This window comes from Pinus tabuliformis, chromosome 5_1, assembly GCF_031772625.1.
Source record: "Pinus tabuliformis cultivar Carrire ecotype Pingquan chromosome 5_1, CPIR1, whole genome shotgun sequence".
Taxonomy (NCBI): Eukaryota; Viridiplantae; Streptophyta; class Pinopsida; order Pinales; family Pinaceae; genus Pinus; species Pinus tabuliformis.
In genome coordinates this window covers 502,951,102-503,023,190 of record NC_142305.1, presented here as the reverse complement: position 1 = coordinate 503,023,190, position 72,089 = coordinate 502,951,102, and the positions used below count along the sequence as shown (strand labels likewise).

Sequence of the window (72,089 nt, the reverse complement as noted above, 5' to 3'; positions counted from 1 at the left end):
TTGAAAGACAAATGTAGTTCTCACCTCAAAACTTGTTTTGAGGTGAAAATAGAGTGTTATTGTTTTTATCGTCATTTATGATGTAATTTTATTGTCTCTATATGTAATATTTGTTGCCAAGCTCCTCCTAATCTTGTGATGTTGCCAAACATCTGCCAGTGCAAAAAATCAAAGGGATCTAGAGCATTAGTCCACTTGCAAGCAAAAGAGAATAAAACTTGAAAAACAGAGTATTGAAAGAAACAAAGAGAAATTACAAAAAATGGATTTTCAAAAGAAAAAATTAAAAGGGATCATATATAAACTCATTGTTTCCTATTTTCATGCCATTGTGTTATTTAGCAAATCCAAAGAGCCAAGGAGAGAGGAAAAATGATTTCTATGTGTCATTGATCGAAACAGAGGAAAGCGCTGTGCTTCTGGAGGTTTTGGACTGGCATTGTGCTTCTGTAGATGGCACTGTGCCCCTAGCCTAGCGCTGCACTTCTGTCATTTTCACACAGTGCAAATTAACACTGGCGCGCGCTCTTGGACCGGCACTGTGGTCCTGTAGCTGGCGTTGCACTTTGACTGGCAAAGCCCAAAAAGGCTCCAATCCTTCAAATTTCACCAAATTTCCTGCAAACTTCCTCTTGGAAAGTAAGTATTGTCATCTCTCATGTTTTTTAGGGTGCTCATGTGAAGATTTTCTTGGTTTTTCATTTTTAAAATTAGAACACTAATTTCTATCATAAAACCCTACTTTTCCTACCATTCACTCCATAAGCTAAAACCTTTATTCCCACTACTGCTATCACACTCTATCACTCACTTATCACTCCCCAAACCACCTACCTCATACATTTTTCCGACAGCTTCATTTGCACCCATTCCTCCAAGTCATTGCCCATAGCACCATCCATACATTACCACTGTGTAAACTAAGGGAAACATGGATAGAGACAGTGATCAAGAAAATGAGGAGGAAACATTCTGTGATAGTTCTATAGAGAGGCACAAGCAATAGAGGAAGCCCCATAAAGGAGGAAAAATCAACAGAGAGGAGCCCACCAATTTGAGAGAATTACAAGCTTGACCACTGGCAATTCCTTGTTTCAGACACCAAGCATGTTTTGAATTTTGTGAACTAGTGGAAAGAGTTCAGTTTCACGATGAGTTGGCCGTACTTTTTTTGACTCATTTACATAAAAATGAGGTGACACTTGTGGGAGTAACCTTTACAATATCACCAGCTGTCATTTCAGAGGCCACTAGAATCCCTAATGTTAGTGAAAAATAGTACAAGGGTCATGATCTTGATGAGGATAACTATGAACATTACATCAAGCCTCAATATAGAAACTAGGTCAAGAGGCTTTTCCCCTTTAAATTTTTGGAGAACAGGTATGTTCCTTTGATGAGGATTATTAGCAAGTATTTCACTTGTGAAGGCAGTTTCTCTCAGTTGTATGCTTACCATATTAGACTCCTCATTCACTTCACCGGGGTAAGAATGATGAATCTCCCATATTTCTTATTTAGAAATATTGATAAGATAACTTACATTGTGTAGAAGAAACCATACCCTCAACAGTTGAATAGCATCTATCATTACTCTTTGATCAAAATCATTTTTCTTCACCATCTCAGTCTTCTTAACATTCCTTGGGAGACTTTCATTTCTCATGAGATTTTCCAAGGTCCACAGATCCCTTCACCAGTGCATCAAGAATAAGGCGGGCCTCCTAGCCATGGAGAAATAAGGGAAGAGGTCATGGAAACCAAAACTCCTGAGGTGCCAGTGTACTTAACATATCAGAGAGGCACAAGGAGACCTTTTGCAGCTACTAGGCAATTGTTTGCTCCACAAGGTGTGGAACGGGCCTTGCCTTTGTCATCAGTCCAGAGGAAAATGTTATGTCCACAAGTTGTGGAAGGGGCTTTGCTGCATCATCAAGAAAATAGATATAGGTTGAGCAGTTGAGCAAAGGCAAGGAGAAGGTGCAAGAGGACAATCTTGATGATGAGGAGGAAAGAGATTTTGATCTGATTGAGCATGAGGAGCCACATCAGCACTTTACTCATCATGGAGTTGGCATCACTGACTTGGAAGCTCAGGATGAAGAAACTGCCAAGGACATCATCATTCAAGAAAGGGAAGCTCAAATACAAGCTTTGGCAAACAACTTAGAGAGAGCCAAGTTCATCATCAAATATTTGGAACAGGAAAACAAACTATTGAGTGACAAGCAAGTCCTCATGGAGCTGCAAATGATCAAAGCAAACAGGCAAATGGCTGAAGAGGCTCATGTCACATTTACTCTTATCAAGTAAGAGATTGAAAATGATAGGGAAACTTGGCTTGAGATGGTCAACATAAGTCTTGAAGGAATAATTGAGAAGGCCAACAAGGATAAGAAAATTCTTCGGCACATGGCCTACCATTACATGACCCGCAAAAAAAACTGTAATATGAGGATTAGGAAGCTGAAAGCTGGGTTGAGGAGAGCCTTAAAGGGTAAGAAAGAGCAAGATAGGTTGAAAATGTTGGCTGAAATCTCCCTAGCCCATCAACGTAGCTAATGGTGGTGTTCCATTCCAAATTTGGGCAAATTTTGGAAAGTTTTTGCATTTTTGAAATTTTGTAATTTTTAATGCAGAAAATTTGCCTAGAAGCACAACGCCACCAGCGCTGCGCATTTTCCTGGAGCATCATATGCAGAAAAGGTTTGCATATTTGGATTCAGGATGATGAGGACATACACCCTGGAAATTTTCAGAAGTTTTGGAGCAAATCTGGGTCACCAAAAGGTCCAAAAATTACCAATAAATGACCTCTCTCCCTCTTTTTGGACACACAAAAGCAGTCTTGGGAGATTCAAGTTTTGAGTAGGAAAATGACCTCAAAATTAAAAAATTCTAGGTGTTCTAGAAACTAGACTTGAAGATATTTCCAATGTGCTATCATGGCCTCAATTTGGTTAAGGGGAAGGCCTCCAAAACAGGTGGAAAGTGGCACTGTGCTTTCGACCATTGGCGCTGCGCTTTTGACCTTTTTGCTCAGAAAACCAAAATTCACCTCTTTTGATTGGAATCTGATTTCTCTCTCCTTATGGATGTTTTTATTGATGTAATTGATGACATGGAATGTAAATGTAATGGTAAAATAGTGTTAGAAGGTATATTCATTAGTTAGAGGTGGTTTTGAGGTGAATGAATCAGTTTCCCTACTTATAGAGGCAAGTTGTTTGACTGCCTATATTCCTAGTCCTTGTTTGGAAATGGTTGAAACAGCTCCTCTTCTCATGGTTTCGACCCCTGATGGTTAGGATGATGGATTTTAATGTCTCTATTATGTATTTTCATTCTCATTTGCAAAGGTTGGATTCACTTAGATGCTCTGAACTATATTGTATGTCACTGCAAGTAGTTTGGCAAGGAAATTAATAGGAGTTGCAGCTATTTTTATGGGATACCTGTGGTATGGTGCTTTTGCATAATTTCTTCTTTTTTTATCAGTTGTTTACATGTTTTATATATGCCATCATCTAATTCACAGCTTCTAACTGAATGATATCAAGATAGATAGGTAGAATTCATTGTTTGCAGTGCTCGACCTTGGGAAACCATTCAGTATTCTATGTTTTTTGTTGTTATAGAAGGATACATGATTGTTACATGCCCTCCTCAACTCCTCACCAGTCTTAGACATCAAACCTCACTCAATTTCAAGTGTAAAAGCTTATACCTACCTTTCCCCATAGAACACCGAACATTCTGACCTAATTTCTGAGACGCAAATTGCCTAGCTCCATCTGATCCAGAAAAAAACAACTAAATCAATCAAAACCCTTCAGCTCATATTCCAAGCATAAAATCTTGCTCATGATCTAGTCATATTGACTAAGGTTCATGAGGAGATAGCCCCCTCTAGACCTGGTAGGGCTAGCTACCAGGTTAAGCTTGGTTTGTGGTTACCCTAGAATTGCCTCCCTTCAGCCTGAGGTCAATCTAGGCTCTAACATAGTGGCGACCATACTGGGGAAGAAACATTAATCACCCCGGTAATATCTTTCAATCAAATTCATGAACTTTGGATGATGAGTTTTCCAATTTCCTAGGCTGAAATAGAAAGTTGTGAAGAAAAATAAAAGTTCTAAAATATCAACACACTGGCTTCAAGAAGGTACACGAAATCCAATCTTGATCCAAATCCTCCTCCTGTATTTGAAAATCCTAATCTCATTCCATGAATATTCAGACAAGAAAGTTCACTAAGTCCTAGACCTGTTTTCAGATCCCATTCTTGTCCCAGTCAATGGTTGTTCATTGAAGATCTTCGTTTTGACGAGTATTTTGATCTTTCTTTGTTTGAAACTAAATCTCAAACTGTGCTTGAATTTTAAATCTGGAATTTATCACAAGTCTTCAAAGGGAAAGGGCAAACAGATCAATTGATGAATATATCTTAAATTCACTTCAATCATCCATCATGGCTACCAATATCCCTGAGCTTTTAGAATCGGCATCCACTACTCTCTATTCATCAATATTCCCATCAAGTTCCAAAGTTCATTCTCAACCTCAGTTTATACCTACCCTTCCCCTTCAACCTATCATATCTGATCAAAGACTTATCACCCCTACTCCTTAATCAATACCTACATCAACTCCTCAATCAACCACTCCATTAAACCCAAGCAGTCCAACTGTTGTTTCAAATCCACCTCGAGTCATGGTTGCCCGATATGCACCCCTCGCTCTGCCTCGGAATTTGGATGATATGCCCGCTAATTACCAAAGTAAGATGCCTCTTTTTCATGCCACTCAAAGCATTACAACGCAGCAACATGTTGACAAAATGAATGACTTCTTCGATCTACATGAGGTAGATGAGGAAAATGTGACCATGAGATTATTTATGCAAAGTTTTTGAGGCGAGGTTCGGAAATGGTTCTGAGCTTTACCAACAGCCTCTATCATTACTTTACCAGTTCTGCATAGACAATTCCTCGACCGATGGGAGGTAAAGAAGAACCCACTCCAAATTTTATCTGAGTATGAAAATATCAAAAGGAATGCGGGTGAAAGTGTGCAAGATTAATGTCTAAGGTTCAATGCATTTTATAATGCTATTCCGGCCGACATTAAACCACCGATGGGGTTAGCATTGATCAAATTTCCAGACGGTTTCGATGCTGATATGGCATATCAGTTATGAGAAAGAGATCCTACCACACTTGAGGATATGTAGAAGAATCTTATAAGTGTAGAAGAAAATCTACTGGCCAAAAGAGCAAGGATGAAATCTGAAAAGAAGGTGACTATAAAGGAGGAAGCATCTTCCTCAGATGTTAAGGTGGAAAATTTTCTCCGGAAATTGACAAGATGTTTGACTGGTTGACAGTTGCCAATAAACCTGAAACACCAATCAAGAATTCAAACTTCATAGGTCAGCAACAGCCCCAATTTAGGATTAAATAGAAGGAGAAAAAGTCACAAGATCAGTCAGCACAACAGCAGCAAGTCAGGACTCCTTTGCAGCAAAACTATGTGCCTGGAATAGAGGATGAAGATGATGATGATCCGGTGGTTGAGGCAAATCATTTCTTTACTACTGATGGTTTGCCTATTTTTCTGATGGAGGATGAGGAATATTCGGAGGTTCCGGATACCCAAAGGGATGAAGATTACATATGAGCAAATGAGGCAGTTTTGGAGGATGAATCGGATGATTATTAGTGAGGATATATGAATGCATTGACAACATAGCAGAAGAAATATTCATTGAGAAGCAGGGATGTACCGGTCAATCCAATTCAAAAGAGAAAGGAAACACAATCCAAAAATGACTCCACAACTATTCAGAAGAAAGGGAAAGAGACTACTGATCTGACTTCCAGCAAAGGACCATCAGCAAATAACGCTGCAAACGAGAGGAACAGCCAGCAAAGTGCAGCATAATAAAGAGTTGAAAAGAAGTACCTTCCAGTCAAAGAGGTAGATAAAGTTTCAGCTTTTAGTTTAGAAAATGAGGTTGCTAAATTAAAGGTTTCAATTCCTTTGACTAAGTTGATTAAGAACAGCAGCTATAAACCCCAGTTGTCCAAATTTTCCATATAGATCCTTTATACGATATGGTCAATGTAGAATATGATCACCCTGAGATCATTTTTGGCCCCGCCGTAGAAGGTCAGTCTGAGGATAGTGAAGCTCCTCCATTTTGTGTAAGCCTTAGACTACATGAGTATGTTCTCCATAATGCCATGTTCGACTCCAGAGCTTCCCATAATTTGATGCCAAAAGCCATTATGGAGAAACTGGGCCTTGAAATTACTCGCAAATACCATGACCTATACTCTTTTGATTCTGGTAGGTTCCATTTTATTGGTGTTATCAAAGACTTGGTGGTATCTTTAGACCCAGTTGTGGCCAATAATGTTCTAATGGATGTGGTTGTTGCGGACATTCCAGCATGGTTTGGTATGTTTTTGTCTAGATCATGGGGTGAAAAACTTAAAGGAACTTTACAACTGGATTTCTCTTATGCTACCATTCCTGTGTTTGGCCAACTGAGAAAACTATACAGGGAGAAGAAAATGAAATACATGATTACTAGCAAAGAGAAACCACTTAATCATCCAATTAATGTTGTACATATAGATTTAGAGTCATTTGTACTATATTCAGATAGTGGTTTGAATGATGTGGATACTCAGTTAGTTGAAGTAGAAGATGTTCTAGAGATTTCAGAAAATTTTTGAGTAGCCCTTGATCAAGAAAGAGAGAAAATAGCAAGTTCTTCCGAGCAGTCCACATACCGGCAGCAGCAAAAAGACAATGAACAATAGAAAAAAGAAGAGATCAGTCAAAGTAAGGAAGATAAGGAAACATAATTTCAACATCTAAAAGAAGAGGATGGTCTTTGGAGCATGGATTTTGATGGAGCCATGGGTAAGGATGGTGTTAGCATAGGGATTTGGATTCCCAACCCTACTTTCTAGCTTGACAAAGTCTCTAGTAATGTTAGAGTGTGTTCTTACAAAGTGGCTTTTGACTACTCTAACAATGAAGCCGAGTATGAAGCTTTGATTGTAGGTCTGAAAATTTTGAAGAAGCTTAATGCTAAGAGGATTTCAGTTTATGGAGATTCAGGTTTGGTAATCAAACAGGTAAAGGGAGAGTACCAAGCAAAGCACCCATGGACAAGAGCCTACATAAATGTAGTTTTAGATATCTTTCGAATGTTTCCTAATTATACTTTGACAGCTGTACCCCAGTCTCATAATATTATTGCAGATTCGCTCGCTATTACAGCAAGCTATTTGAAGATCCCAATGAACTCCAACAACAAGTCTGGAATTCATGTCAAACACCAGCCTGCTGTTCTAGACAAGGATGCTTCCATAGATGATGACTATGATACCGATGAACAAGAAATTGAGGTGAACCAAATGGAGATATTGCAACTGAAAGACAACATTATTCCTAAAGGTTTCATACCTTTAGAAAAACTTTTTGATCAGATGATGTAGCTAGAAAGCCAAGCCTGGTGCCTATAGATAAAGGTGTTGAGGATGTCAATCTTGGAACAGCAGATAAGCCCAAGTTCGTGAAATTTTCCAAAACATTGTCTCCCGAGGTAAAGACAAAATATGCTAGATTGTTATTTGAAATTTTTGATGTGTTTTCGTAGGATTATTTAGATATGAAAGTGTATGACAAAGATATAATTCAGCACACTATTCCCATCAAGCCAAATCAGAAGCTGTTCAGACATAAGCTAAGAAGAATTAACCCAAAGTTGCTGCCTTCCATTGAAAAAGAGGTAAACAAATTATTCAAAGCTGGTATAATTGTCCCAATCAGATTTTCAGATTGGATTTCGAACCCAGTTCTGGTACGAAAGAAGACCGGAGAAATCAGATTGTGTATCGATTTCTGGAACCTCAATAAGGTATCTTTGAAGGATAATTACCCACTTCCGAAGATGGATCATTTCCTACAGAGAGTGGTTGGAGAATCACGCATGTCACTACTCAACGGATATTAGGATTATAATCAGATCCTAGTGAATGAAAAGGATCAGGACAAAACTTCATTTACCACACCTTCGGGAACATTTCATTATGCAAAAATGCAATTCAGTTTGAAGAATGTTGGAGCCACATTTCAGTGTGCAATGGACATCGCTTTTGCCAATGAAAAGGATGTATTTCTGGTTGTATGTTTAGATGATTTGACAGTGTTTTTAGGTTCTGATGATGAGCATCTTCACCATTTAAAGATTTTGTTTCAGAGATGTAGGAAGTTCGGAATATCTCTTAATCCCAAGAAAAGTCTTTTTGCTTTGACTGAAGGAAAGCTGCTTCGTCACATTATCTCAAAAGAAGGCATTCTCAGTGATCCTTCCAAGGTGAAGGAAATTCAGCAAATAGATTTTCCCCGGAACAAGAAGGAGATACAAGCTTTTAATGGTAAGATGAATTTCTTACGCAGATTCATACCCAATCTAGCTGAGCATTTAAGAGAAATAACTAACATGCTAAAAAGGACAGCATGGTAAAATGGTTAAGGATGCCATGAAGTCATTTAAACTGGTAAAGTATGGTTTATCTATAGCCCTGGTATTGATTAGTCCTGACTATACTCAATATTTTATCATATTTTCATTTACATCCGAGTACACCATGGCTAGAATCTTGATGCAAAAGAGAGATCAGCTGGAGAAGCCAATTTCCTTTTTCAGCGGGACTATTAGAGATGTTGCCTTGTGATACAATATAATTGAAAAGTAGGTTCTTTCTCTTGTCAAAGCTTTGAAGGATTTCAAAGTGTATATTCTGCATTCACACATCATAGCATACATTCCCAATGCAGCAGTAAAGGATGTGATGATACAAACTGATCCAGAAGGAAGGCGGGGAAAATGAATTGCAGCAATGTTGGAGTATGATCTACAGATTAAACCTACAAAGCTGATCAAAGGACAAGGCTTGGCGAGGTTAATGGTGGAATCAAATATGCATGCTTTAGATATAAATCTCATCGCAACCATGTCATAAGATGAAGAAGAAGGCTCTCTGATTGAAGTATCTGAAATGCTTCTTGAGTCATCATGGTATTCAGACATAGTGTATGTACTTCAGCACCTTTCACCACCTCCAGGAACGACAAAGAACAAAGGTAGATCACTCAAACTCAAATCTGCTAAATTCTGTATTGTAAATAATGCTTTTTATTGAAAAGATTCGGGGGGTGTGTTACTTAATTTTCTGGTAGAAGATGAGGCTCGGCAAGTGATGTATGACATTCATAAATGTGATTGTGGTGGTCACTTCTTCTGGAAGGCAACGGAAAGCAAAGTGTTGAGAGTAGGTTACTATTGGCCAACTTTATTTTCAGATATCTACAAAACAATCATGAACTGTCATGAATGTCAGGTCTTTCGAGGGAAAAGGAAACTTCTACCTCTTCCTCTAAAACCTGTTGAAGTCAATGCACCATTTTAGCAGTGGGGACTCGATTTCATTGGGGAAATCCATCCAACATCATCAACGCGGCACAAATGGATCCTAACAGCAACCGACTACTTTACCAGGTGGATTGAAGCAATTTCGACCAGACAAGCCACAGATACGGTAATCATCCAATTTCTAGAGTTAAATATTTTATCTCGTTTCGGTTGTCCTAGTAAAATAATCACAGATAATGTAGCCACCTTCAAATCAAAGAGGATGATCAAATTTTGCAGCAAGTATAAAATTATTTTGGGTCATTATACAGCCTATTACCCGCAGGGAAACGGTTTGGATGAATCATCCAATAAGTCTTTGGTGAACATCATCAAGAAGATGCTAGAAACTAATAAGAAAAGTTGGCATAGCAAGTTGGTTAATGCCCTGTTGGCTGACAGAGTAAGCCAGAAGAAATCCATAGGTATGTCTCCATTTGAATTAGTTTATGGCTTTGACACATTTTTTCGAACATCTGTTGCAATTCCAGTTATGAGATTGTTAGAGGAGGCTAGCAGTGAAGAGGATGACTTTTAGCGGAGAATCAATCAGATGATTCATTTGCAGCAAACAAGGGATGAATTTTCCCAAAACACTTTCAGATTGTAGGAAAATATCAAGAAAATCTATGATTGGAAAACCAAAGCAGACAAATTCCAGCTAGAGGATGTAGTGTTGTGGTGGGATGCTCGAAATGTGAACAAAGGAAAGCACGGTAAGTTTGAAAACTTATGGAAGGGACCCTATAATATTGCAACATACAGAGGACATAATGCCATTTTGCTTAAGGAGATGGATGGTTAGGATTGTCCAGGAGGGCCAATAAAAGGTAGGCTCCTGAAGCACTACTACTTCTGAGGTGATTTTTGAAATCATGATATGATCATTGTACATACCATTTTCCCTTTCATTGCAACATCTCCAGGTAGAAAGTCATTTCAACTTGGGGCCCGAGGTGAAGGCTATAAAGTTGAATGATTTGTGTAAGGTTTGTGTGTTTAATTCAGTTTCTAGTCACAGTTTGAGTCATGAGTCAGTTTCCATTTGCATAGTGTCAATTTTCAGTTTTTGAAGAGGATGACTCCGTTCCCCAATGGATAAGGCTACTAGGTCTACGGTGTTCTTGGAACCTCCAAGGAGCTACCATCCCCATTGGAGCCAATGTTACTATCAGTGTCTTCACACTGCCATAAGTGATCAAAATTCACTCTTTTGCATTTCATAGTAGGAGTCCCATACAAATGAGTCATTCCATTAGGTCATGGATTCACTGATGGCAGCATTTGGTTCTAGTTTTTCTCCTCATGATCTGTACTTGGTGATCCCCTTTCTTGTTTTAGTCATGGTCCATGATTTACTGTGCAATTTATCTTATTAGGTATTAGGGTTTGGTGTCTTTAGGTTTCAGGGTTTTATCATGGTCAAAATCAGTTATTTCATGCCAATAACGATCAGCAAGGATATGAGGAGACCAATAAAGAGTCTTAAAGTCAAAATTTATTAGTTTGAAAGACAGTATTTAATTCCAGGTCGCAATTCTATTCTCTCTCAATAATCTCTCATTATTATTCTTTCTTATTGTCCTGATGATGGACCCCCTTTGGGGTTTGAAACGTTGGCAGAATGAAGTGAAGACTGTGGTTAATCCGGATCAGCAATCAAAAAACTCCCACAGAAGCCTAAAATCTAACACAAATGTAGTCGTTACCTCAAAACTTACTTTGAGGTGAAAAGAGATTATTATTGTTTTTATCGTCATTTATGATGTAATTTTATTGTTTCTATATGTAATATTTGTTCCCAAGCTCCTCCTAATCTTGTGATTTCGCGATGCATCTACCAGTGCAAAAAATCAAAGGTATCTAGAGTATTAGTCCACATGCAAGCAAAATAAAATAAAACTTGAAAAACAAAGTATTGAAAGAAACAAAGAGACATTACAAAAATGGGTTTTCAAAAGCAAAAATTAAAAGGGATCATATATAAATTTATTCTTTCCTATTTTCATGCCATTGTGTTATTTAGCAAATCCAAAGAGCCAAGGAGAGAGGAAAAATGATTTCTAAGTGTAATTGAGAGAAACACAGGAAAGCACTGTGCTTCTGGAGGTTTTGGACTGGCGCTGCACTCCTGTAGATGGCGCTACTCTCCTAGCCTAGAGATGCACTTCTAGCATTTTCACATAGTGCAAATTAACACTGGCGCTGTACTCCTAGACTGGCGTTGCGCTCCTGTAGCCGGCGCTGCGCTGTGACAAGCAATGCCCAAAAACACTCCAAGCCTTCGAATTTCACCAAATTACCTCCAAATATCCTCTTGGCAAGTAAGTATTGTCATCTCTCATGTTGTTTATGGTGCCCATGTGAAGAATTTCTTGGTTTTTCATTTTTAAAATTAGAACCCTAATTTCTATTATAAAACCCTACTTTTCCTACCATTCACTCCATAAGCTAAAACCCTATTACCACTACTGCTATCACACTCTATCACTCACTTACCACTCCCCAAACCCCCTCCCTCATACATTTTTCCCACACCTTCATTTGCACCCATTCCTCCAAGTCATTTCCCATAGCACCATCCATACATTACCACTATGTAAACTAAGGGAAACATGGACATAGACAATGATCAAGAATATGAAGAGGAAACATTCAGTGAGAGTTCTATAGAGAGGCACAGGCAATAGAGGAAGCCCAATAAAGGAGGAGAAATCATTAGAGGGGAGCCCACTAGTTTGAGAGAATTACAAGCTTGCCCACTGGTAGTTTCTTGTTTCAGACACCAAGCATGTTTTGAATTTTGTGAACTAGTGGAAAGAGTTCAGTTTCACCATGAGTTGGCTGAACGTTTTGTGATTCATTTACCTAACAATGAGGTGAAACTTGCTGGAGTAACCTTTACAATATCACCAACTGTCATTTCAGAGGCCACTAAAATCCCTAATGTTGGTGAAAAATGGTACAAGGGTCATGATCTTGATGAGGATTACTATGAACCTTACATCAAGCCTCAATATAGAAACCGGGTAAAGAGGCTTTTCCCCTTTAAATTTTTGGAGAACAGGTATGTTCCTTTGATGAGGATTATTATCAAGTATTTCTCTTGTGACGGCAAATTCTCCCGGTTGTATGCTTACCATATCGGACTCCTCATGCACTTCACCAGGGTAAGAATGATGAATCTCCCATATTCCTTGTTTAGAGATATTGATAATATAGCTTACATTGTGCAGAAGAAACCATACCCTCAGCAGTTGAACAAGATCTACCATTACTCTTTGATCAAACCATTGTTCTTCAACATCTCAGTCTTCTTAACATTCCTTGGGAGACTTTCATTTCTCATGAGATTTTCAAAGGTCCACAGATCCCTTCACCAGTGCATCAATAAGGAGGTGGGCCTTCTAGCCATGGAGAAATAAGGGAAGAGGTCAAGGAAACCTAAAATACTGAGGTGCCAGTGTACTTAACATATCAGAGAGGCACAAGGAGACTTTTTGCAGCTTCTAGGCAAGTGATTCCTCCACAAGGTGTTGAAGGGGCCTTGCCTTCATCATCAGTCCATAGGAAAATGTTATCTCCACAAGATGTGGAAGGGGCTTTGCCTTCGTCATCAACAAAACAAATACAAGTTGAGTAGCTGAGCAAAGGCAAGGAGAAAGTGCAAGAGGAAAATCTTGATGATGAGGATGAAAGAGATTTTGATCTGATTGAGCATGAGGAGCCACAGCAACACTTTACTCATCATGGAGTCGGCATCAATGACTTGGAAGCTCAGGATGAAGAAACTGTCAAGGACATCATCATTCAAGAAAGGGAAGCTCAAATAGAAGATTTGGTAGACAACTTAGAGAGAGCCAAGCTCATCATCAAATATTTGGAACAGGAAAATAAACAATTGAGTGACAAGCAAGTCCTCATGGAGCTAAAAATGATCAAAGCAAACAGACAAATGGCTAAAGAGGCTCATGTCACATTTACTCTTATTGAGCAAGAGATTGAAAATGATAGGGAAACTTGGCTTGAGAGGGTCAACATACATCTTGAAGGACTAATTGAGAATACCAACAGGGATAAGAAAATGCTTCGACACACGGCCTACCATTACATGAGCACAACAAAATCTGTAATATGAGGATTAGGAAGCTGAAAGCTACGTTGAGGAGAGCCTTAGAGGGAAAGAAAGAGAAAGATAGGTTGAAAATGTTGGCTGAAACCTCCCTAGCCCATCAACACAGCTAATGATGGTTTTCCATGCCAAATTTGGGCAAATTTTGGAAAGTTTTTGCATTTTTGAAATTTTTTAATTTTTAACGCAAAAAAATTGCCCAGAAGTGCAACGCCACCGACGCTGCGCTTTCTCCTGGAGCATCAGATGGAGAAAAGGTTTGTATATTTGGATTAATGATGATAAGGACATGCACCCTAGAATTTTTTAGAAGTTTTGGAGCAAATTTGGGTCACCAAAAGGTCCAAAAACTACCAAAAAATGACATCTCTGCCTCTTTTTGGACACACAGAAGTAGTCTTGGGAGATTCACGTTTTGAGGGGGTAAATAACCTCCAAATTAAAAAATTCTACGTGTTCCAAAAACTATACTTGAATACCTTTCCAATGATCTATCATAGGCGTAATTTGGCTAAGGGGAAGTCCTCCAAAACCAGGTGGAAAGTGGTGCTGTGCTTTTGACCATTTTGCTTAAAAAATCAGAATTCCCCTGTTTTGACTGGAATCTGATTTCTCTCTCCTCATGGATTTTTTTACTGATCTAATTTATGAAATTTCATGTAAATTTAATGGTAAAATAGTGTTAGTGGGTATATTCATTAGTTAGAGGTGGTTTTGAGGTGAATGAATCAGTTTCCCTACTTATAGAGGCAAGTTGTTTGACTGCCTGTATTCCTGGTCCTTGTTTGGAAATCGTTGAAACAACTCCTCTTCTAATGGTTTCGACCCCTGATGGTTAGGATGAGGGATTGTAATGTATATATTATGTATTTTCTTTCTGATTTTCAAAGGTTGGATTCACTTGGATGCTCTGAACTATATTGTACATCATTGTAAGCAGTTTGGCAAGGAAATTAATAGGAGTTGCAACTATTTTTATGGGATACTTGTGGTATGGTGCTTTTGCATATTTTCTTCTTTTTTTATCAGTTTTTTACATATTTTATGTATGCAATGTTCTACCTTGGAAAACCATTCAGTATTTTATGTTTTCTGTAGTTTGAGAAGGATACATGATCATTACATGCCCTCCTCAACTCCTCACCAGTCTTAGACATCTCACCTCACTTAATTTCAAGTGTAAAAGCCTATACCTACCTTGCCCCATAGAACACCCTACATTCTAACCTAATTTCCCAGAACCAAACTACCTAGCTCCATCTGATCCAACAAAAAACCAACAAAATCAATCAAAACCCTTGAGTTACTATACCTAGCATAAAATCTTGTTCATGATCCAGTCATCTTGTCTGAGGTTCGTAAGAAGAGAGCCCTCTACTGAGCTGGTAGGGCCAACTACCAGGTTAAGCTTAGTTTGTGGTTACCATCGAATTGCCTCCCTTGAGCCTGAGGTCAATCTAGGCTCTAACACTCTACACAATAAGCCAATGATAATAATAAAGATTGAAGCTTACATTCACATTCTTCATAATTCCTAGATCTTATATCATTAGAGATATGGATCTATTTTTCTAGTGGAAGAGACCTCTGAGCTTTAATCCATTTCCATACATCATAAATAGTATCCCAATTTACCTCGTTTAGACCATGAGGTGTATTACATATCGAATTAACATTAGCATATTGCATTTTTCGAAAGAAAGTCTTCATATATTATCCTGGTTTACTTGATTTAATTTTGAGCAGCATCTCTCATCTCTTATTGTATTAGTTGGAATAAGAAGAATATTTTGTGGTAATTGAATCAAATATGGAAATTTGTCAAATCATTCATGTTCACATCCACATAGATCCCATGCTCCAAAAATATATCTTATGGGTATGATATATACATAGTGAAAATAAATTCATTCATTTCACCCAAAGATATAACATTTTTCACAAGAGATAAGACCCCAAACAAATTTCTCACAAAAATATGTTATCCATCTTCATGTTTGTGTCTCTATCATTCATATCCTCATAATAATTATGACAAAAAAAAAAAAGCAATAGAAGTAGGTAACTTAGCTATGAACTTTCATTTAGAGAGTCAATCACATCTATTACAATTTTTTTCCCAACATGATGCAATCAACTACTGTCCCCATTTTTTGTTACTTTAGTTAAATCTTAAATATCAATGCATTTAAATGTTCCACATATGTGTAATTTGCAAACTCAAGAATTCCTTGTTGTGTTTTACTTAAAAAGAATGAAATGTGTATTAAACCTTCCCCAATTATGCCTCTTAGAAAACCACTTATGAAGCAAGCTAATAATAACATTCAAAGTAGTTCCAATAGATATAGTGTAACATGATCCTCCTGGAACTTTTGATTCATCTACATAAGTCAGTAAAGACATATACAAGTAAGTGGATGACAAATTGGACTTGAAATATTGTGTCCACCCCATACATTTTTCCCCTAACTCATAATCTCTTCACAGAGGAAGCATGAACTTATTAAGTCTTTCCACGAGTTTTCCTCTAGAACACCATTTAATATGATGAATTTGTAACACTTTTATACTCGTGATTGGAAATGACTCCATTAGATCTTTCAATTCTCCATGTATATTAGTATATTATCCCTAAATAAAAGTTATTTGTGAATATACCAATAGTATGCCACTTTACATAATAAGACAAAGCATCATTTGTTGTTAATGGTTGTCGATGAGCTATACAATTAATATCCTATAAATGATGGGCATGTTAAAAACTCTTAGTAGAGAAAGTTTACGAATTCATCATGGATGAATCTCCATTACATCTAAAATTTACTAACCTTATGTAGGATAGATCTATTTTTGCTAAATAAAATGTCACAACATCATACATGGAGTGTAATTCTCAATCTCTAATGTGAGGCAAGTGTATGAATTTTGTAGTGCCTTGAACCTTTCCTTCATTTGTCAAATATACAGTATAAACACCATATTCCTATCAGTGCTTTCATAAATTTAAAGTAAGTAAAATGGGATTTTGAAAATTTAATCTTTTAATTTTTTCCAATATACCTCCTCAGTTTCTTGTAGAAACACTTTTTTAGGTTTTGTATCCGTACACATTGAGTATTCATTGGTTAGAGACATTTGATGAGCATTCTTATACTTATTCAAATTATAAATTTAGACATATATACTTGTAAAGTTAAATTAAGTATGGAAACTATTAGGGCCTAAATCTACCTCATGCTGAAGGAAGGTAGGTCTAAGGTAACATCAAACCACGCCTAACTGGGTAGCTAGCCCTACCAGGTCGGGAGAGGGCTCCCTCCTAGTCAATCTTAATTAGAATATGGCAACTAGGGCTTGAGATGACTAAAAATAAATGCTGATTTTAGGCTAGGTATATTAGGTCAGAGGATTTTGTTTGATTTAGGAGGATGTGACCGATTTGGGCTCTCAAAGCTCAAGACTCAAGGATATGATTATCAAAGAGGAGGAGGCTGAAATCCAAGCCTTATCACTTGATCTTGAGAGGGCCAAATTGATCATCAACTTTCTTGAGCATGAAAACAAGCAACTGGCGGATAAGGAAGCTATTATGGAGCTGCAAATGATTAGAGAAAATAGGCAAGTGGCAAAGAGAAGAAAAATCAAGATGACATCCCTTGAGCAAGAAATTGAGGCTGATCGAGAATCATGGTTGGAAAGGGTGAACATTCACCTTGAGAAGATTCTTGAGAAATCTAACAAAGAAAAGAAAATGTTGCGCCATATGGCTTATCATTACTTACCTCAGAATAAGATTTGCAAGACAAGGGTAAACAGGCTAAAAGCTAAGTTATAGAGAGCTTTGAGGGCCAAGAAAGAACAATATAAACAGAAAATCTTGGCTGAAGCTTCATTATATCAACAAAGTAGTTAATAAGCTTGCCTCTTCCCAAATTTGAAGAAATTTTGGGAAATTTTTCTCATTTTACAATTTTGTAATTAAAAACACAGGAATTTTCAGTGGATGCACAGTGCTACTGGCGTTGTGCATTCAGTTGGCTTAGTATTTTGCCAAATGGATTGTAGTTTTGGATTCCTCATCGAAAAACAATGAAACCCAGAAATTTTGATAAAATTTGGAGGAGATCTAGGTCACCTAAAGGGCAAAAAACACCCAAAAATGCCCTCTCTGCCACTTTTTGGACCCACAGGAACTAGTCTTGGGAGAAATGATTTTTGAAAGAGAAAATCAACTCCAAATCAGAAAATTAAAAGTGTTACAGAAACTAGATAGGCAGAGCTTTCCAGAAAGCTATCTTGGGCCTGATTTGGTGAAGTGGAAGGCCTCGAAAAGCAACCATGAAGCGGTGCTGCGCATCAGGAAATTTTTTGCCAATTTTGCCTAAAACTAAGAATTTCGTCTAGTTTGACTACTAGTTGACTTTTTCTCTTCTCCTTAGTAAATTTGTGATGGTAAATGATGTAATATGATGTAAATTTGATGAAAAATGACTTGAGGGGATAGATACATCAGTTAGAGGTGGTTTGAGGTTGAATGAATCAGTTTCCATAGTTTTAAAGGCAAGCTATTCCATTGCCTATTTTCTAGTTCCTAGTTTAGATGTTGTTGAAACAACTCCTTGACTCATGGATTCGACCCCTGATAGCTAGCATTGGTGGTTTGATGCCTATATTATGTACTTTCTTAGTCATTTGTAAAGGTTGGACTCTTGTGGATGCTTTGAGCTTTATTGTAAATCACTTCTGCAGTTTGGCGAGGAAATGGACCAGGGTTTTGTAGAATTTTGTGGGATTCTTGTGGTAATGTGTCTTGGCATTTTTTATTCCTTTGTTATTTAGTTTCTCTTATGTGTATATGTGCCAGCATCTATTTCTCTCATCATAGCTAAATTGATTAAGATAAATAGTTGGAGTCCATTGATATTTAGTGCTCTGCCTTGGGGATACATTTAGTTTTTAATGTTTTCTGTTGTTCAAAGATGACTCATGAACTGTGCATGCCCTCTCCAAATCTTCACTGGTCTTACACTTACCATCACACCCAATTAAAAGTGACAAAACACCTACCTACCTTGCCCCACAGAACCTCCTGCAAATCTAAGTTGATTTCCCAGACCCAAAGCTATCATCTTCATTTGATCCAGCAACCAGCCATCAAAATCGAACAAAATCCTCTGACCTAATATACGTAGCCTAAAATCAGCATTTATTTTTAGTTATCTCAAGCCCTAATTTCCATATTCTAATTGAGATTGACAAGGAGAGAGCCCTCTCCCAACCTGGTAGGGATAGCTACCAGGTTAAGCATGGTTTGATGTTACCCTAGACCTGCCTTCCTTCAGCCTGAGGTAGATTTAGGCCCTAATAGAAACAACTATTTCTTTAAATGAACTAACCATTAACTCTACATGTTTATTAATTGAAAGAGTAATCTCTTTTATTTCCCCTACAAAACTTGCAAAGAAAATCTATGAGCCTCTAATGTTGCATGGTCATTTAAACCATTGACGTTAACTGTTGTAATTAAATTTTTATCATATGGAATTTCCCTATAAATTTTCTACATACCATGAACAGTGTTGGGCTCATTTATTGAATAAATTAACACAAGTATTTGATTATCAATCCAGGTTTGTAGAATTTAGAAGCATGTCCAAAATGTGTGGATATCAGATGTAGCCAAGGTTAGAAGATAAAACTTAAAGGGTTGAGGAAATACATATTATAAATATAAATCTAATTAAGTAATTTCTATTTCACTTAAGTAATATGTGTGAGATGAAGTGGCTCATAACTTGGGAGAACCAATGGTGTCCTTATTCCAAAATGTTACTTCGTGAATAGAAATCGAAAACAACTAATTAACAATAACTTTAAGAAAGATGCATAAATAAATAATGAAAGAGGCTCCTAACTAAGAAGGTCCTTCTTTGTTCTACATCACATATTCATTCATCATAATGCCATTGTTAGAAAACTAAAAACTTGAAAAATTACATGAAAGCAAGGAAGATGAATTTTTTAGTTTTTTATTTATTAATCCAATAGGAGGGTTAAAATTGAGCACTAGGTTGTCCCTTCACATAAATATGATAAATAAACCAATATTCATCACCAAACATAAATCATCATACATCAAATCAAATACACAAATATGAAGCAAAACTAGTTTAATAAAATCAAGCTAGATTAACCATGAAGTGTACTTAGATTGGAGTGTTGGCCCTCCACCATTGCCTGGCACACATGAAGAGATTATCAGCTACTGAAAACTCAATCAATCATCCACACCATTGAACAACAAAAGGAGGATACAACATATTCCTCAAATTAACTCAAAGTATTGAGAAGTCTCAAAATAAAATTATACAAATTCTACATATCATAAACCTTCAATGTTTTGACTTAAATAGAAGAGTATGGAAAAACTGATTTAAAATATTTCTAACAACTATATATATCCATATCCCACATATCCAAGTCAAACTCATCCATCATATCACTAAAAATATGGAAAATCGCATGAAATCATAAAATTGCCCTATTTCCTAGGGATTTTCTGAATGACTGGTCATGTTTGACTAGCTTTGATAGGGCCTCTTTAAGTTTGGTTTGACCAAACCAATAGGAGTTAGTTCAATCCTAGTTCCTAATATTTCCATAAATTTGTTCAGCTCATGCCCAAGTGTCCTACAAATATGACATCCAGGTAGCCATTACAGGAATTTCTAATTTTGTCCAAAAATGCCTCTGAAATTCAATTTTCATAAAAACATCTAAAAATTGGAAAATTAAATTTATATACCTGAATATGCACAAATACATCAAAATGGGGTGTATGTGATGGAAAATGTATGGAAAATATATAAATTAAGTGTGTTTTCTTAAGCAAAATTGGACAAAAAACGAGGGTTAACATTTCCCCCTTACTCATTCACAAGCATGTCATCATGCTTGTTTCTTCCTCTTGGATCTTCTGACCTCTGTTGTAAACATTGTGCTTGACTCTAATGCTTCCTTTTGTGTTGTTTCTAGTAGACAATCTATCCCCTTTTACTGTTCTTCCTTGTAAATGGTAGCTTTAACCTTATGTTTCTCATACTTGTTTTTCCACACGTTTTTATCTTTGAACCACTTGAAAGCCTATTTTCAAAGTAGATCATCATTTCTTTTAAGTTTTCCTACCTCCTCATTTAGTTTTTCATTCTTCCTGACCAACTTTGCCTTATTTTTTTTATATGCTTTATTCTCTTTCTTCAAGTGCTTCTTTAAGGTCCTGTTTATTTCTAATTGATCTGTCAGTTCTTTTATGTTGCTCAGTTGCAACTATTTTTATAATTCCTGTGTATCCGTGGAAAATGATGTGGCATATAGATTATCAAAATGTCAGTATTTTTCGAATGCTTCTTTCTCCCATCTTTCTATTATGTCTTCTACTTGATTCTCTTTAGAAAGTGTCTCTGCAATATGTACCTCAAGGTCTTTGCTACTTGTTTATGTTGGGATCTTTCTCCTATGCCTCCTAGGAGTGCATATGAAAGATGTCTCCTTGTCAATCATGACAGTATTGTGTTTGTTATCAGATCTACTTCTTCGATAGAGTGGTGAATTCATTATGCATTGGGTTTCCTTATCTGTTTTGTACTTCTCTTCTATGGCCTCTTCTTCATGCTTATTTTGGAATAAAAATTCTTTCCATATTATACGCTGAGTTCTCACTTGATGTTCTACGAGAATTTTCATAAGTCCTTCATGATAAATTTGATATTATTTTGGTTTAGTTTCATTTTCCACTGACTCTATTATCTTAATCAGATTCCTATAGAAGAAATATGGCAAGTTAATTTATACTTTTCCTTTGATGTGTCAGAGCAGTCTGACATCATAAAGATGTGCCACACTATGGCCTCTATCACATGTTAAAAACTTTTGAATGATCAAAACTAATTCTCCCCAGGGCTTATTTAACCATTCCCTTGATATGCCTTTGGTTCTATCAAAAGTTCCCTTATTTTTCTTCTCTAAGAAGAAAGTCCATGCTTTCTCTTTGAAGTGTAGAACCTTATAATAGTTTTCTCCTGTTAATGGTAGATCTAATGCCTGAGAGATGTATTCTGGAGTCAACGTAATGATTAAGTTTCCTACCATAGTTTGTTCTTGGGAATAGTTGTTACAAAATCCCTGGTTATACTTTCATTATGCCCATTAAACCTCTAAAGAAAACCTATAAGTCTAGCTTGATATAGTTTCTCTACTGTTTCTTTCTTCCACAGCTCAATCTGGGATTTTCGTTCTATCCTTGTAGCCATGTTTTCTGAAAACCAATTGATATATCACTCTACTTTCATCAATCACATTTTAAAAATGATAATAGAAATCATTCATGCATATAGATCTTCTCGATTCAGTTATACATTGTAGTAGTAGAGCTTATCTCTTTCTTGATACTCTTCAAAAGCAATGAATTCAAGCTTCTTTAATCTCTGTTTTTCTACAACAATAAGTCATTGTTGTTTTCAAAACATTACTCTTTGTAGATGGAAATCATAAAAAAACAAACATCCTGCTTATTCTCTGATGCACAAACCATTCTTTATTATGTTCCATTTCATCAAAATCCATGCTCTATACATGTAAATGAAATTATCTTCGCATACATATCATTCATTTTATTCACTGTTTATAAGAAAAGAAATCGAAAATACAAACTCTATTTTGATATTGAAATTAAAAAAAAAAAACAAAAATAAAATAAAATAAAATCATGCCATAGCTCCTCCGACCTTTTGATTTTTGTTTATAACTCTTTCCCTATGATTAACAAATTCATTTATATGACAAACAAAAGTAATTTTTGAGCTCATTGTTTGTGCAATCAAATAACAACTAGTTCATTTTTTATTCAACACTCTGTTTCATCAACCAAACTTGGCAATTTCATGATTAAACATAGAAGATCTAAATCGATTTACTTGTTTGGGGTGAAATGCAGTGATTCCCTATGAGTCGTGGCCCTATCTCCCTGCTTTTCATAATGTTTTCTAATATTAAACTCCACTCAAAAACCTTATGTAATTTTTGGTAGCAGAGTCTAAATGAATGATGATAGTGAAAAATCTTAAACAATGGTAGAAGCACTAACATATAACTAGGAGTTAAACTGGTGTTTTCATTAAAAATATCAGGATTTACACATCAAAATATCTGTTGCATTTATGAAAACAAATTAGGTTTTTCTCTTACCTTCTTGCTTACCAACTCCTCTTACTCTTACACGACTACCAGATCTCTTGGCTTAGCCCGCAGTCAACTTTGCTTACTCTTCTTATCTCTCTGATTCTCCACTACTATATTTATTGATTCCCTTCTCTCGGTTTGATTTCCTTCATTCCTGTGTTTTCTCTGTCAAATCATTCTTCACTAGATATTCAAATGCGTGCCAATAGCTTACACGACATTCGATGTCCTCCCTGAGCTTGTAAATGGCTATGATGTTGGAGAAAAGGCAGTTTTACAAAGGTTTGTGTTTAAAAATGGCGAAGGTGCACAGTAAGAGTTTGGTTGAATGCGGAGGCTCACAGTGTTTGTTTTGGTTGAAATATTGTATTACTGTGTTTTCAATTTTTTTACCATTCCCGCATGCTTCAACCTCTGACTGTGATGCCTCCATGGCTTAGTCCTCCATACTTACCCACGGTGCATAACTCCACATTTTGGTTTTACTAATTACCATAACCCTCAACTGTTGTCGACTTATGTCACCGTATAATCATACTAACATACCTTTGTATGTCCACTCGAACATATTATCACTCCATCTCATATGTACGCACAATGCATTATGGTTTTGGTTGTTATGCCCATTGAAATTCATTACAGTCACATTGGATGGATTCTTGCCAATTGAACTTCATCATATATCCATTTCATATCCATTCCCGACATATTATGCCACCAAAAGATATCATAATACAATTTCATAATGTTTGTTTCGTTGCATTATATGCATATCATCGCATCATTTGTATTGGCATTTCATTGTATAAACTAACACTACATTGTATCATTTTTATTTTAATTCACTTTGATTATGTCTTATCAAAATGCATTATTTCAATTTCTTATATCATTTCATAATATGAACTTTTCAACATTTGTAATTAAATTTTAAAATGACCACGTTAAGGTCATATTTAAAATTAAATGTTATGATACTAACTTTTGGTATGGTTTTTTAAGTCTAGGGCTTGACTATTGGGCACTCTATTTCTAATCCATTTGCTTTTAAGAAAATACCTAGGTTTAATATGATGTATATATGGAATATGAAATGAATATTTGATATTTGGAGTATGAAAAGAAATGTGGTATATGGAATTAAATGGGTAGGATAATGGATATGGAAATGAATATAATGAATAGGATAATATGAATATAATGGGTATAATAATGAAGGTAGTGAAATGTAGGTAAAATATGCATGTCAAGTATTAAATTAATCTTAACAATCTCTAGAAAAAAAAATTAAAAATTGAAATTTCAAGAGCAAGAATTTTTACTCACTGTACTTTTACTCCCATAAAGTATTTTATGATGTCTTCTGGTCAATGTCTTTAATGGCTCTTCTAGGATAGATTGTAATGTACATTTATTCCTTCTTTATGTTTTTGAATCCATCATTGATTCAGGATCTTTGAATATTGTTGTTTTTCCAGTCCTCTCTGTAATTTTTTACTTGATGATTCAGGTCCCTTCTGCACAATATTTTCAATGATGTTTCAGGTCCCTTCTATCATGCAATTCAAGTTCCTTCTTGAATTTAGCTCCTCAAAGAGAGTTCCTTTTGCAACTTCCCCCTTGCTTATGTGAAGACTTGTCCTCAAGTCTTCTATTGTTTTGGAGGGTTAATTCTGCAAAATCAAACTGATGTAAGAATAAAACAAGAGAATTCATACAAGACAAACTAGTTGGTTTTCCTCCATGAATTCAAGTTTTCTTTGTGTTAGTTGCCTAACTTTTCACAAGAAAACTTATTTATTTATTTATTTATTTTATTGTTTTTATTATTATTATTATTCTAAAATAATGGAAGGCATATTGCTATGCTATTCCATTATTTCTAGATCAGTATCTATTGAAATTTGTTTCATAAAGTCTTCTTTATTGATAGGCTTAAGCCTATGTCTGTTAACTACAAATGAAATAGATTCTTGATCAATTGTTTTTATTTTGACAACTCCATTATTAAAGATCTCTTCTATCTCATATGGCCCCAACCAATGAGTTGTAAAATTTTAAATGAAATCTTTAATTTTGGAGTCAAACAATAATGCCCAATCTCCTTTATTGAATGTTTTGTTCTTGATGAATGAATCATGTCATTTTATTCTTTGCTGCTGCATAAGAGATGTGTGCTCCACTGCTTACTATCTTATTTCATCCAGTTGATTTAATTCCATTACTCGTTTTTGTCGTGCTTCAAATAATTCCATTTCCAACTTTTCTACTAACTTGAATGTGTGTATTTGAAATTATATGGGTAATAGGGCTTCTTTTCCTTTTACTAACTGATATGGACTGAACCCAGTTGTGTTCTTCCATGTTATCCTGTATGCCCACAGTGCATCTCTCAATTACTCTGATCAGTCATTTCTATTCATTTGTACAGTCTTCGTCATGATATTATCCAGGACTTTGTTTGTTGACTCTACTTGTCTGTTTGCTTGAGGATGATACGAGTTGATTTTTTATGGTTGATCTTGTACTTGTCTATAAGATCACGAACAAGTTTGGAAGTGAACTGTATGCTTTGGTCAGTTACAAATTGTCTCGGTACTCCAAATCTGAAAAATATTTCCTCGAAGAGGAATGTGACTACTATTTATTTTGTTGCTCTTGCTCTTGTCTATAAGAGGAATACATAAATTAAGTGTGTTTTCTTAAGAAAAATTGGACCAAAAACGACGGCCAACAAACATTTTATGTTTTTAACACCATTACAACTTTTTATGGCATTATCTCATGGAAATGTTGTCTTAAAGTTGGACTTGAATTCTATTTTTGGCCTTAGGGATGTTATTTACTTAGTTTGATCAATGCTTTCATCAATTTAAAGTATGTAATTTTGTCTTTTCAAAATCTAGTCTTCTATTTTATTTTTCTAATATACCTCCTATCCGACTTGTAGAAACTCTTTTACAATGGTTGTATTGGTATATGTTATGTAGTAATTTGTTAGAGGCATGTGAGGAGTGTTTTTAATACCTATTAAAACCACAAATTAACTTATATACTTCTAAAGGTAAATTATATATGGCAACAAAATATATATTTTCTATAACTCATATACTTCTCCCTTTCTCAACATCTACCATTAGTGCTACATGCTTAGTAATTGGAAGAGTAATCTTTTGTATTCCCCCCTCTAAAATTTGCGAAGAAAATTTATGAGCCTCTAGTGTTACATGGATGACTAAATCACTAACTTGAAGGGTTTTATTTCCATCTTTAGCAAATATACTTTCCATTTAAAAATTTCAGACATTGTAAACATTTTATCCCTTCAACACGATTACAATATTTTATGCCATAAGCCCATGGAAATATTGTCTTCTATTTGGACATGAAATCTCTCTTTTGGGCCTATAGATATCAGTTATTCCTCAAGAAATTCTACACTATCTGATTCATGATCTTTAGAGGGATGATAAGTTTTCCAATTGCATGGTTAATTATATCATTTAAAGATACCAAATGCATTAGGGAGTGAAAAATGTTGTTTATCCATTTTATGACAATTTAGAAGTGGCATTTCTCAATTATTTATACCTATATTCAATCAATAAAATAAGAAATATAAAAATATATAATAATTGACATAAATGTGTTAGGTATTAATGTTCCATGTAGCATGGTGCAAATATAAACAAATCTAATCATTAGTAATCCATGTTACGAACTAAAAATAATGATATATAATAATGAAAGAAAAAATTAAAAAATTAATATTGAACTAGTACACCATACTTTAAAATCAAAATAATGATCAATTCTATAAGTTTTGCAATATTAACGTAAATTATGCTATGAAAATATGTTTATAATAAGTTTTATTTTAAGTAAATTTAAGCATTCATAAAATGAGTTTATCTTTGATTTTCTTTTTGTTTGGAAAAATATTGAGAGGCAAGCGGGGCGACAAGGGGGTTGAATCAATATTTTAACTAACTTTAAATTTTCAATTCTTATTCTAATTTTTTTTAAGCTATTGTTATTTAAGAACCCAGAGTATGTATGTGACATCAGCAAATTCAAACAATGTATATCCATATTTCTTAATTTATCATAACTTCCATCAATGATTTAGCTTAACCATTGAATTATTAATTCATTGTCCATTTTGTATGCAATAAATAATAGATGAATCATAGCAAATAAGCAACACACATAGAACACCATGATTTTAGGTGGAAACTCAATGTGGTAGAACACCACTGATGTTATCATCTTTGTCTTCTTTTTTTATTATAAAGAAATCCTTCGTTACATTTTGTACTGGTAAAGACTCTTATCAACACACAGACACCGACCTAAAAGAGGCTGTTAGCCTCCTATACCAATAGGTTTCATTTTTCATGATTGGCAAGGGAAATTCCAAATATGTTCTACTTTGATGATGCAAAGATCCCATATTTCTGTGAAAGAACATGTCTGTACATAGTTTGGATGGGTGATCCAACAGTCTAATCTGGATCATGCCATGTTTGAATTGATGTTGTAGAATAGAGAAAGAGAATCTGTCAAAACTATCTAATCTTGGCAGATTAGTAGATTAGGTAGAGAATAAAGGTTCCCAACTGCTTAATCTGGGGCCTTGGAAGTGATAAGGGTAGTTGTAGATAAAAACTCAAAAGGAAAAGAAAAGAAAAAGGAAAGGAGCAACTGAGGGTTTGCAAGTCTAAATGCACCCTCCTTGAAGTAATAAAAAATGCTAGGCACTAAGATGGGTAGGTAGAAAGAGGTTGCAGAAGCTTGTTTTCCTTTATATTTCTGGCCTTGACATAAAGCATATATTGGCAAGAGAAGGTTCACCTGTTTCAACATTTTGGTAACAACACAGTGAAGCATGTCTAACTCCCCAATCATTCCCCACAAAACTTCTTTCTAACATTCCCTAAAGGTCTAATGGGATTTCCTCATTGAGTACTAATATCACCTTTTGATTATGGCAACATCAAGCCAAGGTGTTGATTCCTATTACACAAGAAAGCCACATTTCCTGTGTAAAACACTTGATCATTTTCATCTGTTTCTGCACCTAAGTTTACTCATTAAACTTAGTATTCAGTTCCTCTCTCTCATCTCAAATCCATATTAACCCTTAATTTTACTATTTAGCTCCCCAATTTTCCCCTTTTCCCTATTATTATACCATTTTTTGTGCAAAAATCGCATAAAATATATATCCCCCCCCCCCAGGCAATATAGCCTTAATACTCAAAAAGGCGAAGGCGTCATAAAGTCTGGTGCTAATGCAAGTGTGCATGCATAGGTTATTTTGGGGGATTAAATCAACATCTGGTTGATCTAATAGCCCTAGCGCACTTTATAAACCTGTATATAGTTTACCCGCTGGTCCCTAAAACTTCATAAAACCCACAAATTCGGTTTATCCAAAGTTTATCCCGGCGCGATTTTCCACAAATAATAATTGTTTATTAGACGGGCCCCGCCGTATCGCTCTGCCATCTCCGCGTCCCGTCATCCGTCGGATCCGAGCCCTCCCATCCAACGGTCCTTGGCGATTTTGGACCGCCCCCAATCGCCGTCATTTAGCACCCGATATTGTCAGAATGATGACGTCTGTCCGTGGACGCGTGTCGACTTTTGCTTGTATCGGGTGGCTTCTGACACAAACCGGGCCCATAACAAAAGCGGTCCGATAAAACCGCTTACCGCCATTTCCTTTCCGCCTTACGTCATCCTTGCATCACCACCACGTCATTGCCGCATCAACGTCGTGTCAGCTCCCGTTTCGCCATGGTTCTGACAGCTCCACCACGTCGCTCGTCCAGGTCAGCCCACTCACCGGTTGACACGTCATCCTGCCGTACTCGACCCCACCAATGACGTCATGCTGACGTCATCCATCAAAAAGGCGCCAAAAAACTAATTTTTCCATATTTTGCCCAAAAATCATGTTTTTTTGTATTTTTCGTAAGTTTGAGCACTCTGTTGATTGCATGCATTTACGACGTTTTTCCGCCAACCTCCAGAAATTCGTCCTTGAGCTGCTGCCGCCCAGAATTCCGCACGGTCATCTTCCCCCGTCGCGCGACAACCAGGTATTTACCCGTTTCTCCCACGAACTGGTTTTTCAGTCTTCCTCTGCTAAAAACACAAAATAACCAGTATCCGGCATTCTGAACTCCTATACCTTCAAAAACCGAACTAGTATCCCTTGGAGGTCCCAAATTCATCAAATCCCCTCACTCACTGCATTGTGCTCAACCCAGACCCTTTGCAAAGTTTTTTCGTGTCGCAGGGCGCACCACAGCAAGATAATTCACCCTGTTTCGCCCCCTTTGACAGCATTTCACCTCAATTTTGCCAAAGCTACCCTGTTTCTCTTTGAAAATCTCTTTCTCTGTCAAAATTCACCACATTCATCCACAATTCAAGTATAAATCTAGTTCAAAGGATAAGTGAAGCATGGATACCCCTGTGGCCTTGAACATTACTTCCCTGAGTGCCCCACAGAGGAACTTGGACTGGCTGGCGCTTGCTGACCGGGATCATCAAATTAAAGAAATAGTTGAGATAACTACCAAATATCACATACACACTATTTGTGAGCTGAAGGATAAATACATGAGTGGTGCTGATGACATAGGTATCTGGGAGTTTAATTTGCCCATTTATTACCTACCTCAAGTCAATGTGTTCCCAGACCTCATCCATCAGTGTTGTGAACACTATGAACCCTCACAAAGAGCAGTTTTGGGTTCATCTAGGAATATTTTATTCCACATCACTCATCAATCCATAAATCTGATGCTGAACTTTAAACCAACTAAACCTCTGGTCCCTCTTTCTATGAATTTTCTGCTCCAAGAAGCTGCCGAGTTGCCCAGCTCAGAGGTCACAAAGATTGGCCAATTGTTCATGAAGCCAGAATATCAGCCCCAGCAACCTCCTCCTTATCTACACGTCTGGTTCAATGATACAGGGAGACTGCTAGTGGACATGATATCCTGCATTCTGGGATTCAATACCAGTGAGTTTGTGGATGATACAACCTTGGTGATGTTATCCATCTTCACTCGAGGGCAGCCTCCTGCTGCCCAGTATGATTATGCCACATTTATTGCTGACAAGATTCATGAGCAATTCATGAATTTGGAGAGGGAAAGGGTATTCAACTACACCTCCTATATATATCACTTGATATTATATTTTCAGCCTGATAGTTTCCCTGTTTCCTTGAGAAAGTTGGATGCAAAAGGAAACAGGAGATCAATGGTATTTTGGTCATCAGTTTGTCACCATATCTCTTGCTCCCCATACAGCTATTGTGAGTTCATTGATTTGTTCATCTATCCGGCCTTGTCTCTGCTACAGAGTTCTCCTCCTCCTAGACTCACCGACGATATGCAGAAGATCCTCCAACTTTCAAAGAATTATAGCATTGGAGATTGGTACTTCTACCAAGACCACACAGTAATTAGAATATATGGTAGTGAGCTAGCCCCTTATAGACTGCCAAAGTATGTTCCCATGAGACTTTTTGCATTAGAGTATTTTTGGCAATTTGGAAATGCAGACATGATTCATTTTCATAGCAGAAATAAGAAAGCATAGCTGAAAATCAAACACCAACTGGGCCCATTCATTTTCAACAAAAGAGAAGAAGCATGGCAAGAGGCAGATAAAATTCTAAAGAGCTTCCAGCTGCAAACAAGCTTCCTTTGGTCACCCTATGACCCCAATCATTTTATAAGTCTTAGAAGAGTCAGATACAGACTTGCCAGCTATGACCATGTCAGAATCCCACACATTGAAAAATATGCAAATCAATTAGAATGGAAAGAGGGCACCCTAGTGGAGGCATGTTCTAGGGAAGAAATGGCACAAAAAGCAATGAAGCAGTTAGAAAAATCCGTTGACTTAGAATTTTTTGGACAGGTTTGCTCCTCAGTACTCAAGCATCTTGGAGTAGCTGCTTCCTCTTCTACTACTCCCCAGCAATCTACCCAAGCCACTACTCAAGCAGCAACTACAGCTAAAGGAAAAGAGATGCAACAAGAGGAGCCACTCTCTAATGTAGAGCAGCAAGAAGAACAACAAGAAGAGATGGCTGAGGCACCTTCAAATACAGAGTAGCAAACTCAGGAAAAAGTCCCTCCTAGGCAGGAGGTAATAGTGGAAACCTCGGTGCTACAAACTCTAGCTAATGAAGAAAGAACCAGGAAGAGAGATAGGCAGGAGGAAACTCCTCTCACTACCTCAACAGATCAGCAAGGTGAGAAAAGACAAAGGCTGAATCCCTTTTCTGAGGAGTAGATGCCTGAAAGACCCACTGATACCATGCTCCCTCCCAACATTGAAACATCGGCCAGTTTCTTTCAGCAGGAACAAGAAATGGATCATGGAGGAGAAGTTAGTTCATCAGGACAGCAGACAAGATCTGAGCCTAGCATCAAGAAGCAGTTTATAGAGATAAAAGCAAGAAATGAGCCAATCAGAGTCCAACTCTATAACCAGCTGCTCAAGATGGCACCAACCAATCAAGAAAGGCTTATGTCAGCCTACGATATCCAAGAGGGAAAAATGACTCTTAGTCATTTTAGGCCCACCATGCTGCAGCCCCAGTCAGCTGCTGACTATATCAGGACTAACCTAGAGGTCTTTGCCAAGGACATCCATCCCATGGATCAGATAGAGCTGCACAAACAAACAGGGGAGATGGTTTATGCCACATTGGCTGATAAGACTCTATTGGCACATAGGTTGCAAAACTCCCTGAATAACACTACTGCTCAATTGGAGCTAGAGAAAGCTTCCTCTCAAGCCAAGGATAATAGAATCAAGTCCTTGGAAGAAATTATCATAGAACTGGGGCATGATCCAAATGACCCTAAGGGAGTGCAAGCATTAATGAAGAAGAAAGATGAGGACATAGCAGCTTTGAAGAAGCTGGTTAAGCTACCACCAACCCTTCACCCTCAGACTGAAGATGTTGCCCAGCAAAGAAGAGATCAGGATGTGACGGCCATGCTGGTGGCCTTGCACAAAAGGCTAGTGGAGACAGAGGGTGCCTTGGAGGCGGCCCTAAAGCAAAAGGAAGGAGAACAGGTGTCTCAGCCACCTCAGCAAGTTATAAATCTTGAGGATGCTCCTCAAGTAATAATTCCTCCCCCAGAAAGGACATCATAAGCGGGCCCTTCAGCACCAGCACCAAATGTAGCAGCACCAGAGCAAGCACCCAGCCTTGACATGCAGAATATGAGGAAGGAACTGGAGGCTCTTGAGGCACAGATGGTAGAACTATAGGTGGCAAAAGAAAAATTGGCTACACTGGAAGAAAAATATGATAAATCAAAGCGGAATGTGGCTAAAAGGACAAGAGAAATAAGAACCCTGGAAAAAAAGATAAAGGAGCTGGAAAATGAATTGACCATGAACAAAACTATAGCTGATGTGAAGAAAATTTTATGGGCTAAAATTGGCTAATCCATTACAGACCAATGGCAGTCCATTGAAACAATTCATGAGCAAATGGATCTTCTAGGCAGAGATCAAGCTGAAAATCAAAGAGCCAGGGCATCTTTAGGGAGTATGCCTGAAATAGCCAATAGAATGATAAATGTCCTTAACAATCGGACTGGCCTTCGGCTAGCAGGAATGGGCATTAGAGACATGACTGATACTATTCTGCTCATAAAAATGGTGCTTACCTGAGAAATTATGTCCAGACATTGGAGAGAAAGTGTCAAGAAATACAAGCAGAAGTGAATGGATTTATTGCAAAAATCATAGTTTTACATAACAGGGGCCTCCCCAGTTTGGTGACCAGTGCAGGAAGATTGTTATCACATGAAAATTATGCCAAAAGGGTCAACATCTTTGCAACAAATCAAATAACAGCATCTGCAAGTGCTCCAAAGGAAGCAGGGCCCCCATCTGGGCAGGATCTTTATGATAAGCTAGAAAATCTATTTTTTATTGAGCATGAGATCAGGCACCTTTTTGCAGTTCCTCCCAATTATTACAAATACACTGAAGCTGATGAAACTCTAATCAAAATACAGAGGCACCAATTGCCCACTGAAGAATGGTGGAGGAGTATGATAGAGACTTTACTTTGATAAATTAATTTTGGCTTAAGGTCAGCATTTTCAAATGACTCATGTATTAAATCTACCTGGAGCAACAGTGGGAGACAGTTAGATGAAAAGGACAGTGTCTGGGTACAGCTGGATAATGCAATTGATGTGTCCAATGCAACAACATCATGACAGGGCAGCATAAATGCAAGAATTCTCAAAATCAATGCAAAGGTGCTCAGCCGTCCCAAGACGCTCCAAAAGTCAAAGATCTCTGACAGGAATGACTAGCTGTAATCAATCTGCTTTAATAGCAATAACTATTGTATCCACTATTTTTGAGAGTTGGTAGAGAAAGTTATGAGTCAATGACTCATTTTAAGATATTTTGTAAAGATAATTTTGTATATATACTCCCCGCTTAGTTTATTTGGTGGTTGTTGTTTATTTGTTCTGAAGAACTCGGCTGTATATTCTGAGAAGTATAATACAAGAAGCTGCTGGTTTTCTCAACTTGGCTATGCTTGGACGTGTTGTGATGGGATTGTTAGCTGTTGCAGAACTCTCGTGTTTTCTCATGATGTAATAAGTGTTTTCCTAACTGTGTCTATGTTTTATATGTTTACATAACTCATCTATGCTATATGTTTGATAATCTTAGTAGGAAGGAAAATTAATAGTTCAGGATTTGTCCAGTAAGACACACTAAACTCAATCATTCCTGCTAACTATGTTTTCTTCAAGATTAGTTGTAAATATGAAATTCTTAAAAGCTCTTGTTTACTCTAATTTTATGGTAAATTCTATTCGAGAATTCTCTTTTGCTCTTGAATAAGATTCAGCCCTTTATGTTCTGTATCACCAAGAAAGAAATCTTTGTTGCCTTTCATGGTGTGATTCTATACTGTTTCTTCTTAAATCAAAGGTTTGTATCATGAATACCTATCTGGCTCTGCAGTAGCACACTTTTTATCACAGGCACTAAGTAATAATCAGTCATGGACTCCAATTGCCCAATGGAATAAACCCTCTTTGATCATTGCAAACCCTTCTTCAGACAACAGATGACAACCAAAATTCAAACAAAATTTTATACTTCATAACTAGCCTAAAATCCTAAAAAACAAAGCTAAATCAAAAGAGAGAGCCCTCTCTGATTGTCGGTAGGCTAGAACCTGTAATCCAAAGTTGGTTTGTGGTTACCTCGGCCGTATTCTCTTGGGAGTCAAAGGGAACAACCTGAGTGATAACAGAGGATAAAATATCCAATCGTTCTCCACCACCAAATGGAAGGGAGCTACAACCCCCTAAACTCATTTAGTGGCTCCTACCAAAACGGTGCACCTACCCCTCAACAAGTGTACCAACTACCACTGGAAGGAAGGTCTGACTCCTTCACTGAAAGATCTAACCCTTAACACCCTCTGTGGACCATGTTTCATAATATTATAGACTGGATCTACCTCACTCAAAACATCAAAACATGTAGGCCACCTTTCATCATATTTTCAAACTCGATCCATACCCAACATTATCCTCAATAACAAGTAACAACTTTGAAACCAAATATTGAATCAAATCATATAATCATTGAAAAATCCAAGATGCCATACTGAGTCATAGAATATTAAATCAATATTGAATCACCATAACCAAATCATACAAATGCACAACGTTTCATTAATACACCAAGCCATACATTATTAGTCATCACAGAAGCTAAATGTTGTGACTGCAAACCCTAATAAAATTTACTTCAGAATGTATATGATATTGTTCTGAAGAGAACCTATGTATATATGTGCTTCCTATGCATACAGCCTATTCTCTTAGAATAATGAACATTGAATCATTTAGCTCATTATAACACAGAATCACTCATTGAATCTAGTACTAGCCAAATCACTGATTGCTAAATAAATCATATATCACCACACTAGGCATAAATCAATATTCCAATCCACAATCAACCCAATCAAGGTTGTTGGAAACATAAAATAGAGGCATCATTTACAGACAACATAAAATAGAACAAACATCATCATTTATCATTATCTAGCAGAAAATGTGAACCCTAGTGTGTATATATATGTGTGTGTGTGAGTGTGTTTGACTTCCACATGATAGATCTACGTATATACACTATTACCGTACATAACACCTACATACATATATCAACATAATGAATAAAAAATCTCAAAATATATACGTGACTTAACTAAAACAGATCGACGTATGTACATGACTATCCTGAAGAAAACCAACGTACAAATATTAGCTTCCTGAAGCATAAATTTGTTGTAAGCACAACTCACATTCCACACGCTTCAGTGTCAAAACATATTCAAATCACAACATAACTAAAGCCACAAATCTATCATCATATATTTCATCATGTCTCTAGATCTTTCATATCTGAGTCTTATTCTTCCTTCCTCGTACACACCTATTTTAGATCAAATCCCATGTGAACGACTCATCCATTTGCACATGTAACACCTTGATCTAAATCTCTTTATATAGTCTTATCCTTAGTCAATAGCATAGGTAAATCACTTGGTAATGGCATTAGTATTCATTGACGGGATAAAATAAATGTCGATGCAACCATTATTATGGGCCAATATCAAGATTACCATGGTTAATATTTTTGTATGAGAATTTCCATGCAAAAAATGTAAGACCAAGATCATGGAACACATATTCCAAGCTCAGTTGTGGGAAAAACATCATAGTGGGTGTTTATTTATGGATATTATGGATAAGAAATTGGCAAAAAATGCGTTGGAAAAGGAGAAGAGGCATTAATTGGCATTTATTTATGAAAATAAAGGAAAATAGGAGAAAAGGAAGGTGAAATGCTGTAGGTTGGATGTAAGGATGAAATTGAATGAAAAATGAAGGAATATGAAACAATTACAGGCCTCAATGATAAAAAGCCTTACGAGGATCAATCCAAAATGTTTTGTCAGTTCACTCTTTGGCACTCTCATTCTATTCTCTCCCTTTCATACTATTGGACACAAATTTTTCTTGGAGCACTCTTGGAGGAGTGTGGCATACTTGGGATTTGGAGCAAGAAGGAAAAGGAAAAGCAGGAAAGCACAAGAGAACAATAGGATCAGAAACTACAACACATTTTTCTTGCAGGTATCAAGTTGCATGGACGGTTTCCTTGCTAGTTTTGGCATGCATGGCATATGAATGTCATTTCTTAGTTATGACTAGTCATTAGCATGGAGGATTTATTGGATTTCCAACGTTTTTTTCTAGCCTTTCCATTTTCTGCAAATCCATGGTGTTATGGGTTTATCTATGTTTTCTATTTGGTTCTCATGTTCCTTATGGATGTGGGTTGCGTTACTAGTTCTTGGAGCCTTGGTTGGACAAGCACTCTCAAAGCCCTGCAACACCTTGGGTTGAGTTACTAGTCCTAGAGGCCCAGTTTGGAAAAACACTCTAGAGCCCTTGGTGGGTCAAGTTACTAATCCTATAAGCCTTGGTTGGAAATTTTAATGACAATTGTGGGTTGAGTTACTAGTCCTGAAAGTCGGGTTGTAAAAAATGCTCTAGAACCTTGGAAAAACTAGGTGCAGATCGATCTGGTGGTGGTTAGTGATGTTTCACCATGAGGTGGAATCATTGGTAGAGGGTTGAGGTGGTTTGGCCTTTGGAAGCCTTTTTTTGGTGTTCTTGGTTGGTTCCATGAGATCCCACATTCATGCTTGGAATAGTGCATGGGGGTGACTAGCTGAAAGAAATATTTGGTTCAACCCAGCCTATCGTTAGGTGTTACGTAGAAGTACCTGACTTGGTTGGAATTTCTATATGTTAAAAATAGTTATTCTCTATTGTGATCTATGAGCATATGTATTGATTATGATTATGATGTTATGGTTGAGTTTCTCTAGTTTATATGTTGGTTATTTGCTGGTTATATGCTAGTTATATCGTGTATAATGTGTATGGCTCTAATCATTTTTTGGTTAGTAGAAGAAATGTTATTGGATGAATGAAATAATAGATGATAACGTAGCTACTCTAAGATGCCATTAGACCTTCCTGATAATTCTCAAACAAGAACGAGATCCCTATATTCAGATATGTGATTATGACCTATAGATTACATGCTCCTAGCGTATTTTATGAAATGTATGTTATGGTTCAACTTTGTTAGGTCAAGTAATTAATCAAGTTTTGTCTTAGAAGATCTATATTTGTGCCATCTATTGTTATGGAAATTTTCATAAAGTTCGAGGCAGTGACCTGGAGTCTAGCCCTAGAAAGGTGGCACAAATTTTGCGGTCTGAGGCACAGAACTGACTCAAAAATACTGCAGTCACCCCCCTGTTGTGGTTATGCATGACGGTGTAGGCCTATAGTCGCATGGATGTAGGTTTCTGCATGTGACTGGTAATCCAGATCAGTGAAAAGGAAAGTTAACTAAGTGTTCGGACACCTAGAAGTGTGGTTTAGCCCTTGGGGGTCCTGTAGCACCTAAGGGAGGTCAATAAGGTTTTTTTTTTTCGATTCCACTTCCTTAAGGTGATCTAGGAGGTTGAATCATAGCATAGTAAATATTTGTCACATATTTGCCCCGATGGACCGATAAATTTGGGTAAGTGTGGGAGGAGGGTTTTATAGAGTGGTATGAGAGCAGGGTTCCTTTATCTTTGGGGGTTGTCTAGTTTCCATTCCTTTTGGGCGATATCTAATACCATACAGTGGTATGAAAGCATTGTTCGACCAATGGACTAGATGGAAGGAATGTGTTTTCCTTGCATGCATGTAGGTTGTATATGTTCTTGTTATGTATGCATGATAGTGGTCATTGCTACAATTGTGGTGACATCTAGAAGTTGTTGATGTTGTTGTTGGGATGTGTTTTTCATGAATGGATGTTTGTTTTATATGAATTTGTTATGAATGTCAATGTATATATTTTTTTGTGCATGCATTATCATGGTGAATCTTTTCATGCATGAGGTCATTGTATGCAGTTGTGTCATCATGATTATAATGTGTTGGCTGAGATAGAACATGAGATCTAGATTATCAAGTCAAGGTTGTAGCATTGAAAATTTGCATAAGAATATATCATCACACTTGATTGTATGTTGGGCATCTAGGTATGTTTCTTAATGGTTGTTATATGCATTAGGATTATATCCATGCTTTTCATTCTAATTCTATTGTGGCTTCATGCATAGGAGATGTTGAGACAATTGATATGTATTTGACTATAAGTGAGTGATTGTTCTAGTATTATGATTAATTAGTGTGAGTTGTCTATTGATTTCTGAATGGTTTTTAGTCTTGGTAAATACAATTAATAGACATGATGTCTTGATCTTCGGAACATATGATTGACATGTGTGAACAACTACATGGAAACATGCTTGGTGTTAGCATGACAACTACAGGGAAACATGCTTGGTGTTAGCATGACAAGGTAACCATTGATTTTTTTATATAACTAACAACTAGGTGATGTGATAGTACATAATCAGATTTAATTGCAGAAATGCAAGGTTGAAATAAATGAATTGGGTGAGAATTCCTTTGGCTATGTTTGGAAATCGCAATTCCAAATGAATGAGTGCTTTGCATGAATACATGAAGTCTTATGAACCTAGATTTTGTTTGAAATTTTGTGGATATGTGCTATATTTATGAACATGTATTTGACAGGTATAACAATTGGTTTCTAGTTATGGGAGATTCATCAAGGAATTGGAGCCCTTGAAAGATGATATATGTACATGTTCAGTTACAAGTCAATGTGTTGGGTACAGAAAGGTAAGGTATCTAATATATTGTTATATTCATTTATACACTACCAATAATATGTTTATTGGAAATATGTTGTAGAGATTGCATGGCAAAATATATTTCAATTAAATATTGAGGAAGACTTGGGTTGAGATTTCCATTGGAAGCACTGGGAACTATGAGGTAGAGCCATGGTGTTTTTTGCTATTTTGTGCTTCCAGTGCTTTGTGATTTGTTTGCACTTGACTTGTAGGTTTTCTACGTCTGATGCGTGGTCATGCCACTATGTTTGTGGTGTTGTATGGTTATTGGTATTTCATGGTTTTCTTATTATTTGTTTCTTGTTATCTCCTTTTATGTTTTAGGGTCTTGGGAATTGGTCTGACAAAGAGGAAATTTAATGGGGCTCAAGTTGGAAACCGTTAAGAGCTTCGAGTTCATCATATTGTTGTACACATCATCAAACAACGAGTTTCAATACCATGATGGAAAACCTATACATAATTTAGCATATCTATAAAATTCATATAAATAGAGGGTAGAGGCCACCCTACTAAACTACACACCAACAATGTGATGATTTTCCCTTAATTAACTTCCCCCAGGGGAGACCTGGTAATAACTACTCTATAGAAAATAACTAGGAATAGAAATGGAACCCAATATATCACTACACCTTATTTGAACAATAAGAAGCCCATGAGAAACATGAATGAGATTGACTTGTAACATAGGAAGTAGGATTTAGATGTGGAGGCATGTCCCCAGTCATACGAATCCAAATTGATCATAGAATCAACACACATGTATCCATTAATTCGAAGAAGGAATTTAGTGCAACTATTCTTTGTGTAAGTTAGTCAAACACAATTTTAAAATCATTATAAAAAGTGAAATTATACCTATGGCTATGACAAATGTTAGCATTCTCTCCCTAAACATTACCATATGACACCATTACTGATGAGAGAGTGGAAACAGACTTATAAGTACCATAAAGAGACAACGGTAAATAACTAGAAAAAAAGAAAAGAACATATGATAAGATAATGTACTCTACAACGACTTGAAATCGTCCTAAGACTAACTCAGAAAGCCTGGGTGGAATTTGTTAGACCAGAATAACCACATGGGAAAAATAAATGAAAACCCCTCAAGGAAGATTACTTGGGTCTCTATCAGAGTAACGGTCACTCCACGAGAATCCTACCCAACCTTACATGGTGAAGTATTGGCACCATAAGCCAACGAAGCGAATAAAAAATGTGTTGTTAAGGACCCCAATAACACATTTACTAGCATAACAGAAATTTATAGCAAGAAAATTCACATTAAGGGAGAAAGCCAACGTACCTGTAGAAAATGTTGTGGGATTATTTACCTAAAGGCTATAGTGATACCCATAAATCAGCGTTGGGACCAGATTGATGTGGTAGGCCTAAAATCACCCCTGAAACAACATAAGAAGGATCTTAGACCAAATATATAAAAATAGATTATTTTGAGTGACTACCAAAGAGACGAAGCAACAATTAATTTAAACCCTTACCAGAATTCTTCTAGGGATAAACATTGAATTGAGGAGGGGATATCTCTACCACGGAACCTTGGTAACAAACCACAAATGCTAGTATACCAATACCTTTCATGGTGTTGTGTAGGCATGAAACCACCCAAAATCAATTAGAAAACCAAAAGAAAAGGAAAAATACTCAGATCCATAGGGTTAGGGTTGGGGAAATGAATTCCCACCACTGGATTGGCAAAATAAATCTCCACCATTCACATTAACCAAGTACATAAAATGATATGAAGATCACGTCAGTTGTGAGGACGTGGCCATCACTAGTTCACTATGCAACTGTATGACCGCTCGGCCATCGATACCTCAAATCCCACATGAATTCTACAATTGCAAGAACCATTTAATTCAAATTTAGCATCCAACATATCTTACCAAAGATCCATTAAACGTCACCATCTAATGCTTCATTCTTCTGCACTAAGATATATATATATATATATATATATATATATATATATATATATATATATATATATATATATATATATAGTTCATTTATACACATTAAGGTAATAGTGACCATTGGGTTTTGGGTTGACTTCTTAGTCTTAGGGAAATCCTAGTGAAATTGAGGTACGCGATATTTTAAATAAGATAACAATCGTTAAATTCCCAATCCATAAGTGGGAAAATTAAATTGAAAAATAAAAATTGTGGAACGTAGGTATCCGATAGTAGATTCATGTGAGAAACATATTTCCTAACTAATAGGCGGAAACATAATTTGAAGGAAGTCAAGTCATCCAGCTTGTGGGGACAAGCTAATCCATTTACAAATCTATTCAACACTTAATAAAAGATTTGAGCAACATCAATAATGAATGGTTTTTTCCCCTAGGGAGGGATTCCCATCAGAGAAATTTGTGTTCTCTTATGTCCATGTCTCTATTATTGATTATTCATGGTATTTTTACATTTTTGTTCTCATGATTTTACATTTTTTAGTTGATATTTGATGTTAGTTCACTAATCATTGGGTGTCTTGTTAAAAATAGATAAAAGTTATAGAATCACAGTCACTACTGAGTCACCACCCCCTCAGTAGTGAGGCTATTTCCAACAATTGGTATCAGATTCAATGAATTTTTTGTAGCTTAATCACTACAAAGTGGATTAGGTAAATCACGATTTATCAAGATGATCCACGAATCAATTCATCTAATTTTTTAATATGGAGAGACAAGGTGAAAACATAAATTTCTACTCGAGGATATGAAGTTTGGAGAATGGTGATAAATGGCTATGATGATAAAACCGCTTTAAATCAAGCTCAGTTATTTGATGCACATGCAATATGTCTAATGTATGATAATATTCATGATTGGGACGCTTAGAAAATATCATATCTCAAAATTGAATAACAAATCTGGGAAAGGTTGCATACATTTCATGGCATAGAGATCTAGAGGAATGATGAATAAAAGGGGAAATTAGTTGAATACAAAGCACAACTTAATGAAGCAATAAAAAAAATAGATATTTGAAAAAGGTTCTAAAAATTATTGAAAAGGGAGAGTACAATTTCAAGAAAGAAATTGAAGATCTAAAAACCCAATTGGAGGAAGAAAGAAGAATTGAAGAGGATATTGGCAGCCAACTCAAAGATCAGATTACCAATTTTTAAAAAATTAAATATTCAGGTGGTTTCAACAAAATAAGGATAATTAGCCTCATTGAGATGTGAAATAGAAAAATCCAACAATCAACAATCTAAATATTGAGAGTTGGAGAAAAGAACAATAATTTTGGATGAGATTCTTATTAGTCAAATGTCTCTTCTTATCAAAACTAGATTGGGTTTTGAAGGAGAATCATGCTTTGTGAAGGAAAAGGAGAAAGAATAGGAAAATAGGATAACCATATTGCATAAAATCATAAGTCCATAACCAAGAAATTTAATAAAAGGACAAGGAAGCACCATCAACAAAGGAAATCAAGAATTTGAGAAAATAAGTTATTAGCAGAAGCAAAGACAGGAAAATGACAACCACTACATGCAAAACTCTAGAAGAGAAAGGAAGAAATGAAGACTTTATTGTCCCAGGATCTGAAATAAAAGGTATCAAAGTTTATTTTATGGTTATTCATTTTCCTGCAATAGTTTGGGACATAGAGAAATGAATTGAAAATACTTAGCAAATAAACAAATATTTATGTTGAGGAACGCAAACGAAGATAGAGCTTTTATTAATGTTGAATGTTTCAAGTGTTGTAACCTTGTCCGCAAGGCATTAGCATGTAGATCTAGTATATCAAGTCATATAGTTAGTACATCTCAACCATTAATGACAAAGAATGTTTGGTGGAGAAAAGATAAGGTGCAAACAACTAGAAATATAATGCGCTTCAAAAAAGAATATTTTGTTTTTCAAAAACAAATATAATAGTAGAAGGTTCACATGCTATAAAAAAACCTAACAAAATTTAGAGGAGAAAGGAACATCAAAGAACTCCCACAAAAAATTGAGGCCTGCATGGTCTCAGGGGGAGCATATGGCCACATTTTGGGCTACATGCAAATCATTAGATTTTGTTTCCATATTAACAAGGTTTCATAAATATTTTTATTATCATGGATATGTAGCACTAATAGTTGTTGATGTAGGAGATTATTTGGAGATGGTGCATATGAAGGGGGAGCATCTCACATGCTTGCAATCTTGAGTGGCTTATTGGTGTCATTATGGCTCCATGTTAGAAAGAAAAGAAAAGGAGAGTTCTTAAAGGTTTCACATGCTTTACATTTATCTAACATTAAGATAATTCATATGCATATGAGTTAGTATTGATGTATCTATTTCACATTTCTCCATCTATTGTATAAGAGTATGGCCACATGTTGATAGAGCTCCACCTTGTGTATGATACCTATTCATTTATGTTTTTTTTGGTTATGCTCCATATGTATGCCTATGTTAACTCTTATATTGCAGCTAGATGGTGTTCTTACGATCATTATGGAGCACAAAATGAATAGTGTTACTCCAAGTTGAAGATATTTGTTGTTGGTTAATTATTGGCAATATCCTTAGTGGTTTTATGGTTACTAGTATTCATGATGATATGATATGATCATTTTCATGATACTAGTTGGAGGATTTGCTGGTCACATTTTTTACTTCATGGACCTTTAATTTTCCACCATAATAGTTTAAGGCTTATGTTGTTTCCTTGCTTTTTGCTACTATGTGAGCATGGTTGTTTGTTGTTGGAAATATTTCTTATATTATTCGAAATGTTTGTTGTTCCTACTATATAGACTGTTTGTTTGATTATTATCACCTCTTCTATAATAGTGTATTGGGAGTTGGTTGGGAAATATGGAGAGAGATTTGTTGACCTATGATGTGGCCATAAATGCTTATGGTTCTTCATTTCAAACATTACCCTTTTGCTCCTATGTTGGTTGGTGTGTTTTAGATGATGTGAGATGATGTTTATATTCTACAGCTACAAGTACATGAGTTAGGTTTTCTTTAATAATGAGAGTGTGTGCTAGATGATGCTACTATAGGTTGGAGTTTTGTGTTCCTTAGTGGTTGTCATGGATATATGATATTACTGCTTATTATCACATATTTTATGTTGGCTCGTTACTCCTTATATCACAACATTTTCTCCTAGAAGATGGTTCCTTGATCTAGAATATGACATTTACATATTTTAGATCATTCATCATTTTATTGTTGATCTATGTATTTTTTTGGTGTTGGTCAAGGAGTTTGATTGAGTATGTCTTGGAGAGAGGAATGAGTTTTGGTTGTATACTGGAAAGTTTTTAGCATCATCTAACAACCACATGTTTCATATTGTACTTCATCATTTGCAGTCATGTATCATATTTATGAAGCCTTGTAATCAAGTGTTCAAGTCTTTGTGTCCATGTTGTCATGATTTGGTGATAGGAAGTGTTATGATTCATGTCAAGATTTGTGTTGTTACGAATTTTTGGATGTATAAGTGGGTTGTTGTATATCATGTTGTAGTCATTTTACAACCATTTTTTCTTTGGTTAGAGTGATATTGATGTAGCCAGAGTTGTCGATTAGGTTTGATGTTGATAGGATACATCTTTTTGTTTCTGTTGCTTCAAGTGAGATTTGAATATGTTGTTGTTACTTCATGATAGAGTGAGTTATGGTTGTTGCTACTTTTTGAGAGCAAGGAAATGTCAAGACAGAGTGTTTTTTAGTTCCATCATTGTTGAGGTTAGTCATTTTCCATTGATGTCAAAGGGGAAGTGCTTGTGGAGATCAGTTTCAATGGTTAGTATTAGTTGAATGGTTCAGCTGGAGTTGCCATAAATTCCAAAGGGGGAGATCATCAGCACTGATCATGAAGATGCACTAATGATGCAGTTTTGATTGATTGGAATTGACATCAACCAGGTAGCTTAAGTGGTTGGTACATGAGTCTCATATGTCTCACACATGTTTGGTACATGACTTTTGATTAATATAGTTGTTGGCTATGATTGGTTGTAGACGGTAGTGCATACTCTATTTGGTACCTAGTTGTGTAGATGGTTTCTTTTACAATTGTATAGGTTCCCTTGGTATTGTTATTACCATGTTGTAGGTTCCCTTGTTATTTGTATTAATATGGTATTTACACGTGGTATTTTGGCTTGCCTGGTATTTGTATTACCATGGTATTTGCACCTAGTATTTTCACTTGCCTAATATTTACACTAGGTATTGGTATTACCATGGCATTTGCACATGGTATTTTGGCTTGCCTTGTATTAGCACTTGGTATTGGCATTACCATGGCATTTCCACGTGGTATTTTAACTTTCCTAGTATTACACTTGGTATTGGTATTACTATGGTATTTTCATGTGGTATTTTGGATTCCCTAGTATTTACACTTGGAATTGGTATTGCCTTAGTATTTTCCCATGGTATTGGATTTGAGATTGATGAGGATAGTTCACTATATACTTTTGTGTGAATTATTGAGATGTTGGTGTATTTTACCGATGCGGTGAGTGTGTGAGAGAGTGCTACAATGTTGTGTTGCATCTTGTATATTTCTGGTAGAGTTGAGTAGTTTTTATCATATTAATTTTTTAAGTTATATTAGAGAGAGGTTGTTCGGTTTCTCATGTTGAACAGATTTTGGAGCCCAGTGTGAAAATATATGAAATGTGGTTAACACGTAGGAAGTGAAGGTGTAGTGCTTTCAAGGTAGAGATTAATTTGGCAGCTTCAATATAAGGAACAAATTTCTCCATCCAATAGGAGTGGGATAGTCCAATGCTTTTTGTGCGAGGGCCATTTGTCATGGTGGCCTCTAGTGGATAGAAATCCATAGATTTGAGTGAGAAGCATATTTCCTAACTAATAGGTGCCAACACACTATAAAGGAATCCATGTCTTCTGGATTGTAGGGGAAATCTAATCCATGTACAAAGTTTTTCAACACTTAATAAAAGATTTGATCAGTAGTAGTAGCGGGTGGTTTTTTTTCCTAGAGAGGGTTTTCCACTAGAAACATTCAGGTTGTTTTATGTGCATGTTTTTCTTGTTGATGATTTATGGTATTTTTACATTGTCATTGTGATGGTTTTACATGTTTTAATTGAGATTTGATGTTAGCTCACTAATCATTGTGTGTCTTATGGAAAACAGATAATAATTATAGAATCACAGTCACTACTAATTCACCCACTCCCCCCCTCTAAGTAGTGAGGTTATTTCCCGCATTTTCTACACCTTTTTAGGTAACAAAAATTAGTTGTTTTGGTTGCATTGAAATGATACAATCATCAGTGTCAACTCTCTGTTTTTGAATCCTTGACCTTACACCATACCTTCCAGCATGGCATGGATGAGTTGGGGTTTCGCTCCCTCATCAACATTCCAGTTTGAAAATAGGTACTAGAAGTTTGTGAGTTCACACTTTTTTGTTTTTATTCTATTTTTCGGAGACTCTAGGGCCATTCGACACTTCACCATTTATCTCTATGGAATTTTGGGTTTCAAATTTCTCTACATAGTAAGTTTGGTTATGGATTTAAGACCTCTTTGGTTTATTACTTTTGACTTTGTTACCGAAGAATCCACAGTAAGAACCATTTTCTGCCAACGTTTCAAATCCCAATCGGGATCCATCATCAGGAAAACTTGAATGCTTGATAGAAGAAGAGCTTAATGGAGAGATTAAATAGTAATGAGGAGGGTAAATTGAGATGAATGTCGTCTCTCTTTTTGAATAAAAAATTATTTTGATTAATAATATAAGAGAGATGTTGGCTCTTTCTTTTCTGAATAATAATTTTGATTAATTAATGATGAGCTAATTGATTGCTATAAATTATTATTATGATGATCATTATCATAATTAAAATTAATATTAATTTTTAATTAATTAATTAATTATAACTTTTAATATTTGGTTACTTTTAATTTTAATATTAATTTTTAATTTTTATTAATTAATTTCAATTTTTTAATTTAAAATAAGAAAAATTATTAATATTAATTGTTAATATTATTATTAATAATTCTTATTATTACTAATATAATAATTAATAATAATAACTAGTATTAATAATATTAATATTGATCATAATTAATATTAATAATATGAGAATATGATATGTAGCATAGAGGAGGGTATTAATAGCCTTCCTTTGGAAGATAAGGAAACATTAAGACAAGAGTTCTCCCTCATTATGAGAAATGCCAAAACTCCCAAAAGTAATTTGAGTAAAGAAGAACAAACGGCCTTCAAATCCTTATGGAACAATGATAAAATTGTAGTTCTTAAGGTTGATAAGGGAGGAGCAGCAGTGATCTTGGATAAGGAAGACTATGTATGCAAAATGAATGAACACCTTAGATGTGGCAGTTATAAGAAGCTAAGCAATGATCCCATCCCCAAGATTATGAAGGAGGTGAAAAAGACAATTTCAGAATCCAACCTTGAGGAGAAATTAAAGAAGAAATTAATCCCCTCTTATGAAAATATCCCAAGAATTTATGGGTTTCCCAAGATCCATAAAGAGGGAGTTCCTCTTAGACCAATAGTCAATACCATTGGATCCCCAACCTATGAGCTTGCTAAGTATGTTGCAAAAATCCTTAAGCCCCTTGTCGGAAATACCGATTCTTTCATCAAAGACTCCCATGACTTTGTGAATCTTATTAAGAATGAGAAGATAGAACGTGATGACATCCTTGTTATCTTTGACTTATTTTCGTTATTCACCAAGTTTCCTCTTGATGAAGGCATTCAGGTTATAAAAGATGTTATTGATCCAGGAACTGCAAGACTAGCCGAAATATGCTTGCGATCAACTGTTTTCACCTTCCAAGGAATATATTATGAGCAGACATCTGGAGTGGCAATGGGATCACACCTTTCGCCAATCGTGGAAGTGATTCGTCAATGATACCAATATAAAATGGACACATGGTAAAACAGAGCTTGACAAGTTTTTTATTCACCTAAATTCCATCTCATCAGAAATAAAATTCACTATGGAGCTTGAAGAAAACATGGGCATCCCATTTTTAGACGTTCTCATCATCAGGAAAGAGGATGGCTCCCTAGGGCATAAGGTTTTCAGGAAGTCAACCCACATAGAAAGCTACCTCCACGCTGATTCCCACCATCAACCAACCCAGAAATTTGGTGTTCTAAACACTCTTGCTATTAGGGCCCTTCGAATCTCTAAAACTGAGCATCTTAATGAAGAAAAGAAGCATTTGGTCTCAACCTTTAAGAGTATAGGCTACAAAGAAAATGAGATTAAAAGAGCCATAGAGAAAGCCGAGAAAAAGATGTTATCTCATGAACCTAAGGCTCAAGACCAACCTCAATGTGGTAGGGTATTTCTACCTTACATTCATGGAGTTACAGATAAGATTGCTAAAATCCTGGAAAGAAAAACATAAACACGCAATTCTCAGCACCTGGAACCATTAGGCAAGGTATGAGATCGGTCAAAGATAGTATTGATAGACATCAACTTAAGGGAGTCTATAAAGTGGATTGCTCATGTGGTAAGAGCTACATTGGTGAAACAGGTCGCTCCCTGCAAACAAGACTCAAGGAACATGGTGATGATATTAAGAATGAAAGGTCTCATACTTCGACCTTGGCAGAGCACTCCTTGAAAACTAAACACCATGTCTGCCTAGAAAGCGCCTCAATTATCAATAGGGAAGAAAAACATCATAGGTGAAAGATTAGAGAAGCTCTTGATATTATCAAACACCCGCAATATCTCAATAGAGACAATGGTATGGAGATTAGTGGAAATTGGCTTCCCCTAATCAGAGAAATTAAGGTCACTAATACTTCTCAAGGCTAGCATTCTGTGGAAATATTAAATCCTGACCCACTCCTCTTTCTAATCTTAGTAAGTTAGTAACCCCGCTATATTAATCTAAGTATAATAATAATAATAATTAGCTCATAATTAATCATTTACATTAGTAATTATGATAATAGCTATCACTATTATCATCAGCTATTATTATAAATCATGATTATTAAAAATTAATTAAAATATATTAAATAGTTAAACTAATAATAAAATTCAACATTTACTATTTTAATTATTGATATTAATTATTAGATCTTGATATTAATTATTAATTATTATTACTAATAATTATTATTTATTAACTATTTATATTGATTCTTAATATTATAATAGCAATTTCAATATAATAATTATTGTTATCAATACCAATTCATTTTAAACAAATTTTAATAATTTTAATATTAATACATTACACTAATATTATTAATATTAATTATGATCAATATTAATATTATTAATACTAATTATTATTAATTGTTATATTAGTAATAATAATATTAACAATTAATATTAATAATTTTTCTTATATTAAATTAAAAAATTAAAATTAATTAATAAAAATTAAAAATTAATATTAAAATTAAAAGTAACCAAATATTAAAAATTATAATTAATTAATTAAAAATTAATATTAATTTTAATTATGAGAATGATCATCAAAATAATAATTTATAGCAATCAATTAGCTCATCATTAATTAATCAAAATTATTATTCAAAAAAGAAAGAGCCGACATCTCTCTTCTATTATTAATCAAAATAGTTTTTTATTCAAAAAGAGAGCCGACTTTCATCTCAATTTACGCTCCCCATTACTATTTAATCTCTCCATTAAGCTCTTATTCTATCGAGCATTCAAGTTGTCGTGATGATGGATCCCGATTGGGATTTGAAACGTTGGCAGAAAATGGTTCTTACTGTGGATTCTCCGGTAACAAAGTCAAAAGAAATAAACCACAGAGGTCTTAAATCCAGAATCATTTCCCTATACGGAGGGGATACCTGGAGTGAAATTATTTTACTCGAAAATACTAGAGCGAAGATAGCAAGAAGAGCTACAGACCTGCAATTCCTTAAGAACTGTCATGACAATAATCTCATCCCTCCATTTGCACAAATTAATCATAGATTACAAAATGGATGTAATAGCAAAGCGTTTTTTCAGCTAAGCTTCTCTCTAATAAGGGTGGAAATTAAAAGGGTTAGGGCTGCTTTGGATTATCTTGGACGCTCGGCTCTCTCAGTACACCTAAAGCTAGCCAGCATCATCAACAAAAATCTCTGGTCTATTATCGATGGCAGGGCTGCTCTGAAAGCCATTAATGAAGGACGCATTTCTGAAAAACGACAACACAAGAAATTGTCCAATTTATTATACAAATCGCATTATAAAGTTTAAAAACTAAACATTACCTATGAAAGCTCAATAGACACAGAAGGATCAAGCACGAATAACATTCTGAGTCATGGTTCATCAGAAAAAGGCTCGGGCATAAACACCAATCACACAGAAATCCAAAAAGCTAATGATACAACAAAAACCACAAAAACGCATAACCGAGGTGGCAATTACAACAGTTTAGACAGTGTTTATCAAATCGGTAATCATAACGCGGTGGAAAGCATTAATGCGTAGAACGCGGGTGGCCTTGGCAACATGGTAGACAGCAATTGCATCAATGTGCTCACATAGAATCAAGACTGTTATATACAAGATCCGGTAGGTAGGATTAAGCAGAATGCAGTTGACATTGGCAACCTTTTAAATAATTACATCAACGAACCAGATCAATACCTAATCAGCGATAATATGGAAGACTCGGTGGGCAGCAATCAAAGTAATACATAGAACGTTGTTGTGGACAGTAATTACATCAATGAACTTGAGCATAATCAAAACATTAATCAGATAAATACGCAAAAAGCATTTGGCAGTGGCAATCTTTTAAATAATTACATCAACTTAACTAGCGGTAATATGCAAGACTCAGTGGGAAATAATGAAGGTAATACATAGAACCTTGCTGTGGACAGGAATTACATCAATCAACTTGAGTAGAATCCAAACATTAATAAAAGAAATACGTAGAAAGCCATTGGAAATATTTTATACAGTAATTACATCAAGGAACCAACGCAAAATCTAGACCTAATTACCGCTAATATACAAGACTCGGTGGGCAGCAATCAAAGAAGTAATACAGAGAGTGTTGTTGTGGACAAGAATGAAATTAATATGAACAATGGGAAGACTTCAGTTAACACTTCCGAACTAAAAAGGAAAGTGGTTAATCTGTCTTCCCAAGAATTAGATCTTGAAGTTATTAACATCCTTAGCAGAGGTCTGGGATTTGCAGTTTCTTCAAAAAGACTTCCTATTGAGAATATGATATGTAGCATAGAGGAGGGGATTAATAACCTTCCTTTGGAAGATAAGGAAACATTAAGACAAGAGTTCTCCCTCATTATGAGAAAGGCCAAAACTCCCAAAAGTAATTTGAGTAAACAAGAACAAAGGGCCTTCAAATCCTTGTGGAACAACGATAAAATTGTAGTTCTTAAGGCTGATAAGGGAGGAGCAACAGTGATCTTGGATAAGGAAGACTATGTATGCAAAATGAATGAACACCTCAGATGTGGAAGTTATAAGAAGCTAAGCAACAAACCCATCCCCAAGATTATGAAGGACGTGAAGAAGACAATTTCAGAGTCCAACCTTGAGGAGAAATTAAAGAAGAAATTAATCCGCTCTTGTGAAGCTATCCCAAGAATTTATGGGTTGCCCAAGATCCATAAAGAGGGAGTTCCTCTTAGACCAATAGTCAATACCATTGGATCCCCAACCTATGAGCTTGCTAAGTATGTTGCAAAAATCCTTAAGCCCCTTGTCGGAAATACTGATTCTTTCCTCAAAGACTCCCATGACTTTGTGAATCTTATTAAGAATGAGAAGATAGAACATGATGACATCCTTGTTAGCTTTGACGTTGTGTCCTTATTCACCAAGATTCCTCTTGATGAAGCCATTTGATCTAGGTGGATGTTGGTGGCCACCCACCTATCCCATTTGGACCCCCAAAACTGTCTCTTTCAGTCCTTTCAGTTTCCTAAATTGCAGCACAGTTTACTATTTTTAGCCGTTTTTCAGGTCCTGAACTTCCGGAGCCGTTTTGAGGCCCTAAACAACGTTTTTTTGGGAATCTAGGGAAACATGGGTCCATGGACTGATGTTGCCTCCCAAAGTGGTAGTGCTCAGATAGATCTTTCTAACGAGCTATTGTACGCGTCAAACGGAGATCGTATGCCAAAGTTACGACCCTGGGAAATTGATGTACCAATTTACCCAAACGGGGCCCACAATTTGGCGTTTCATCTTCTAGGGTTAGGTTTTGGGATGTGAAGGGTTTTCCATTGTTTCTCAACAATAAATAGGCCTTCGAGCCTCATTGTAAGACAATTCAGAACGGTTCAGAGGCATGTAGCCACCACATCTCTTCTCAGAGATAAGCTACCATCGCCATAGCTGGTTTATTTCCATTACTGTTTGTAAGCATATTTCAGTCTTTTCCATTAATGAAATGAAGTATTATTTCCACTGCATCTCTATGTTTATGGTTATCTCTCTGTTTTATTGCGTTCCTGTCTAAATCCGGATCAGTGGTATCAGAGCGGTCTGCTTTTTCTCTATTTTTCTTTGCATGTCCCCAACGAGGTCGGGATATAAGGAGTTAGGGCTTGAACTTGTCGAACCTTTGCAAGACCAGCCTTGCAAATCCTGACGGCACCCCATGGCGGATGAGAAGAAAGACGAGGGGGCAGGAGATCCTATCAAAATCTTGCTCGAAGAAGCGCTCGAGTGGCAAAGGAACGCGATGATGGATAGCTTTCCGCAGATCCTTCAGCGGCTACCCAAAGGCGACGCATCGGCTTCCAACAGCGACTCTGGAAACGCCACACCGTTTAAGGTACAAGTTAATTTTGAAATCCCCATCTTCGAGGGTCAAATAGATGCAGATGCTGTAGATAAATGGTTAAATCTGCTAGATGGGTATTTTTTGGTTCATGAATTTTCAAGTCGGGAAAAGATTATTTTCGCTCTTCTCAAAGCAGCCCCCCACGTCAAGGACTGGTGGGAAACCTACTGCGAGCATAAGGATGAAAGTACAGGCTCACTATTTTCAGCCGCACCCACTTGGAATGACTTCTGGGATGCCATCAAGGAGCAGTACTACCCTGTCGGAAGCTAAGAGGACAAATACATCAAATGGACCACACTGCGGCAGGGACGAGACCAAGATGTGCTGAAGTTCACAAACATTTTTCATACCCTTCGCACACAGTTGGGTATCAAAGATTATGAGCTGCATCTGGTACTCAAATACTGCGGCTGCCTACACAAATACATCCAGGAAGGGATGGGGTTCTTGAACATCTCCTCACTTGGCACAGCATATCGATACGTTGTCAAAATCGAGCAAAAGTTCAAACAGAAGAAGCGAGACTTTGGATCTACAAATCCGAAGCCCAAAGGACAAAGCCAAGGCGGGGTGACCCAAGACAACCCATCGAAACCGCAAGAAAAGAACAACACCACGAAGCCAAAGAAGGATACAGGAAAGTGGTGTGAGTTCCACAAGAGTCACACTCATAACACAAGTGAGTGTCGGACCAAGCAGTCGCTAGTGGCCGAGTTGAAGGCTTCTGAATCAGATGCATGTTCTGACCCTGAGCCAGAACCTAACAAGCGGAATGGCAAAGGGAAGTAGATCATTGATGCGGATCCCAATGCCATTGTTGCCACTACCAAGATCCAGAAGAATGAACCTACAGATCCAGAAGAGGGGGAGCGTCTTTTCCACTCACAGATGTGGGTGAAGGGTTTGCCCCTACAATTCATTGTCGAGAGTGGCAGCCAAAAGAACCTCATTTCAGCAGAGGTCCTGAAGCGGTTGGGCCTACCAACTACACCACACCCGCAACTGTACAGTATCGGGTGGCTTCATGAAGGACGAGATCTCAAAGTTCGCCAGCAGTGCCGCCTTCCCTACAGCATCAAACCATTCACAGACGAGGTATTGTGTGATGTTACACCTCTGGATGTTTGTGATGTATTACTAGGCCAACCATACTTGTGGAGGTGACATGCTGTGTATGAGTCAAGGCCTCGTGCTGTCATTATTTCTTTAAATAATTCATTATACAGGATACCGAAGGTAGCCCCACCTACCACCACATCTTTGATCACTACTAAGAAAAGCAGCAAGCTCATCTCCCAGACCAGGAAATTCATCTGTCTGGCTCACTCCCAAAGTAAGGGGAAGATCGTTACTACATCCATGACCCCCGCAAAGGGTTCCTCCACACAGCAGCAGCAGCAAACGAATACGGTCATGATAGAACACAGGAACAACTTCTCCTCACCCACAGGGGTACCACACAAGTTTCAGGTGGGTGACAAAGTTTGGTTACATCTACAGAAAGAATGCCTTACAAGAGCCCATCAGAAGCTCCGACCACTCTGACATGGTCCTTACACCAATACCAAGGCTACGGGCAACAATGCTTTGAAGCACAGCATTCCTCCATTCCTTCACTTGCACCGAGTGTTCAATGTGGACCATCGTCAACCATGCTTCCCACCATTTCTGGACACATCAGAGATTGCAGAACAACTCACCAGAGACCCAGCTCAATAGAAGCTTCCTCATCTCATGGATGAACTCAATGCAATGGCGAAAATTGCTTCCTAAGGGGGGAGGAATGATCCAGGTGGATTTTAGTGGCCACCCACCTATCCCATTTGGACCCCCACAACTATCTCTTTCAGTCTTTTCAGTTTCTTAAATTGCAGCACAGTTTACTATTTTTAGCAGTTTTTCAGGTCCTGAACTTCGGGAGCCGTTTTGAGGCCCTAAACGACGTTTTTTTGGGAATCTAGGGAAACATGGTTCCATGGACCGACGTTGCCTCCCAAAGTGGTAGTAATCGGATAGATCTTTCTAACGAGCTATTGTACGCATCAAACGAAGATCGTATGCCAAAGTTACGACCCCGGGAAATTGATGTACCAATTTACCCAAACGGGGCCCACAATTTGGTGTTTCATCTTCTAGGGTTAGGTTTTGGGATGTGAAGGGTTTTCCATTGTTTCTCAACAATAAATAGGCCTTCGAGCCTCATTGTAAGACAGTTCAGAATGGTTCAGAGGCATGTAGCCACCAGATCTCTTCTCAGAGATAAGCTACCATCGCCCTAGCTGGTTTATTTCCATTACTATTTGTAAGCATATTTCAGTCTTTTCCATTAATGAAATGAAGTATTATTTCCGCTGCATATCTATGTTTATGGTTATCTCTCTTTTTTATTGCGTTCCTGTCTAAATCCGAATCACCATTCAAGTTATAAAAGATGTTACTGATCCAGGAACTGCAAGACTGGCCGAAATCTTCTTGCGATCAACTGTTTTCACCTTCCAAGGAATATATTATGAGCAGACATTTGGAGTGGCAATAGGATCACCCCTTTCACCAATCGTGGCCAACTTATACATGGAATAATTTGAAAAGAAAGCCCTAGAATCTTACCCTTTGAAGCCAACATGGTGGAAGTGATTTGTCGATGATACCAATATAAAATGGACACATGGTAAAACAGAGCTTGACAAGTTTTTTATTCACCTAAATTCCATCTCGTCAGAAATAAAATTCACTATGGAGCTTGAAGAAAACATGAGCATCCCATTTTTAGACGTTCTCATCATCAAGAAAGAGGATGGCTCCGTAGGGCATAAGGTTTTCAGGAAGTCAACCCACACAGAAAGCTACCTCCACACTGATTCCCACCATCACCCAGCCCAGAAATTTGGTGTTCTAAACACTCTTGCTATCAGGGCCTTTCGAATCTCTGACGCTGAGCATCTTAATGAAGAAAAGGAGCACTTGGTCTCAACCTTTAAGAGTATAGGCTACAAAGAAAATTAGATTAAAAGAGCCATAGAGAAAGCCGAGAAAAAGATGTTATCTTATGAACCTAAGGCTCAAGACCAACCTCAATGTGGTAGGTTATTTCTACCTTACATTCATGGAGTTACAGATAAGATTGCTAAAATCCTGAGAAAGAAAAACATAAACACGCAATTCTCAGCACCTGGAACCATTAGGCAAGGTATGAGATCAGTCAAAGATAGTATTGATAGACATCAACTTAAGGGAGTCTATAAAGTGGATTTCTCATGTGGTAAGAGCTACATTGATTAAACAGGTCACTCCCTGCAGACCAAACTCAAGGAAAATGGTGTTGATATTAAGAATGAAAGGTCTCGTACTTCGGCCTTGGCAGAGCACTCCTCAAAAACTAAACACCATCGCTAGGGAAGAACAACATCATAGGGGAAAGATTAGAGAAGCTCTTGAGATTATCAAACACCCGCATAATCTCAATAGAGACAATGGTATGGAGATTAGTGGAAATTGGCTTCCCCTAATCAGAGAAATTAAGGTCACTAGTACTTCTCAGGGCTAGCATTCTGTGGAAATATTAACTCCTAACCCGCCCCTCTTTCTAATCTTAGTAAGTTAGTAACCCCGCTATATTAATGTAAGTATAATAATAATAATAATTAGCTCATAATTAATCATTTACATTAGTAATTATGATAATAGCTATCACTATTATCATTAGCTATTATTATAAATCATGATTATTAAAAATTAATTAAAATCTATTAAATAGTTAAAGTAATTATAAAATTGAACATTTACTATTTTAATTATTAATATTAATTAGTAGATCTTGATATTAATTATTAACTATTTATATTGATTCTTAATATTATAATATCAATTTTAATATAATAATTATTATTATCAATGCCAATTCATTTTAAACAAATTTGAATAATTTTAATATTAATACATTACGCTAATATTATTAATATTAATTATGATCAATATTAATATTATTAATACTCATTATTATTATTAATTATTATATTAGTAATATTAATAATTTTACTTCTATTAAAAAAAAAAATTAAAATTAATTTATAAAAATTAAAAATTAATATTAAATTAAAAGTAACCCAATATTAAAAATTATAATTAATTAATTAAAAATTAATATTAATTTTAATTATGATAATGATCATCAAAATAATGATTTATAGCAATCAATTAGCTCGCCATTAATTAATCAAAATTATTATTCAAAAAAGAAAGAACCGACATCTCTCTTCTATTATTAATCAAAATAATTTTTTATTCAAAAAGAGAGCCGACATTCATCTCAATTTACCCTCCTCATTACTATTTAATCTCTCCATTAAGCTCTTCTTCTATCAAGCATTCAAGTTGTCCTAATAATGGATCCCGATTGGGATTTGAAACGTTGGCAGAAAATGGCTCTTACTATGGATTCTCCGATAACAAAGTCAAAAGTAAGTTTAGTATTTTTCTATGGTTTTTTTAATCGGTGATCTTATGGAATTAGCATACATTTTAGTATTATTATCAAGCCCACGTTGGGGTTTAACCTTGAAATCTTCTTTTTGGGTTCTTCATTTTTTCCCTTTATCTGATATATTCGACTCGGTGAAATTTTTCCTTTCTATTTTATTAATCACTATTTTATAGCATAATTTTTTTTATATCTATATATATATAAGGTTGTGGTGGAGCCAAGGTCACAATGTCAACTATCATAGGTGACTACATACCTTCTCAATTCTGAATTTGTTATTATATAGTGGTTTTGTTTCAATTGACAAAATAGATTGACAATCATTCTTTTTCTAATTTTATTTGACAAGAACAGCCATGGAGATGGGACCACCGTGCAAACTTACCATAGGTAGAGTAATTTTTCCCATTTTTAACTTCAATTTTCACTTTACTTATTATACTCATTCTTTATTGAATACCAAATTAATGTATGAGGGTTCCCTTTTAGGTACCCTAACAATTCTAGGTGAAACATCTATCGAATTTCATTGACTTCCACTTTTGGTTTCAACACTTTAACTCCAGCGTTCCACTACATGTTAGCCTCTTAATTCATTTACCCATCCTTGATGTCTATGTTGTACACATGGTTTTTCCGCATTGGCATAGGGTTATTTAAACCCTCCTTATGGATTGCCACTAATTTTTTTATGTATTTCTACCTAAACGTATTAGCCTTCATGGTGTATGTTGCTTCAAAACAATGTTTTCAATCATCTCATCTTCGGACTACTTATACAACTTCAACTTTAAATATTTAGTCTTGTTTTAATAGATAGGATATTGGTTCAATATATTTTAAGTTTATTAGTTCACTATTCGACTTCATGATTATTATTCTCTATACCCTTGCGTCTCAACCGAGTCTCATATTCTATGTGGTTAAATTTAAATATATAATTTCTATGTAGATTACTTCTAAATACATTTGTTTTTAAGAAAAAATGACATATTGTATTACTAGTTTGTTCGATTTTTTAAATATAGAATGGTATATATGTACCTATATCAATTCGATTGTACTATCATTTTGATAAATGTTTTCTTTGAGATGATGTACGTTTAATTGACCTCACCATCAATGGAGTTCAGTGTATAGTTTCAATACAAGACTCATATTTTTGTTATAGTTCTAGCCATGCGCTCTATTATAGTCGAATTTGACTTGCACCTATATGATCACCAAACCTAAGGAACTACTATAAAAAAAATTTACCCTTTTATCCTGAGTAAATGTTTAAGATTGTTAAAATTATATGATTCCTATAGTATATATATCTTCCATTTATGTTGAGAACGGTAAGCTTCTTGATCATAATTTTAACTTATCTCTCTTCAATAAATCTAGGAGTAACCAATGTATCTTTAAGGAACTTGTTTCCAATTTAATAAACATCTCTTGAATATTAAGAGAGTTAGTGTTACTCGGTCATACCAATTGACCAACTACAAAATAGTAATTATGTTAAATAGATTTAGACATAGTTATGTTTTCTATTATTTCACATAATACCTAGACATAGAAATAGAAGTTATGCTTCATACATAACTTCTTATGACTTCTTAAAAATACATATACCCTCGTAGCTATACTAAAGTTTAGCATAACATGGTATGAAATCACGATTGGAACATTATTAAACAGCCATATCACACTTCTTCGTAGATTAATCATCCTTAGTTTTTACACACATACAATATTTCCTCTCTAGAAATAAAAGCCATCAGATCATAATATATTTTTCAATGATAACTTCATCTAATTTGAGAAGATATCCTGCATACATCCATCTTTTTTATTCTTAAAAATTTTATTTCATAAATATATTTATCTCTAGAATTTCGATTCAATCTCTTTATTTCACTCATAACTAAGAATAATAGCATAATTAAATGATAAAATTATGTATGCAGACTCTTTACTCTATTAACCCTATCATATCTTCAGGCATGTGATCCATTCTTATTTATCATAAGACATTAGCATAGATATGCACCATACTTCTTGCATGCAACCTCAACCATAGTATTCTACCATGTTTGTAACATACCTCTTTCGACACCATATTAGAAACCACATACTACTAGCAGATACCTCCTATAAAAGTATTAAAATCCACCTATGGTGTTTCTTCACTAAATTTAACTTGAAATAAGTTTAGATGTAATAGTTGTCACATGCGTTCATATATAATTATCTCATAACAAGGTTAACACAAGCCTTCTTACCTATGCATAAATCACATCATAGAGGAAGAATCAATCATGATCATTTAAGATCCTGCATTCGAGTTTCCATCCTTTGAGGATTTAACACCAACATTAAGGGAGATAATGTCATCAATACACTGTAGCTAGCTTTGCCATATAACATGTTCATAGTCCTATTTTCATAGTCGAAAGTACTACTCACATATATCTTATGCAATACGAACAAATAAGTAAAGCAGCCTCAATGGAAGAAATTCATCTGATGGTGCATAATGCATATAGTATATAACTAGAACCACGGGCTCTACAGTTTCAAACCTTAATACCAAAATCATTCATCATACATAGTTTTATCAAGCATACTTATTCAAACATCTCATCAGAAAATATAACACGTGCAACTCCATCATCTCATAAGCTTAATAATTTTCAACAAGAAGTGTAAGGATTCAATATACAGAGCATCCCATTCCATTGAATCAAGCTAGAGTAGAAAGGAGAACATCACTTGGAAAATGGAGCACCACTACCCAATCTAGAACTGACTCTTCCAGTTCAGCCCCAAGAGGAGGTTGTTTCCATGGATCAACTACCCCTCTTGATCTCTGTCATGGGTATTTAATACCCTCTTTCATGATATAGTTTCCCTTAGCATGTCCCACTTTTAGGCAGATGTTTTATCTAATTTCCTAGGCTTTTAAGTAGAAAATATTGCCTTTCCCTCCGGTGAGGCTTTTCCTTATAAAAGATTTCCTTTCTCTACTACAAAGCTTTTATGTTTTTTTCAATGGATATTTATCTGCAATCCATCCATCTTATCTAGAATTGAATCTAGAAGATTTATAATGAAATAATAATCCCTTCCCATTCACCAATGGAATTTGGAAAGAATCTCATCTCTTAGTGTTTCGCTTTTCCAAGCGATTAATTATTTTATTTATTTCATAAAGTATTTACTTTAATTGGACACATCATACCTAGATTTTCTTTGCTTAGGTTAACAAAGTTTTACACACGAGGTAGGGGTGTTACATACTCCCACCCTTAAATTTATATCGTCCTCGATGTATTACTACATCTTATAATGTTTTTTTGCTTGTTCACATGTAGTTTTTTATGAATTTAGATGATTCGATCACCTTGCGATCTAATGCAAATATTCCAATATATATCGATTAGAAGGATCACATCTCCTTCCATTGCTACCTGTAACATTTGTTGCAATCAATTGTGTGAGAGATTTGAAATGAAGAAAAGTTAATTATGTTACAGTAGTTAATGTCATAATTTGATATACAATACTACTAATTGAATGATTGTGGCTTATATTTCCTGCCATTTATCATGGTTGAAGAAATGCATGTTCTTACCTTACATTCTTCTAAGCATATGTGTTCTTGTTGAACACTTTCTCCCAGCAGCTTGTCTACATACACAAGTCAACTAACACATAATATGTACAAAATATCATGTTATGTTAGCTCATACATAATGATCAAAATAATTTATACCCATAAATTATATATAACCTGTATTCCTCATAGGCCAGACTCATACTCACATGTATACAAAACTGAAATAAAACACTGATACTTATCCTTGAATCACTTCATATCTTCCTTCTTCTGTACGCACTCCAGGTTGGTTTCCATACCAGAAAATCACCTAGTGTCTTCATGCGTACGTTCACATAGTGTTTATTATACACTCGTAGCTAAACATGTCATATATTATTATGCAATACATGTATTCATACTCGTACAATATGTACCACTTGTACATAGTACCATCTGTACCACTGGTACACCATATCAATGTCCATAGCATCACCTGCATGACATATACTTCATCCACATGTTTCTAACCATGTTAGTATTATGCCAAAAATTCCTTCATTTATGTATATTACCTTTAGGTAAGTGGACCAAACTATGCTCAGTTTATCGATAAGAGAATAAGGAATTTCCTAGACCTGTTCATCTTCTACAACTAGTGAAAATATTTATGTCAAAGTATTCAAGTGCTTTTGTTTAGAAATTCACTTTTCTTGTGTCATGTGGTTGTAGTACAATGTCATAGAAGAAATCATGCATACTACAACTTTATCATACCCATAACTTTGAGTTTTGGGATTAAATTTGTCATCTGGACAAGGTTTTAAGAGTAATGGAATATGGGTTTCTCTTAATTATACTATGATTTTCATTTGGTTTTGATGTCTTGTTCTCTTTCTACTTCTTGTCATGTACTTACACTAGAGTTAATTTCTTAGTTTAACCATGTACTTGCATGCATTAGGTCATTGTCATTTTGATGTTTTCTTGTACCCTTCCTTTTCTACTTTCATGAGCAATCCATGCAAACACTGTTTTCTTTTCTTTTTAGCTATAAATGTTGTAAATATTTGTTGTACTCTCTAGTTCCTTTTACCTATTATGGTCTTTCAGGTATGCAAAAAAATTCAGTTCAGTTCAGTTCTATGTAGCATCCTATTTACGCAATTCAAATTGTACTCTATTCTCTGTGACGACAGAAATTAAGATCATTATAATCATCCAAAATAATATAGATAATATGTTAAATTACTAATATCCACTCAACTATTACTGTCAATATTTTAACATGATAGGACCATGCACCACAAAAGTGAATGGCATTCCTTCGACAACTAAATTAAATAATCATTGTTCTACAGATTATACAATAAAAATATCAACATTTCAACCCAATAAACTTTCAACTTAATTTCTGCAAACGAGGCCATGGATCTAGTATTGAAAGAGTCAAGCTGGTAAAATTTATACAAAATTTTTTATTATACCTTAGTGATAAAATTTCCAAATGACATATAGTCTATCACTAGTTCGAAGCCAAAATCTAAGACATGTCAATTTGATCCATATTAAAGATAGACAACATAGAATCTAGATAATATCCCAACTGTATGCTGAAATGAAGACATCTGTTTGGTACAAATGCATTTTTATAGGGTATACCTTTGGTGTATCTTCATCGAAATCACATAATCAAATTGCAGATATTATCCAAATAGTTAATGTGATTTTCATATTAGGCTATACATTTATTGATAGAAAGTATCTTGATTCTAGCTGTGCATATCTATTTCTTCAGTCCCTAAGCTATAATTATTTCCATCCATTCTAAAAAGGACTTAACATGTTCCCAACAAGCCAAATTGATTAAGCAGTCATTAATAAGATACTTGATACTTTTGATACATTATAACTCTAATCATAAAATTTCAAAAAGAGATTTCCATCTACTCTGCTATCTAGGATTCAAGAAATTACAATATATATTTTGAGGACAAAGATCGATTAGTATTTAGAATATGAAATATGCATGTTATGAAATAAAGCTTTGAAGGATAATCATTATACCTATGAATAAGGTGTAATGCACTACAAAGAGACTTCAAAGCAGAAACCCCACCTTGACCATGTTTTCTCTCTTCTTCATTTTAAAAATACTTCAAGCTTGGAACTTTGGTAGCAAGATACTTGCCGAGGTTTATTGGATTTAAAAGTTGTTGTCCAAATAATGTTTCAGTGGACCTAGTGACTACATTCACTATTTGATCATTAGGAATATCTCTAACCTTAAAACAATCATCTACAATTATAATACGCCTAGGTTTCCTGTACTCCATGAATGGAAACTATAGTAGTATATGACCAAAATGACGCAAAATATTTGGATCCATTGTAAGGAAACCAACAATATCAAAACTATGAGCCATTGCCACAACATCAATGGTGGAAACAACCCCATGGGAAGGATGGACCCTAGAATACCACAGAATTCTGTAGGCACTCTAACACTTCCTCTTATATCTGTACCAAGAGAAAAGTCAACAAGCTCAGCTACAATCGCTACAAAAGATCAACTAGAATATCCTCTAAGTATGCGTGAAGGTGCAACTAGATTAGTTGGAGTTCAATAATGTTTGTTTTCTCCACTAATGTTGTATGCCATCTCATCCATGATAGTTCTCCCAATACATGTTTCTCCCACTTGTACAACAAACGTAACCATAAGTGTCATTTGAACTACAGGTTCATGGGTCCTTCACCAGTTTGGATTTCCAAAGCGAGTCGGATATGTAAGAGGGTGCAGTTCTTTGGGAGGTGAGGGATAAGGAGGCAAAAGTAGCTTAATCCACTCAATAAATGTGCTTAAATATTACTTAATTCCCTTCTTCCATCTCCTGCTAGGTAAAAATATTCTCGCTAACCCCAATCCCAGTAGCACCCAGAGTTTTGTAGCATACATTGTTACCAATAAATCATTGACTTGGTTGAGATTTCCATTAATTTGAGGAAAAGCACTACCACTTGCATCTCTTGTTCGTGCAATAGAGAAAACGATAGTGCCATGTTTATAGCCCTCAACATCAAATCATTCGAGAAATGAATTTCACAACTATCCATTTTCGACCATTCCTTGTTGTTGCATATTCAGTAGGGCTTCCTCTGTATTCATTGCTTTCTTGTGCATTCAAGGAAACCATTGTGTATGTGAGCCAGGGAATTTTTCCAAATCATAATGTTCTTAAATCTCTAGCAATGAAATAATGGAAATTTTTTCCCCGAAGACACTAAAACAATGAGGGATTTTCTTCATAAGGGGGCTTTTCCTTCGATAAGTTTTGAGTTGTAAATTTATATAGGAACACTCTTAATCCAAATTCCTTAAACTTTGACACAAATGCAACGTGCACTAACTTAACACCTCAGCAATAAAATTAACAGATGATAAGCATTCCAACAGTCCTCAACTCAGATCAATTTGCAATTGAATATTTATGATTAGGTTCCCAATTAATAATAGATTCTAGTGTTGGATAAGGGTATGTCCAATAATTCTTTGGATGGAAGTGATGGATTAGAGCTAGAAGAGAAAACACCAGACTTTGGTTAAACCATTACATTTTATATTTATCTTCTCTTTCCCTCCAATCTTCCGATGTGAATGATGGTAAACTGAAGTCCATGATGTTACTTAGAAACCACTAATTTCATAACTATATAATGAGACATTAAGTTCAATTAACTGAAACCGACCAGAACCTTATATTCCCTGTAAAATAACTTATTTGAAATATTATAAAGTAATTACTTACTATAATAGTGCCACTACCTCGAATGCGAGATTCAAGAAAGTGTGGTTCTCTCCCCTCGTTTGGAACTGAAATCATCTCCTCCCTTCCTTCCATGCTTTGCATAGAGTGGTGTCACAATATATTCCTCCTCTAATTCTCTGCCTTATCTTATTACTTATCGATATGGAATTGAAGTGAAACCCACCTGCATGACAATGAAGACTAGTATTTTGGGAAGTGGAACATGGAGCAGCATAAGGTAAGGGGAAATGCCCATATGGTATTAATAATTTCAGGAATCTTTTGATTGAAGGAAGTCTGGACATATTAGATATTGGATTTGGGATTGATATTCTGCAAGTGATTGTGGAAGGGGTGTGTATTGCGTTCGGATTAAAGAGGTCATGAGAAAATAGAAATGACACAAATGGAAACAGTTCCGAATCCCCAGCAACTGTGCTTCATGTTTTTGACAGCTTATTACCATCCTCTAGTGCAACCCCATATAAATATTGGTCCAATATGCATCTCCAGATTCACTCTCTATACATAAGCACACACTCAAAGATGTTAACTATTGGTGTATCAACACCATCCAATCTATGACCATGGCTTGAATACATAGTTGCATGCATATGATAAGACAAGGAATGATCCGAGGGTGAAAGCCGATGTTGATACTTAGGGATATAGGAGGTTTTTTTTTCATTTTAGCAATCTTATCGATCCAATCTTCAGCAGAGGTGGAAAGATGGATACCTTATCAAACCATTTGGTCTTAATGTAGCTCAACCAACAAATCAGTGGATAAGTGTTTCCATATCAGAGGATAGCGTAAGCTGAAAAATCAGCTTTGTGGACCAAACAAATTCAAATGTCTCCATATCACTAGATAAGGTCTAGATTTGGGGATAAGGTTGAAAGGGAACAAAGGCTCCTATCCTGTCATGTAGCCCAAGCACTCGGTCGCATCGGGATCTGGAGAACCGTCGGTTGAAAAGGTAAAAGTGCTAAACGTACAAATGGCGGGACCCGCGCTCTGGAAACCGATGGTTTTGATCGGGGGCCCTTGAACGGTAAGAGGTTTTGAAAGAGAGCAGAGTGATTCCATACACCAATTGATGCATGGCAAGCAAAGATGAGAGAAAACCGTCGTTGATCGCACGCTATCAGTTGAGCAAGTCAACCGTGCGAAACATGTATATGGCGTGGGATCTGGAGGGCTCAGATCAGATGGCTAAGATCCTGCCTGACGGAGGAAGCAGAGTCGAGAAGGGAATATGTTGCGTTTTAGAAGGGATTTGGAATCTATTTGACCACCATGATGGAGGAAGATTCATCCATGACTTAATTGAAGAAATGAATCGTTGAAGTATGCTGGTGCTGTATAGAGGAGGAAAAGTGGCTACTCCCTGAGCATTCATGATGACGTTGGACAGGGAACTCCAAGCGCAGCTGCAGAAGGTGAAGAGACAGAGGCGGAAGAGGAACCGAATAGGCATAGGGATCGAATGGCTAAAGCCACGAACAGAGGAAGAAGACAATCAATTGAGAGGGAAGTAAGATAGCAAAGACTCGAGAGATGAAGAAGTGGAATAGTGAAACCAAAGAGGAGGACTAAACGCAGAGAATAGTAAAGAAAAGAAGAAGAGACAGAGGGCCGAGCTGACGAAAGGGAGCATCGAGCACAAGAGAGCTTGAAGATTCAAGCCTTCCCATAGAGGAATCTGTCCAGGCTAAGCACCACATTGGGCTCTCTCCTGTAGACTAAAAGGTCACAGAGTTGGTAGGAAGAAGAAGTCTGTGTACTCAAGTGGCTTGGGCAATCCAAGAACCACCCTTCCAAGCAAAATGTGCTTTAGGAGAACTCACATTGAGTCCCTATATTGTAATTTCTCTACTTAAAGGCAAAATAAAATGATGCCACCACTAAGAGCTGGACTGGAGATGTAGCCCTGGAGAATAGGGTGAACTCCTTATTAAAATTGCTTGTGTCTTTATGTATGCTTACTGTATTTCTTTGCTACCTTTCCATTTTATTTCCTATGTATTAGCAATCTGATCTATTCATTGCTACAATAACACATAACACATACACCAGCACATGAGTCTGTAATACCTTATTTTAATAAATCATTAACTGATGTCACTCATAGGGTGAATATCAGGTCAAGTGGTATCATAGCACTAGGTTGTAAGGTTAGACAAGCCTGTGTTGGTTTAGCTGTGAATGCTCACAAGATAAAAGCTCAAATTATGAGAAGGAGAGTTGGTGGAAAGTAATCCTAAAATTCTGAGAGTCTATTCTCAGAAGACAATGCCGGAGGAAGGTTTTGTTGGGCTAGACCCTTAATTCATATAAAGTTTCCTAGCTATAAAGTCTATGGTAGAAGAAAAGTACAGAGACTTTAGAAAGCAAAAGGTTGAAGATTCATCAAGTTCTAAATAAGATAAATAAGAAGATGAGTCTCATTGCCATGACCACTCCAAAGGAAAGGGGAAGGAGGAAATCTTTCTTACACCTCCTAATAGCCCTGTGCATAATAAGAAAGCATATTTGATTAAGTTAGATTTTAAATTTGATTTGCCTATATATGATCGAGAGCTAAATGCTGAAAAGTTGGACAATTGGATTAGACAAATTGATGTGTATTGCAGGGTACAAAACATAAACTCAGACAAGAGTAAGATTCAGCTAGCAAGCCTACACCTAGGACGAACTACCTTGGTTTGGTGGGAAGGCAGAACCCAAGCTGATATGAAAATACATGGTAAGACCATCTCTATTTGGAGTGACTTTGTTTCTGCAATCAAAAAGCAGTTCTATCCATTGGCATACATGCAACAAGCGATGATGAGTTGGCAAACTCTTTGACAGTTGAAAGGGAAAAGTGTGCAAGGGTATACTGAAGAGTTCAGAAAGAGAGCATTGATGTTTGGTATCTCATTAGACTCACCAGAGAATATTTTGAAGTACATTGGTGGTCTACATAGCTACATGAGGCATACCATCCTCATGTTTAATCCCACTAGTATAAATGAGGTATCTGTACAAGCTACTCATCTAGAAGCAAGAGGAAGGAATGGAAATCTAGAAGTTGGGGGACCATCCCAACCCACTATAAGCAAGAGCAAGGAGAAAAGAAAACAAAAGTGGAAAGAAAGGAAGGCTAACACTGCACAGAAAGCCAAAGCTTCATGCACTCACTGTAAAAAGGAGGGGAATGATGATGAGCATTGTCGGATTCTGCATCCAATGCTGAGACCTAAGAAGTTCAAGGGCAAGAAGAAGAAGAAAGTTGCAGCTATTCAGAAAGATTTGGGTTTAGACTCGGGATATGAAACAACTATACCAGCCATATGCATAAATAGTAAGAATTCTAAAGCATCTACTAGTAATTTTTCTCAATCTGTTATTAATGAAGAAAATGAGAGAAAAGGACATGAGCTTTTCCATATTCGAGTTAATTCCAAAAATCAACAAATTGATACTTTGTTTGATAGTGGCTCATAAGTAAATTTGATTTCTGAAGCAATTGTAAAGAAATTGGGATTAGCAACTACACCTCACAAGAAACCATACCCATTAGGATGGTTGAATGATAAAGCACAACTAAAGGTGACTAGACAGTGCAACTCAAGTTTTCTTTTGGATTAGAATTTGTATATGAGGTTGAGTTAGGCATAATTCCTTTGGATATATGTGGAATTTTTTTAGGAAGTCCTTACTTGTATGATAGAAATGCTATTTTATATAGAGTTGAGAACAAGTATCTACTTGTTAAAGATGGAATCGAATACTTTGTAAGAGCTCATAAGCTCAAGAATAATTATACTCTCATAAACTCAGGACAGATGAAAATAATGATAAATTCATGCAAACAATTCTTACTGATGGTTGTAAAGGAAAAGAAACCTGATAAAACCAATGTATTTGAGGGCTATAATGTTGAACAGCAAGCTGATATAGAAAAGGTTGTTTCAGAGTATGATGTCTTGTTTCAAGAACCTAAAGGTCTGCCACCCAAAAAGGGAATAGTACATGATATTATTTTGTAGCAAGATGTTCCTTTGCCTAACATTGGGATGTACAGGTTGTCTGCTTTAGAGAATGCTGAAATCAAGAAGTAGGTGCAGGAGTTGCTCGAAAAGGGCTTCATCAGGCCTAGCATATCACCATGTGGGTCACCAATCATTTTGGTGAGAAAGAAAGATGGCTCTTGGAGAATGTGCATTGATTACCGAGCATTGAATAAGATAACAATCAATAACCGTTATCCCCTTCCTCGCATAGATGATCTTCTAGATCAATTAAAGGAAGTTGTTTATTTCACCAAGCTGGATTTGCATGGTGGATACCATCAGGTCAGAGTTGCAGAGCAAGATGCATGGAAGACTGCTTTCAAAAAAAGCAGGGATTGTATGAATGGTTGGTTATGCCTTTTGGCTTAGCTAATGCTCTTGCTACTTTCATGAGATTAATGAATGATGTACTCAGATCTTTTCTTGATGGTTTTGTTATTGTGTATCTGGATGACATTCTAATTTTTAGTAAAACGTGGGAAGAACATTTAAAGCATGTTAAGAAGACATTATATGTTTTGAAAAGAGAGAAAATTTATGTTAAACTCTCAAAATGTGAATTTGGCAAAACATCTCTAAACTACTTGGGTAATATAGTAGGGGGAGGTGAATTAAAAATAGATCCCTCTAAGGTGGCAGTCATTGTGAACTAGCCTAAACCCAGGTCTCCTATAGAAGTGAGAAGCTTCTAAGGAGTAGCACAATATTGGAGGAAGTTCATTTCTAACTCCTCCTCAATTGTAGCTCCCTTACGAGCTTTAACAGGATTGAATAAGGTGTTTCAGTGGGGAGGCAAACATCAGAAAGCCTTCGACACCTTGAAAGAGAGAATTAGTACAGCACCTATACTAGCACTGCCAAATTTACAAAGACCATTTGAGATCCAAACTGATGCTAGGCAATATGCCATGGGAGTAGTGTTGACACAACATGGTAAACCCATATGTTATCATTCTGAGACTTTTAATCCTGCAGTAGTTAACTATCCTACATATGATAAATAATTGTTTGCATTAGTTCAGAGTGTGAAAAGTGGAAACATTACTTAATGGGAAAAGAGATAGTAATACACACTGATCATCAACCACTTCAATATCTACACTCCTAAACTAAGTTGCAGCAATCAAGACATTACATATGGATGGGGTTTCTACAACAGTTTCATTTATTCATCAGATATAAAAAGGGGGTACATAACAAGGTTGTAGACATGTTATCTAGACCCATTATAAATGCATTCACCATACTTAAGCATACTTCTGTGCTACATGAAAGCTACATAGAACAATATGCTCAGGATATGGACTTTAAAGATGTATATGCAACTTTTAGTCAAGGCAAAAAAGTAGAAGAATTGGACTATCATATAAAGGACCGACTCTTATACCATTGTGGGAAACTCTGTATTCCACAAACCGAAAGAGTAAAGATAATTAGGGAAGCACACACTTCTCTGATATCAGGTCACTTTGGGGTAAGTAAAATAGATACATAGCTGCAAGGATTTTGCTATTGGCCGAAAATGAATAAGATAGTTTCTAGGTATGTAATAGGGCGTGCCATGTGTGCTAAAAGAAAGCCCAGCAACAGAAAACTAGGCTTGTACACTCCATTTCCAGTTCCTTCTCACCCTTGGGAAAGTGTTTCCATGGATTTTGTTGGAGGACTGCCTAAATCTAGGAAAGGTCATGACTATCTATATGTTGTTGTGGATAGGTTCAGTAAAATGTGTATTTTGATACCTTGTAGTAAACAGATCACAACTGAACAGACAGTAACTGAAAAGCACTTTCAGAGATAGTTTTCACATATTCAAATGGGTCCCATCTACCATTTATTTGTGACTATCTCATATTTACAACAAACAAAACCAATTTAAAGTGGACATTGTCGATTCATATATCCTGATCACCAAAATAAATTGCAAATTTCCAATTCTTAATTTATATAGAACTATCTTGATCACTTCAAGCTATATGAATAGCTATATTACTATTCATATATTCTGATCACCAAAATAAATTCCAAATTTCCAATTCTTAATCTATATAGAACTATCTTAATCACTTCAGGCTATATTACTCTCAATTAAGTGAAAATATTGTTCCACTCTTTTGTTTGGCATAATCATTATGTTGTGTAGATTCAAACTTATAAAATTCTTCAATTTGTAAGTATTAATCATTATCGAAATATTCCAAAGCGATGGTTTCACTGTAAATATTGACCTTATAGGTCGGTGGAGATAAAATATCCACTTAGACCTCTTCGTTCATGTCACTCTGGGCTATCCCCGGTTGATGCTTTCTTGCGGTGATCTACTGTAGGTGCGCTTTCCGATGTGCTAAGATACGTAGATAAGGCTTGCTATCTGTTGTTTCTACCACTGACTTATAAACTTAGAGGAGCTAGTTGATTACGTATATTAGAGTCTATTTGCCATATTTTACAAACCTCACTGAACAGGTAGCAATGGTCTTAATACCAATCCTCACTTCCGTTTCGTTGTCACTTCATTTTTATTCTATATATTTTTCTCACAATTGGAATCGTCGCAATTTCGTTCCATCACTGCAAATATTGGCCTTACATTACATTACAAGTTATATATTCCACGTGCATTATGATATAAATAATATGCAGTTGTGATCAATTACCTGGATCTAGGGAAAAGGAGAGTAGAGTACAGTTTATTGTACAATTAATTTCATTTTATAAATCTATGGGGAAAGATAAACGTATATGGCATGTATAATGTGGCGAACAACTACATTACCTGTTATGTATTCCACGTGCATTATGATATAAATAATATGTAGTTGTGATCAATTACCTGGATCTAGGGAAAAGGAGAGTAGAGTACAATCTATAGTACAAAGATTTTCGTTTTATAAATCTATGGGGAAAGAAAAACATATATGGAATGTATAATAAACTACAGCAGCCACAGGCATAAAAGGTAAGAATTCTAAAGCATCTACTAGTAATTCTTCTCAATCTGTTATTGATGAAGAAAATGAGAGAAAAAGACATGAGCTTTTCCATATTCGAGTTATTTCAAAAAATCAAAAGATTGATACTTTGTTTGATAGTGGCTCACAAGTAAATTTGATTTCTGAAGCACTTGTAAAGAAATTGGGATTAGCAACTACACCTCACAAGAAACCATACCCATTAGGATTGTTGAATTATAAAGCACAACTACAAGTGACTAGACAATACAAACTCAAGTTTTCTTTTGGGTTAGCATTTGTAGATGAGGTTGAGTTAGACATAATTCCTTTGGATATATGTGGAATTGTTTTAGGAAGTCCTTACTTGTATGATAGAAAGGATATTTTCTATAGAGTTGAGAACAAGTATCTACTTGTTAAAGATGGAATCAAATACTTTGTAAGAGCTCATAAGCTCAAGAATAATTATACTCTCATAAACTCAAGACAGATGAAAAGAATGATAAATTCATTAAAACAATTCTTACTGATGGTTGTAAAGGAAAAGAAACCCGATAAAACCACTGTATCTGAT

The 72,089-nt window shown here is 36.0% G+C and overlaps 1 pseudogene; it reads right to left on the bottom strand.

Annotated features, from left to right (window-relative positions):
- Nucleotides 1-28,639: 28,639 nt before the first annotated feature.
- Nucleotides 28,640-63,649, bottom strand: LOC149165690 (outer envelope protein 64, chloroplastic pseudogene; annotated as a pseudogene).
- Nucleotides 63,650-72,089: the final 8,440 nt, after the last annotated feature.